This window comes from Quercus robur, chromosome 2 (assembly GCF_932294415.1).
Source record: "Quercus robur chromosome 2, dhQueRobu3.1, whole genome shotgun sequence".
In the NCBI taxonomy this organism is placed as follows: domain Eukaryota; kingdom Viridiplantae; phylum Streptophyta; class Magnoliopsida; order Fagales; family Fagaceae; genus Quercus; species Quercus robur.
Genome location: NC_065535.1, coordinates 22,292,902 through 22,364,000, shown reverse-complemented (window position 1 = coordinate 22,364,000; position 71,099 = coordinate 22,292,902). Strand labels below are relative to the sequence as shown.

General features: G+C 36.7%; 5 protein-coding genes across 8 annotated transcripts; 2 read left to right on the top strand and 3 right to left on the bottom strand.

Annotated features, from left to right (window-relative positions):
• The first annotated feature begins 7,616 nt into the window (after positions 1–7,616).
• LOC126712896 (ER membrane protein complex subunit 7 homolog) lies at positions 7,617–11,954 on the top strand. The gene is made up of 7 exons (XM_050412424.1): positions 7,617–7,878; positions 8,090–8,127; positions 10,565–10,673; positions 10,933–10,996; positions 11,101–11,217; positions 11,309–11,417; positions 11,620–11,954. Exons 1-7 carry the CDS (start codon positions 7,796–7,798, stop codon positions 11,712–11,714), a joined length of 615 nt encoding a protein of 204 aa, XP_050268381.1. The 5' UTR covers positions 7,617–7,795; the 3' UTR covers positions 11,715–11,954.
• Positions 11,955–30,936: 18,982 nt separating this feature from the next.
• Positions 30,937–35,950, top strand: LOC126712893 (heparanase-like protein 3). Its single transcript, XM_050412419.1, has 10 exons — positions 30,937–31,032; positions 31,278–31,625; positions 32,270–32,306; positions 32,438–32,618; positions 32,789–32,937; positions 33,581–33,811; positions 34,763–34,952; positions 35,047–35,172; positions 35,307–35,406; positions 35,508–35,950. The coding sequence occupies exons 2-10, from the start codon at positions 31,293–31,295 to the stop codon at positions 35,871–35,873; spliced, it is 1,713 nt and encodes a 570-aa protein (XP_050268376.1). The 5' UTR covers positions 30,937–31,032; positions 31,278–31,292; the 3' UTR covers positions 35,874–35,950.
• A 16-nt stretch (positions 35,951–35,966) lies between these two features.
• Positions 35,967–49,009, bottom strand: LOC126712894 (cysteine--tRNA ligase, chloroplastic/mitochondrial). 4 transcript variants are annotated; one of them, XM_050412420.1, is made up of 10 exons: positions 48,602–49,009; positions 48,444–48,507; positions 47,397–47,558; positions 46,944–47,114; positions 39,879–40,160; positions 39,609–39,734; positions 38,981–39,184; positions 37,270–37,371; positions 36,507–36,728; positions 35,967–36,147 (listed from the first exon to the last, which is right to left on the bottom strand). In XM_050412420.1, the coding sequence occupies exons 1-10, from the start codon at positions 48,901–48,903 to the stop codon at positions 36,133–36,135; spliced, it is 1,650 nt and encodes a 549-aa protein (XP_050268377.1). In that variant the 5' UTR covers positions 48,904–49,009; the 3' UTR covers positions 35,967–36,132. The 4 variants fall into 4 exon arrangements, with proteins under 4 accessions (XP_050268377.1, XP_050268378.1, XP_050268380.1 ...); XM_050412421.1 differs by lacking the exon at positions 35,967–36,147 and having other exon boundaries at positions 36,178–36,728; positions 48,444–48,511; positions 48,602–48,853; XM_050412423.1 differs by lacking the exon at positions 35,967–36,147 and having other exon boundaries at positions 36,178–36,728; positions 47,397–47,591; positions 48,602–48,679.
• Positions 49,010–53,620: 4,611 nt separating this feature from the next.
• On the bottom strand, positions 53,621–54,184 carry LOC126696254 (uncharacterized). The gene is made up of 2 exons (XM_050393025.1): positions 53,961–54,184; positions 53,621–53,876 (listed from the first exon to the last, which is right to left on the bottom strand). The coding sequence occupies exons 1-2, from the start codon at positions 54,182–54,184 to the stop codon at positions 53,621–53,623; spliced, it is 480 nt and encodes a 159-aa protein (XP_050248982.1).
• Positions 54,185–57,027: 2,843 nt separating this feature from the next.
• LOC126712892 (hydroxyproline O-galactosyltransferase HPGT3) lies at positions 57,028–63,002 on the bottom strand. Its single transcript, XM_050412418.1, has 13 exons — positions 62,871–63,002; positions 62,517–62,673; positions 62,184–62,247; positions 61,700–61,749; positions 61,405–61,595; positions 60,655–60,715; positions 60,438–60,510; positions 59,907–60,030; positions 59,722–59,809; positions 58,752–58,802; positions 58,361–58,432; positions 57,832–57,944; positions 57,028–57,450 (listed from the first exon to the last, which is right to left on the bottom strand). The coding sequence occupies exons 2-13, from the start codon at positions 62,639–62,641 to the stop codon at positions 57,428–57,430; spliced, it is 1,035 nt and encodes a 344-aa protein (XP_050268375.1). The 5' UTR covers positions 62,642–62,673; positions 62,871–63,002; the 3' UTR covers positions 57,028–57,427.
• Between the last annotated feature and the right edge of the window lie 8,097 nt (positions 63,003–71,099).

The following is a 71,099-nucleotide window of genomic DNA, read 5'->3' as shown; positions in this document are numbered from 1 at the left end:
CTTGTTATAAACAGTGTTTTTGCCTTGTATTCTAGTGTGGTGTTATATTTAAACTCAAGTGATGAGTTAATGTGCATGTAAGTAGGGTGAATTAAGTTGTTCATAAAAAGGCGGAGCATGTAAGTGGTGTTTTATTAAACTCATTTATGTTTGTTTGTTTATAAATAAGTCAAGTTTAAACTTTAATTTTATGTGTTTAATAAATAAGCTAAACCCAAGCCAATATATATATATATATATATATATATATATACTAGCCTCATCACTTGCACTTGCACGTGTGACAAGGATCTTTTTCTTCTTTTTTTTTTTTTTTTTGAGTTTAATGTAATTTTTTAATTTGAATTTATCTATTGTTAGTGAAGTTACACTAGAAGGAATTTTTAAGAAACTAAAATTTAGGATTTGAAATGGAGTAAACTGCTGAGTTTAGTGTATGCTGGTTTTTAGGAAAAAATATATCAAACGTGCGTGAGATATATTTAAATGAGAGGTACTACATCCACAACATTTTTACAATATTTTCACAATAAATCATAAGTGGTTAGTTGTTTTTAAGTTTTGTTGAATTACAATTTTAACCTCATTTTTATTTTTTAAGAATAAGGATTATCTAATTAAATTAGGGGTAATTTTGACATTTTTGAAGCCATAATTAACTTTTTGAATCTTTAATATATATTGTAGGGACACGATTTGTTTAACGGCCCAAGAGTAACGTTGGGCTCGTATGCAATGGACCCCAACAATATGATTTGTAGAGAGTGGGCTTGAATGGCATGACATCGGGTACAGGTGGACGATTTGATCATGGCGTCCATGGAAATTCTTATACGGGCGGGCCTTGCTTGACTAGCTAAGCCCTCCATTGGAACGGGTTGTAGGATTTTTGTCCTCGGATGCTGTCCAAGGATCCTTGTGTCCTTCCCTCTCTCCTCTTTTTCTAGGGGGAGAGAGTCCCCACTCTTTCTGGGGAGTTCTTCCTTTTATATCCGCCTTTCTTCTCTTCCTTCAAGTTCACGTGTAAGTCTCACCCTTTTTTCGGGGTGTAGACCTGTCTTGTCAACCCATACTCCAGTATGGTTTGGGGTCGCTGGGAAAGTTAAAAGATATGGTTCAGGGCATGGACTTGTCAGATACAGGGCTTGGTGTAATGATGCTGGTAGCTTTTTCCCTTACCCTGCCCCTGAACTCAGTTTCCTCCCTTCCTCAGGCCTTTCGTGAGATACCGAGCAGGAGGTTGTCCTCGGCAATGACTCTCCTCGGCGTGGGCCCTAGCCCCTGGGCCCTCATGCAGAATGAGCCTGGGCCGCGAATTCACTAGCCCCACAATAGCCCCTTAAAATCCTGCTGCCCGACTTTTAGTTGGGGATGAGGATTTTGATAATGCTGGGCCCATATCACGATTCACTTAGATTATGTACTTTTGATGTTTGGGCTTTTCCCATTTGCATAGGAGATGCATCGGTTTAAGAGGCATTCCTGTAGTCTTTGGTCACGCGGTACCCTTTGACGTTCCAGTGTTCGAGATGCGCCTTCACGAGAATCCTTTAATCTTATGGTTGCAGGTGGCGTTGGGAATTGAGCCGGAACAATTTTGTCTGTAGCGCTCCTTGGGACACTGCGTGAATTAAATGCTACCTTCTTATCTTTTAAATAAATAGGGTAGGAGGTTGATCCACTTACGCACAAATCCTTCAGCCATAATCACAACTCTCATATCCGGTGCTATCCTCCCTTAGTATAATATGTTTGAGGCGCGGGTTGGGATGAAGGAACTCCCTCCGCCACAGCGGCGCCGGGTCCTTACGAGATTCAAGGTAGTGTGGTCTGGGCATGGGGGGCACAGATTCAAGAAAATACTCCGTCTTGACGAAGGGAGAAATGGTGTTTCTCCTTCTTTTAGTCAAAATCCGAAGCAGGTACTGGTCACGCCAGATTTTTGGTGTGTTAGAAGAAAGATTTTCCGCCATCACCGCCATCTGCCTTGTCACAGGCAAATTTTTGTGTAGGCTCTTCAACTTTCGGCTCCCTGCACCTTTCCTTCAACGGTGTACCTTTCCTTCAACGGTGTGGGCCTCAAGTTGGGTTCCCTGCACCTTTTCTTCAGCTGCGCTAGCCTGAAGCTGGGCTCTCTCTGCACCTTTTCTTCAATGGTGCAGGCCCCACGCTGGGTTCTTTTGCTGCCTGAGTTATGGGCATGTAAAAGTATTGAAGAAGAACAAAGTCTCGAAGCAGCAGCCAACCTCTCCTCTGTACTACCTCCTCGGCTTTATCTTATTCTCTTGTATCTTTCTTTTCGATTATGTAGTTAGCTTTAGCAGCCAACCTCTCTTCTGTACTTCCTCCTCTGCTTTATCTTATTCCCTTGTATCTTTCTTTTCGATTATGTAGTTAGCTTTAATATAAGCTGATTCCATCTTTTCATTGTACGCTGTACTATTTCTTTGTTTTAATAAAAAGGGAAATTTATTTACTTGTTTTGGATACTTTTTTTTTTTTTGCAACACTACTTTGTGAATGGGTGTGTTCCGTGTGTGTTTTCTTCAATGATACTTAGAGCAGGAAACCTTGAAACATAATCCAACTAATTCTAATTTACCGACATTTCCAGGCATAATAACGATAATTCATAGTAAGTTAAACTTAGGAAACTAATTAAGATAACAGCTGAATATTCTATAATAAGTGCGAGAACACCGTCCGAGAACGATAAACTCTAAATAATTCATCCGAGGGGGTGACCGAGCAGTAGGGGACTCCGATTGTGTTTTTGGCAACATATTGCTCTATATTGCATCAATCCCTTTGGTGCTGAGGATCCGAGAGCAGACTTGAGAATCCATGCAGTTTAAGAATTAACCCAATTGTTAATGGAGAGTTTTCCTCGGATAGATTCTAAGGTCCATGTAATGTAGTTTTTCCTTTAAGTACTTGGCTTCCCCATAGGCTTGAGTCCGAGGACCATGCAAGGCCTTGGTTCTGTTCAAAACTTGTACTTTTCTTTGTAAGTGATTGGTTTCCCCAGAGGCTTGAGTCCGAGGACCATACAAGGCCTTGGTTCTGTCCAAAACTTGTATTTTTCTTGTAAGTAGTTGGTTTCCCCAGAGGCTTGAGTCCGAAGACCATACAAGGCCTTGGTTCTGTCCAAAGCTTGTACTTTTCTTTGTGAGTAGTTGGTTTCCCCAGAGGCTTGAGTCCGAGGACCATACAAGGCCTTGGTTCTGTCCAAAACTTGTATTTTTCTTGTAAGTAGTTGGTTTCCCCAGAGGCTTGAGTTCGAGGACCATACAAGGCCTTGGTTCTGTCCAAAACTTGTATTTTTCTTGTAAGTAGTTGGTTTCCCCAGAGGCTTGAGTCCGAGGACCATACAAGGCCTTGGTTCTGTCCAAAACTTGTATTTTTCTTGTAAGTAGTTGGTTTCCCCAGAGGCTTGAGTCCGAGGACCATACAAGGCCTTGATTCTGTCCAAAACTTGTATTTTTCTTGTAAGTAGTTGGTTTCCCCAGAGGCTTGAGTCCGAAGATCATATAAGGCCTTGGTTCTGTCCAAAACTTGTATTTTTCTTGTAAGTAGTTGGTTTCCCCAGAGACTTGAGTCCGAAGACCATACAAGGCCTTGGTTCTGTCCAAAACTTGTATTTTTTTTGTAAGTAGTTGGTTTCCCCAAAGGCTTGAGTCCGAAGACCATACAAGGCCTTGGTTCTGTCCAAAACTTGTATTTTTCTTGTAAGTAGTTGGTTTCCCCAGAGGCTTGAGTCCGAAGACCATACAAGACCTTGGTTCTGTCCAAAACTTGTATTTTTCTTGTAAGTAGTTGGTTTCCCCAGAGGCTTGAGTCCGAGGACCATACAAGGCCTTGGTTCTGTCCAAAACTTGTATTTTTCTTGTAAGTAGTTGGTTTCCCCAGAGGCTTGAGTCCGAGGACCATACAAGGCCTTGAGTCTGTCCAAAACTTGTATTTTTCTTGTAAGTAGTTGGTTTTCCCAGAGGCTTGAGTCCAAAGACCATACAAGGCCTTGGTTCTGTCCAAAACTTGTATTTTTTCTTTATTTATTTATTTTCCGAAGGTTAGCTCCTCGAACAAGGTGGGGTGAAGCTAGCTTGATGTTTGAAGCCCCTAGACTTGCCCATGCCATTGGCACTGCGAGGCGTAGCCCCTAGTGGGAACTTATGTTGGAACAACAACAATGTGTCACCGGTCATAAAGGCATCCTCATAGACTCTTGCTCGACAAAAGCTTAACTCTACCGCCGCCTGAGCCAACGCGCAAGCCATCCCCACAGACGGCGCCAATTGTAGGGACACGATTTGTTTAACGGCCAAAGAGTAACGTTGGGCTCATATGCAATGGACCCCAACAATATGATTTGTAGAGAGTGGGCTTGAATGGCATGACATCGGGCACAGGTGGACGATTTGATCATGGCGTCCATGGAAATTCTTATACGGGCGGGCCTTGCTTTACTAGCTAAGCCCTCCATTGGAACGGGTTGTAGGACTTTTGTCCTCGGACGCTGTCCAAGGATCCTTGTGTCCTTCCCTCTCTCCTCTTTTTCCAGGGGAGAGAGTCCCCACTCTTTCTGGGGAGTTCTTCCTTTTATATCCGCCTTTCTTCTCTTCCTTCAAGTTCACGTGTAAGTCTCACCCTTTTTTCGGGGTGCAGACCTGTCCTGTCAACCCATACTCCAGTATCGTTTGGGGTCGCTGGGAAAGTTAAAAGATATGGTTCAGGGCATGGACTTGTCAGATACAGGGCTTGGTGTAATGATGCTGGTAGTTTTTTCCCTTACCCTACCCCTGAACTCAGTTTCCTCCCTTCCTCAGGCCTTTCGTGAGGTACCGAGCAGGAGGTTGTCCTTGGCAATGACTCTCCTCGGCGTGGACCCTAGCCCCTGGGCCCTCATGCAGAATGGGCCTGGGCAGCGAATTCACTAGCCCCACATATATATATATATATATTCATAAATAAGCTTGTGAACAATATGACTCAATGAAAAACAACCTAAGTTAAGTTAGTTTTTTTTTTTTTTTTTTGCTGAAGGGAGAAGTTTAAGTTAGTTAATGGGCTTAGAAGTAAGTTTAATATAATATTACATAGTTAACTCATATATTACTAAGCCTTTAATTAATTATAAGTACTAGCCTCATCACACGTGCTTCGCACGTGCGATGAGGCTTTTTTTTTAGTGGTCCTATTTTGTAAAACAAAAATTGTGTTTATTTATTTATTATATATATATATATATATAATTTTTATTTTAAAATTTTAATTTATAAGTGAATAAATCAATTTGAAAAATAAAAGGAGAGTAGTCCTATTTTTTAGGTAATATTTTAGTGGGAGTTATAGTTGCATTTTTATCGGATTGTCCTTTAGTTTTGTCTCTACTTAAACATAGGGTTGTAAGGGCATTTTTGAACTAAAAAAATGAGGAATCCAAATAGAAAAAGCTCCTTAAATAATAGTACTAGCCTCTAAGCACGCGCATGAGCGCGTGCTCAAAGGCTCTTCTATTTTTTGGGTAAGGGTTAAGTTAGAACATTTATTATAATTTGGGATTACTACATTTTCCAATCACAAAAAAAAACCTAGGGGTGTGATGAGTGTCATGTGTGGAGAAATAATTTTCCAATCACAATAATTTTTCATCACAAAAAAATCTAGGGGTGTGATTGGAAAATTATTTCTCCACACATGACACTCATCACACCCCTAGGTTTTTTTTGTGATTGGAAAATGTAGTAATCCTAAATTATAATAAATGTTCTAAATTAACCCTTACCCAAAAAATAGAAGAGCCTCTTGGCATGCGCGTGAGCGCGTGCTTAGAGGCTAGTTTTTTGCTAATAAATTTTGTAAGGTTATATGTAATGAATAAATAAGAAAAGAGGAAAATTATCTTATGAGAGATTCTCATGAAACCTCTCTCCTACATTATGTGTGGGTTTCCTATACTGTCATTACATGTCTCCCACAAACCCACCTAAAATGTTTTTCCTTTTGATATGTTTGTAGTCATTTTGTTTGGATTTTTTTTTTAAAGCTTCATAAAATTTATTTGTTACTATAATTTTGATCCGCCTTATATTTTTCTTTTTCACAATCTCCCTACTAAAATGTTTGGATAATCAAATTTAATGGTTACTAAAATAGTAAAATATACTTAGAATTATCTATATCACTCTTAGCTAACTTGCACTATCAAATGACAAAAAATAAAAAAATAAAAAGGGAATAGTATAAAAAATAAAAAATGAAGAATATAATGCAACATAAAAAATGAAAAGAATTCTAAAATGAAAGAAAGAAAATAATCAAACAAAATGGTATATGCCATTCAGTTAGTAAAATGTAAACAAAATGATTTCAAAAATTTGTTTGTGCCCTCTACTAAGTCCACAATCAAAAGGTAGTTTCTCAATATAACAAATAAATGGTAAAAAAAAGTCAGCTACTTACAATACATAATATTTACTTAAAAAAAAAATACATCCATCTTAGATCAAAAGCTAGGGCAGTCAATTGTTCTCCCATCTTGCTAATATCCTCATGTTCTTCCTCATGTTCTTTGCACATGTACATAACATCTGCAAGAAAAAAAAATGGGACACGTTGAGAGCAAAAACAGATACAATATTTTAAAGCATCAATTGAATGTAAGAAATAGAAAACTAAAAAACATGATAAGTAAAAGAAGAATATTTTCTTATATACTTATCTGGATAATCTTGGAAGTCAAGTAATGAAGTCTTTTGTTATTCCAGTGCAGTAATATTCTATTCGGGTTTTTTTTTTTTTTTTTTTTTTTTTGATATATCCAGAAGAAGAAGAAGAAAAAAAGGAAGGAGGATATAACATGAAACTTAAATAAAATAAAATAAAAAATGGATAAGCAAAAGAAGTTAAAGAGAAGTTAAAATTTTTAAATTTGATAGTAAAGCAGTTTCTTAGGAGTAAAACATGGGAGAGTGGAATTCAAACAATTTGTTAGGAGTAAAATGTGGGAGTGGAATTCAAACGTGTTAAGGTTTTTTTTTTAATTTGAAAAAAAAAAGGGTCGGCCAGAGTTTTTTTTTTTTTACAAAACGTAGGATTTTTTTTTTTCAAAATAGAAACGTGATAGATAATTTTTTTGATACAACGTGGCTTTTTTCAATGTGTGATGAGGCTTTTTTTTTAGTGGTCCTATTTTGTAAAACAAAAATTGTGTTTTTTTTTTTATATTATATATATATATATATAATTTTTATTTAAAAATTTTAATTTATAAGTGAATAAATCAATTTGAAAAATAAAAGGAGAGTGGTCCTATTTTTTAGGTAATGTTTTAGTGGGAGTTATAGTTACATTTTTACCAAATTGTCCTTTAATTTTGTCTCTACTTAAACATAAGGATGTAAGGGCATTTTTGAACTAAAAAATGAAGGATCCAAATAAAAAAAACTCCTTAAATAACAGTATAGATTAGGAGCACTTATCCGAACCAAATAATGAATTTGTAAATTGTAATGGATCTTTTCTCAAGAGCTTGATATTAAGATCGATCCCAGGCCGGGCCCACTCTCTTGTATAAATCATAGTATCATACCGTCTTGATAGACTTGACAAAAAAAAGAACACAGTAAGATCGATAACACGGGATCAAACAACCGTATAGAAGAAATCTGAGAACGCAAGGAAGTGAAGTTAGAAGAGTCCGAGTCGATCTCTCTGGCTCTCAATTCAATTCTCATTCTCATAAGCTCCGAAGCTTTTAAACAAAAACATTTGCTGTTTGTGTCAACCCCGAACCATGAGATCCAAACCGGTTATTCTCGTACTTTTCGTGCATTTATGTCTCTCCTTGCTCTCTTTCTCTCTCGCCATCTCACCTGGGTAGGTTTTCTCATCTTATTTATATTTTTCCTTAAAATCAAATAGCATAAAAATGTTTATTAAGCGCTTTAGCTGATGCAGTTTCCTTAGTTTTCTAGTCATCCAAACGTAGAAATCTACGAATTTTAAGACTTGCAACCTTAATTTCTTTTCCACTTATTTAATTTAATTATAATTTTATGATATATATTTTTTTGTTTTTCGTTTACAGTGACGGTTACACCATTACTGGTCGAGTGAAGATTCAAAGTATGTTTTTCTTTTCCTTTACTTACAAAAAAAAAAATTTGAATTTAATTGCAGCGTAGCAAAATTGGAACGAATTTGATATGGCTATTATATATCTTGTTCTAGTTTGAGTTAGATTTAGTTATGGAAATTCATGTGAACATAGAAAAGTGTAGCATTGCAATAGAAGAAAATGAATCACCCGTACTAGTAGTTTATTAATACCTCATGTGAAATTGAAATTGAGCTCTCCGCTGGCGTTGCATTATAGTATAAGTGACCTGGGTTTGAAACCTGCCTACACCAAAAACAATTGGTATCTTTGCCTGAAATTATAGAACAATCATCATGGAATGGACGCATTGCCAAGAAACTTGTAGCTCAATTGGCGCCATCCAATGAAGACGTCTAGGTTTCAAATCCCCTTCCCCCATTGTAACTATCGAATACATAAAAAAAATGGAGTGGATGCTATTGAATTAAATTTATCATATCTATCAAAAAAAGAATACAAGAATAAGGAGTGCCCTCTGACCTTGGCTAATACCATGGGATGGGGTTGGACTCTTTTGTTGGGTTGGGGGGGGGGGGGGGGGGGGGGGGGGGACTTGGGGGTTTACTGAGCCTAAAAAAAGAAGGTTGGGTTTACCATTCTTTTGGGTAGCAAATATGATTGAGAAACTACAATGGAATTTCTTGTGGAATGGATAGGGGAGGAGTTTAAACATCATTTGGTGGGATGGGATAAGGTATGTACTCCTATTGCTAATGGTGGTTTGGGGATTAGGAAGCTTACAACCTTAAATTAGACTCTGTTGTGGCGGTTTGGGGGTAGAGGTAACACGGTTATGGAGGCGTGTAATGTTATGGAGGCATGTAATGATCTTGAAGTTCAGAGTGGAGTGGGGTGGTTGGACTTTGAAACTTGTTCGAGGTTCTCATGGGTGTGGTTTGTGGAAGAGTATTAGGATGAGATGGGATAAGTTTCTACTGTACATCTAGTTTGATATAGGCTTGGGTAACCATATCCGGTTTTGGCATGATGACTGGTGTAATGAGGAGCCTTTGAGGTTGGTTTATCTTGTCTTGTATGATAATTCCACAAATCAAGAGGCTTCAGTGGAGTCTCAATGAGGCATAGTACATGGGCGGGGGTAGTAGTTGGGATGTTAGATTTATTTGGGACTTTAATGACTGGGAGTAAGACTAGGTGGTGTGGAAACTTAAGAAGAGCGGAGAATTTGATATATGGTCTTTCTTTAATGCTCACTCCAATGTTGTTCCCTTTCCTTGGAAAGGTATTTGGGCTTTGAAAGCCCCATGGAGGGCCTCCTTTTTTGTGTGGACAGCGGCATGAGAGAATATACTTATGTGTGACAATCTCATTAAGAGAGGCTATACTATAGTAATTTGGTGTTGCAAATGGTGGGCTTTTTAAATCATTGTATGGTTGCTTATGATTTGTGAAGCTTTGTTCTTAGATCTTTTGGGATCCACTGGGTTTTACTGAAGAAGGTGATTCATCTTTTTCTTGGTTGGATAAATTGGGAAAGGTGAGTATTCGTTGTATATTTGGAACATGGTTCCTTTATGCATAATGAGGATTATTTGGAAGGAATGTAAACGGCGCACATTTGAAGATGTGGAGTGTACACAGAGTCAGTTGCTAGCAGCTTTTTTCTAGCTCCTTATTTGGTTGGTCTCGTGCATGGGGCTTTACGTATTGTGATTCCATTATGATGTTTTTAGAGTCATTGTCTTTTTGTAAATTTTTTTTTTTTGGTTGTAATTCTTTAGGCTTCTTCATGCCCTTTGTCGATGAAGTAGTATTTTTTTAATAAAAATATTTTCACCTATAAAAAAAAGACTAAGTGCTTTGTGGAAAATGATTAGGGTCACTGAAAAGAGGTTTAGCCCGTCTATTTGTATGAGATGATCAGTTGGGTCAATTCTATCTTCTAGGAGGGTTTCTGTAATTGCCTATTTCCAATTCAATGCTTTTTTTTTTTTTTGCCCAGTAATTTACTCATGCACCCAACGGGTACTCAGAACCCATAACCTCATCCACAAGAACCACAACCCCCATCCTTATGGGATGGTGGAGGTGCCATTTGTTTTAATGACCATTGGCTGTACCAATGCAACACTTTGATCATGAATGTTGAGATCTCAATTGGAATTATTTCAATAAATTATTGTATTAATTTTGTCTTTGATAATACAATTTGGACTCCAAGTTGGATTTTGGTGCTCAAACAATGCATTGACGTTTTTTGGTTGTGAAATAATACATGTGGCCAATCCTGATTATTGAGGATCCATTGCCAATCTCAAAATTTTGGGACTAAGGCTTAGTTGTTGTTGTTATTCTTTTTCCTCTCACTGCACTTCTTGTTCTTCCCCCCCCCCCTCCTTTTTTTTTTATGAGATCCGGATTATTTATGAATTTATTTGGCAGGTATGGGTGTGAAAGGTTTTGGTGCACATGCAAAATCATCAAATGTCAAAGTTATACTAAACGGTGGCCAAAGGGTTACTTTTCTGAGACATGATGGATCTTTCTCATTGTATCCTATTTTTCCACACCTTGATTAAGGACACTTGGAGTTTTCTGATTACACATAGTAAAAATCCTGTCCACTAACCTAGTTCCTCTCTTTTCTGCACTGTCGGATGTAAGTTTTTTTAAAAAAATCATCTTCATTGTTATAATTGTTAGGCCCACAGTTTTCAGTATTGAAATTATCTGTATTTTATTCTTTTGGGAGGAATGCTGATGAATCATACTTTAAGCACTCTGTGAATCCTTAATATGTATACTTAAAGCTATAATGTGCCCGCGGGAACTCATCTAATTGAAGTTGATGCTTTAGGCTATTACTTCTCTCCGGTAGGACTCTACTATCTACATTTTTTGTCATTTATTTTTATTTTTATTTTTATCATTAATCACCGATAAGATTTATCATTATTGTGTTCTCTTAATGTGTTTAGGTCCGGGTTGATGTCAGCGCCAGATTTCCAGGTAAGATTCAGGCAGCACTGACAGAGAACAGGAGGGGTCTTGGCGAGTTGACTTTAGAGCCAATGAGAGTGGAACAGTATTATGAGGTTCATTTAGACTTAATTTTTCCTATTTCTCCTTAATTTGTTTGTTTGGAGTTATTATCTATTCTATCTTATTTTGTTTCTGCTTTTACAGATAAGGGAACCCTTTAACGTTATGTCTGTTGTGAAGAGCCCAATGGGTCTGATGATGGGATTTATGCTGGTTGTTATGTTTTTAATGCCCAAATTAATGGAAAACATGGGTAAAGTACTCTGGCCCATGCTTTTTATGTTTCACCTTTGGTCTTAAGGCTCTGACTTGCTGTAGATTAACATTAATTGGCTTGTCTCATGTAATTTTGATAAACTCTAATGTTTGGTGAGAGCTTCACGAGGCTGATAGGGTTTGCATTATGGTTCCATTTCTCTTACTGACCATATTAATTTGGTGTGTTTTGGTGGCAGATCCTGAGGAAATGAGGCGAGCACAAGAAGAAATGAGGAACCAAGGGGTTCCATCTCTTTCAAGCTTGTTACCTGGTGCTGCGAGGAGTAGTTAAGGGATTTATTTGAAAAAGTGCAAACCCTCTATCCCTTCTCCATTTAAAAGCTGAAATATTTGGAAACATTAAGTTTGGAGCCCTGGAGGCCTTGTTGTATCAAGCAAATAGGTGCTAAAATTCTTCACTGAATTTATGGTCTCAAAATTATACCTCTTTTTGTTGGAATTTGTGGAAGGTAGTAGTATTTTACCTGGGTGACTAATCAAAAGATGATGCAAATCTGATTTGATATTTCAATCCCTAATTATATGTAGCTAACTTTAGTTTTAGTTTGCATTTCTGCATTTAAGTTTGTACACAAATAGGCGGCCATTGGCCAGCCTGAGCAAATCTGCATCTCCTGAAATTTCGAAGTGGTTCATTCATATGAAAATGTTTTCATTATTTAGTTAAAATGACTTAAAAAAAAAAAAAAAAAAAGGTTAATTACAACTTACCACCTATGATTTGGCCGAAATTTAAGTGGTTTATCTGTAGTTTGAAATTTGAACTTTACTCACATGAGGTTAGCTCAGTTAAGGTTCCGTGACTCACTTATGTTAAAATTGAGGCTAAATATGTAATTCTGCTCCTAATTTATGTCTTTCTCCTCCCAAAAAATAAAAATCATAAAAGAACAAGGGAAAACAAGATAAAAAGGTAAGGGTTTTGTAAAAATTAAGATCATTAGTCCCATTTGAGCAAAGGAGAAGATTAATACATGGGCTTGAAGAAATTGCTTGAGTTCATCATGCTGGAACAAGAACACTAAATGGATCCCCTCTTGGAAACATGTCAACCATGCGTTTTTGGCATTCCTTCATCTAGCCCTCATCATCAAACCCATCATGCATTTTCTAAAGAGTCTCATGACAGGAGTAGCTTGCCGTTTCAAAATCTTAGTCTAAAATATTAAGTAAAATTTAAAGCTTATAATTCTTTTTTCTCCCAAGTAAGGCAACGAAGAAAGGAAACTACAAAATGAAAAGGGCCTAAAGGAGTATTAATTCTATGGTGAAGATGTGCTAGGCTGGAATAATCATGTAAGGATTCTACTAAAAATCAACACGATTTCAAACAAGATTCAGCAAAGTTCAGTAGAATAAAGGCCTTTCTTAGCACCACAACAATACCATCAGCCCAATGTGGTCTCCACAGCCATAATTTTGTAAGGATTCTACTAAAAATCGACACGATTTCAAACAAGATTCAACAAAGTTCAGTAGAATAAAGGCCTTTCTTAGCACCACAACAATACCCATCACCCCAATGTGGTCTCCACAGCCTCCGCTTATCCTTGGAGGCCAGCAACAACAATTATAGCAATAACAACAACAGCAGCAACATCAACATGTTTGTCACAACTTTCTATTTGTAATAACAGATGACTATGCAACCCAAATCAAATAACAGCATGACGAACTTAAGCAATTCCTTCAAGCCCATGTATTCATTTTCTCCTTTGCTCAAATGGGGCTAATGTTTGTTCTTAATTTTTACAAAACCCTCACTTTTTGATCTTATTTTCCCTTATTCTTTTATGTTTTTTATGTTTTGGGAGGAGAGAGACATAAAATGGGAGTAAAATTATATATTTAGCATCATTTTTAAAAGAAATGGGTTACGGAACCCTAATTGAGTTAATTTTAGATAAGTAAAGTGTCAAATTTCAAACCACGGGTAAGTAATTTAAATTTTGGCCAAACCACAAGTGGGTAAGTTGCAATTAGCCCAAAAAAATATACAAACAAGCAAGTATTTTTTCCTATTAATGAATTCTATGGATGGATTTGAGATATATTAATATATGGTTTTGAAATGATCAAGTATAAAATGTTATTTGAATTAAAATCTCAAGTATCTTTATTGGAGTAAAATCCCAAAACTCAAATAATGTGGTTTTAAATTTGTACTATGTAGTTTATGCTAATTATTATTCTCCAAATCACTTGATTTTAAATCCTCAATTCTAAATGCGCTTGGTGCAAACTGCAAACTATGTGAAGTTTATCTTTGTTTCTGTAGGATTTGGATCTAGTTTAGATTTAATTTGAGCATGCTTTTTATAAAGCTGTAGTATGATCGAGTCTACTGAGGGTAAAATCAACCTGAAGGTGAGCCTATTCCATCATTTATATCTACGTTCCAAACCAACTCTTGCTAATTTTTTTTTTTTTAATGAAACTTTTGTCTAATTCTAGAAAAAAGGGAAAAAGGTTGGAGAGAATGGGTCTCTAAAATTTTCTCATTTCTAGAGCTAGCACAAGGAGGTAAGGCATAGTAAGTTCCTAGGTGGACTGGAACTTGGTTGAAAACTCGTTAAGTCCTGGCGTAAACTATGCTATGGCCCTTTGTACAACCATATTTGCTTGTCAAGCTGTTTTTTATTTTTTATTTTTTTTTGAGAATGAAACTGGATGTTCCATTAAAACTGAAATTGGCACACAACAGAGAACAGAGGAGAGGAAGTTACATATTAACAAATACAGAATTAACATTTAGCCCTATTTATAAGAAGAATCTGCTGTATCATTGGGGGCTCCATTCCTTTCCACTGCTGAGTTGTTCCATTTGCCTTAGCGACTTGTGCAAGATTGTGCGCTGCTCTGTTGTAGTCCCTTTTCAGGTGTCTCACTTTCCAGCTCTTAAAATGCCGTAACAGCTCCAAGGTTCCTTGTCAAGCTGTTTTTGATTGACCCCATGAATGGTCGTTGAATTGTACACAGTAGACCTAGACTCGAATGGGTAGAATTTATAAGTCCTGGCGTAAACTATGCGGTGGCCCTTTGTACAACCACATTTGCTTGTCAAGCTGTTTTTGATTGACCCCATGAATGGCCATTGAATTGTACACGGTAGACCTAGACTCGAATGGGTAGAATAGTACAGCATATGGTTGGTGAGAACAATAAAGCCAAATAAGTGGTAGACCAAGCTGATCAAAAAGTGGTTGCTCAACCCAAAAGTTGTTGTGCGATAGGGGAATTCGGTGTTACAAGAAGCACTTTCATACGAGCAAGAAAAACTACACGAGACAACAATATTTAATGTGATTTAGCTAATTTCATGCCTATATTCTCAGGCAACGCCAATAAAAAAAACTCACTATCAATGATATGAATTACAATCACACTTAATCAAACCTTACAACACTAACAACTCGCACAAGCAACACTTCAAACCTCACCAACATAAACAAAATCTCTCACAAATGCAAACTATCTTACAACTTTTTTTTTTTTTTTTTTTTTTTTTTTTTGTTTAAGTACAAACTAACTCACAAAACTTACACACAATTATTTCATTTTCGTCATCTTTAAGAGGTAGAAATATTATAGCTCTTTCTAACAAATTCTTTTTCCTTCTCTTTATAAAATATTAAATGCAAGAGTTGCACCATTTTTATTTTTAAGACTAAATTTCAAAGATAATAGTTAAAAGTGATCATGTCATTATTGAAAATTTATTGTTTGATACCTCAATTTATCTCAAAAATTACATTTTTTTTTCCTCTCTTCTTTATTACATTTAGTGGGGGCCATTTGTTTCATTGTTTGGAAGCAATGGAAAAATCAAATCGTTTGTTATATTTTTATTTTTATTATGCCTTCTGGTTATATCTCTTTCTGATTAACTTATTTAGGTATATCTTCTGGTCAAACCAGGATTTGTATACTTTCCCAATTTCTGTGTTTTCTCAAAATTTTGCTTTTGCTTTGTCTTTATTGTAAGGAAGTTCAATAATTTTCTTACAAAACCATCGCTGTGTCTGCTGTACTGGGATCCATCTTTTAGATTTGTCCTTTTTCGTTGAAATATTCTTCTGGGTGAGTGTTAATCTTTCATATTTGTTAACCAATGCAGTATTTTCACTATTTTGTGGATTTTGCAGTAGCAATAAAAATGACAAATACTAGTTAGTCCCCGCCCAGATATTGAGAAACAAACATACACTGACTAGTATTTAGTATTCACTTCGGCCTCCCTCAAGTTTTCGAAATTGTTCTGAAAAACCCAAAAGAAAATAACCCAAAAAAATTAACGCCTCCCTCAAGTTTTTTTTTTTTTTTACTTCGCAGTTGTTTATTTTAGTCATTTTTAGGGCTGTAGTTATTTATTATATGTTCCATATCATATCATATATAATAAAAGTTGGGTTTAGACGTAGTGATTGTGCCAAGTGGCGGTACTAAATTGCAAAAAATTTTCTTAAATTTTTAGATTTTAAGATAAAAAAAAAATATAAGTTTTCTTCAACTATAATTTCTAAATGGATAAAAATCTTAATTTGATTAAAATTGAATTACACTTGCTATATTTCGAAGTGGATAAAAAAAAAAATCATAACAATTAAAAGCTGTACATCAGGTCTTTCACTGAAACAAAATAATTTTTAAATGTGTAAATAGTGCCATGAGACTCATTTTTAATGAAAGTTTTGTTGAAAAAAGAAATTTGTGGGTTCCGTGAACAATACATAGGACCCACTAGAAAAGCCACCAGCCACAGAAACGCGCTTCAAAAAAATAAAATAAAATAAAACAAAAAATGCAAATGCAGACGCTAATAATCACTATCCAAACGGTCACTTAATCTGAAGATGAAGGTTACGCATAAAAAATAGTGTTGTGCTTCCTTGGCCAATAAGACCCGAAATGTAGCTCTCAAAGATAGAGTTACAAGGCATATACTTTTCCTCAAATGCAGATGCAAACGCTAATAATCACTATCCAAACGGTCACTTAATCTGAAGATGAAGGTTACGTATAAAAAATAGTGTTGTGCTTCATTGGCCAATAAGACCCAAAATGTAGCTCTCAAAGATAGAGTTACAAGGCATATACTTTTCCTCTCTAACATATGTGGCATCTTAGTTTTAAGGATATAAAAGTATATACTTCACGTGGTGTTAAAAAAACCTAGCCATAGTTGGGTCACATGAGCTAAATATTAAATCAAATCAAAACAAAATTAAATATTTTCTAAATAATAAAAGTTGGGCTTAGACGCCGTAGTTGCGACACGTGACTTCACCAAATTGTAGAAATTTTATTAAATTTTTAGATTTTTAAAGAACTAAAAAAGAATAGTATACTACCACGACTCTAATTTATTCTTATCATTAAATAATATTAGATTAACATTATTTTTTTATTTGTTAGGATATATTTCTTAAATTAGGGGATAATATTTAACATACAAAAATTTAATTTAGATAATATTTATCATCTAAATTTTCAAAACTTTAATATTATTAAATTAATATTATTTTATCAGAATATCAAGTTACAAAACTTGATTATTAAGGGATAAACACAATCCAAATTCTTCAAGAGGTGATTAATATAAATCTATCCCAAGAAACGATATATATCTCCAATAATTTGATAATATCTATCTATCCCAAAAAATAGTATATATCTCCATTAATTTGATAATTTCTACGTTGATGTCATTTAATATATATATATATATATATATTTATATATATCAAAATTCCTTATAGCTACCAACCACGTTCTCTTTCTCTCTTTTATTTATTTTTTATTTTTTTTTATACTTTTTAATTTTTTATATGTTACGTTATGTTGAATCAACTCTTTTTTTTTTTTTTTTTTCATTCTATTCATATGACCTTTTTTTTTTTAATTCCAATTTTTATGGGATAAAAACAAACACATTGATTAGATATCTTTAATTTCAATAAGATTTAAATGAATTATATTTCAAATGGAACTCTACCAATATATATAACCCTATATATCATTTTTGGAGTGAAGCTTATTTCAATATGTGAATGCCTAAACCCCATGACAATGCAGGTGTGCATTCTTTCTTCTTTTATTATTATTATTATTATTATTTTCATTTTGTTTATTTTCTTTAGTGTTATTATTGGTTTTCTGTCTTCATTTGATTTTAATTAATAAATTCAAAACATTCGAAAACATTGTCAAGTTTCTAAAGGCTCCTTTCTTTTTTCTTTTTTTTCTTCTTTTTTTGTATTTTGCTTTTATTAAATTGATTAGGTTTTTTGTATTGGTTGCCTTTTGTTTAAACTAATTTTCTTAGCTTTGATCTATTAAATATGGTTAGAATTAATAGATAAATTTTAACAATTTTCTTATTTGATTTTTATGTTACATCAAATTATCAAGATGTTCTACACCTGTATTCTTGAATTATCAACTTTAATTTTAATTTATAATATTATCAAGATTATATTAATTTTAGATTTATCAATTGTTTAGTACATTTTTTTAAAAATAATTATCAATTTAAAATTCAATTTGGAATTATCAATTTAATTTAGTTTTAGGAAGAAATCTTACCCCTTATTTTAGTGAGATAATTATTTACACTTGATAATTTTTTTCTTTTATCTTTATTGAATCTATTAAAATATATAATTATTTATACATTTATTTTATAAGTTTTTTCATAAAACCGTGCAACGCACGGGCTTATAACTAGTATAATATAATAATTAAACAAGTGGTTTACAACTTGCACTTCTTTACGTTTTATTACTTTATTTATTTTATACTTAAATTTTATTTGATAATATTGATTTCTTATCTGTTAGTTTATTAATATTTATATTAGATATTAGTTTATTTAATATTTATACTTAAATCGAGTTATTTGTATATATATTATATCTTATGTTTATGTTTGCAAATGGATGATTTTGTTATTATTTTATATCTTCAGAAAATTCACGGTTTGACTTTGGAATTAGAAGATGATTAAATTATTTTTTTGACAACCAAACCATTACAAACATTTTGTAGATCCCCTTCCTTACCTACTAGTGCAGGAAACAAACTGTTTTGAATCCCCACTAGTCATGGTGAGTTCACGGTTAAATTAGCCTACCTTTTTTTTTTAACAATTAGCCTACATTTTTGATCAGTCACAAAGGTTTGAAGACTCTGCTTCTTTATCAAAACAAGAATGGAAGTATTTGTGGAAGCTCAAAATTCATGAAAGGCTAAAACTCTTGCTTTGGAAAATTGCATGGGACATTCTCCCCAATGGGCTGTTTTTTGTAACTGGAAGGGACTCACATTCGCATTTTCTCTTCCTCTTTTAGTTTTTTCTCCCTAAAATTGAGATGGGTTGGGACCTTTTTTTTGTCCTCTTTTTATATAAATATCCTTATCTATATATATTAAAAAAGAAAAGAAAAAGTAATAGTGCCAAAAGGCTATCAGAATTGTTTTAAGAGATTTACATCAATCTTTAGCAGCATGTTGATTTGTAATTGGCACCTAGTATTGCATTCATCCAGGGTTGCCTTAACAACTATATATGGAAATATGGTAATGGTATTGCACGATGGCAAAGGTGGCTTCTGCCTCGGATTACAACCCTTTGGCTTCTATCACAGCAGTGCGATATGATGTGGCCTTACCGACATAATTGGCAATTATTACAATCTTAGGAATGCTTTTTAAAACAATTCATACATACATGTTGATCGGATCTTGATGAACCAACCATGGAGTTTTGATAAACATTTGGTGGTGGTCATGAGGGATGCTTGCTCACTCCTAAGTGCAGGAGATCGTAGCAATATAATTCTTGAAGTACCGATGTTGAACCACAAGGAGAAGGGTAAATTTAAAGACAATATAATTAAATAACAATTTGGGTGAAGAAGAAAAATACTATTGCTAACAAGAATAATAATAAAAACTAATTTAAATCAATAATGTAAATACTAGGGCATCGAGGTGTTTCTCTATATCGATATGAAATTCTTTGTGATCTAAGAAAATATCTATTTCATAATTGATTGTTCTTATACAATTAAAAACTTATGATTCGGTTGAACTGAGACAATTCAAGAACTTATGATAACCTCAATTAATAATGCGGTTAGAAAAATTTTCAGAAAAACCTATTCACTTTAAAACCTGATTTCTATTTGAAACTATTAGAAATTCATCTAAACAATAAGAAAAACATGATTGAACTTATTGAAAGCATGGAAGAACTAATACATCAAAAGAAATCTAATTAAACAATCAAATATGTTGTTGATAAAATCCTAGAAAGAATCATATTGAATATTTATATCGTATAAAAGAAACATAACCCCTAGCCCTAGCAAAGAGTTTAGGTTGCCATTAGAGAAAGAAAAATACAAGGCTTTCTCTGCCAAAATTCGTTCTACTAGCCTTCCTTCCAAAACCCTAATGTCTAAGTGTCCAAAGAAAATAAAACTTTTACTATTTCAATTCCGTCCAGGTTTACAGAAGTAACTTGTAAATTAATTTCAACTTTCAAAAATTGAGAATTTCGAAAAACTCAAAACGGGAAAGTTGTAGATATTTAAGTCACGGTTCCAACCCATCTAGCTTGTGTCAATTGGATTTTTGAGAAGAGAGATACTCCCAAAATACTGATCAGTGCTCAAATCAGATTTTTCCTTTTCAGATTCTGCCTCTTTGATTTCTTTCCTTATTTGAAGCTTCCAATCATGGTAGACGATCCAAGCACTCCAGCTGCACCTCTTTAAACATTTAAGTATGGTCCTTTAGCTCCACTTTAATTCTAGTTTGGCCTCCATTCTCTCACAAATTCCTATAAACTCATCTTTCTCACATGATTTCCTGAAAGTAGAAAATTACACACAATGAATAACATCTTATTCAAGAAATTATGTAAAAATAAATAATAGGGACTAATGTAAATCATGGCTTAATTATACAAATTAAGCATAGTAATAAGGAGATAACGCCCACATAAATATAAAACAAGTATACATTTTAAGGCATTATCAAGGTATGAAAAAGATATCCCGCTAAGATCATTGTCCTTCAACATGGTGATGTTATGGGTCCAAGTCCATGATATTCCCATACGGTACATGACAACTGAGGTGGTTGAAAAATTGTGTGATATTATAGGGGAGGTGGTCTGGTCTATTGGTGCAGAAACTGAGGCAGGGAGCTGTTTCATGAGGGTAAGAGTTAAAGTCGATATAGCTGAACCTTTGTGTCGGGGGAGACTCATAACTCTTGAGAATGGCGAGAAAACTTGGGTGGTATTTAAGTACGAGAGATTGCCAAATTTTTGTTTCTGGTGTGGGAGGCTTTCCCATGGTGATAGAGATTGTTCGCTTTGGTTACAAAGCAAAGGAACACTAAAGGAAGAAGATAGGCAGTTTGGGCCCTCTCTAAGAGCAACACCCTATAACCCAACGAATCAAAGGGTGATTTATGTACCAGGATTCTATGATAAATTAGGATTGAAGGGGGATGAGGGGTTGAGAAGGAAGGATATCGGTGTAAGTGGGGTGGCTGGAAACAAGAAATCCAGGAAGCAAACAATTGGCAGGTCAGAGATGGAAATAGAGGAGTTTGAGGAGGAATTAAATGCTGGTTTGAATGGTGTAAAGGGAAACATTATGAACTTGGAAACAGATTCTGAAATAACAGGTAGGGTATTTGATTTGGAACCAAATAAGGAAGTCTTTAACCCCAATAATGACTCTATTCATCAGACGCATGATTGGGGGAAGATAATTAAGGAGCAGACATGGACTTCAGCAACGTTCCACTCACGAGATAAAGGGAACGAGGCACGTGAGGAGGGATTAAAGATTCTAGAGGTGTGAGTGGAGTCTAGCACGCTAAACACACGTGCATGCCCAAACAAATTATTTCGTCGTTGCATAGAGGAGATTGACAATGATCTTAAAAAATATGATATCAGGTTGAATGAGAAACTTAATGGAGAGTATGAAGGGGGTGACAAACAAAAAATCCCTTTGCTTAGGGACAATGGTTCGGTGGGAGAAAGAGGTGAGGAAGCTGAAATCCAAGCCACTCCAAGTCCGCATAAAGGAGGAAAGTGGGCAAGGGTGCAAACTGTAAAGGCTGCTTCCATGGAACCATTGGAGATTGTTGTTGGGAAAAAAAGAAGCTTGGCAGTGAGTATGGCAGAAATGGAGAGTAATTTCGAGGTTTAAAAAAGAAGGGGAGAGTGGCGAAAGGGAGTGAAGAAAAAAATTCCGAATTGGTGGAGGCTGGGTCCCAGCCTCGCCAGACACAATAAGTATCTTATGTTGGAACTGTTGGGGGCTTGGGAACCGGCAGACAGTTCAAGAGCTTGGGGATTTGATCCGGGCACAAGATCCTTTAGTCGTGTTTTTAGTCGAAACATGGCTGGTAGAAGCAAGGCTAGGTGACATTAGGGATAGATTGCAGATGGGAAGTTATTTTGGCGTGTCTAAAGTGAATTTAGGAGGAGGTTTAGCACTGTTTTGGAAGGAGGGAGTGGAGGTAAGTGTAGAATCTTCATCCCTAAACCATATTGATGTCTTGATAAATAAAAATAAGGAGGATGGGTGGAGCTTTATGGGTTTTTATGGTGAACCACTGACACAACGAAGGATGGAATCATGGAATCTTTTGAGAAATTTACATGGGAGGTTCTCGGTACCATGGTTATGTGCTGGAGATTTTAATGAGATTACAAAATCTCATGAAAAAAGTGGAGGGAGATTGAGGCCGTATATGTAAATGAAAAATTTTAGACATGTTTTGGATGAGTGTGGGCTTATGGATTTAGGGTTCGTGGGTAGCAAATTTACTTGGTTTAAAAATATTGCCAATGGAATTTCGTTATGGGAACATCTAGATAGAGCTTTGGGTACCATGGATTGGTTTGAAAATTACCCGGCGACAAAAGTGGTTTTTGGAATGTGGTATGTCAGATCATAAACCAATGTTAATCCATCCTTGTGGGGTACCGGTGAGAAAAAATAAGCCATGGCAGTTTGAGAAGATGTGGTTGGAGGAGGAGGGGTGTCATGATGTAGTAAACTCAGCTTGGAGGGAAGGTGAGGGCAGTACACCAATGGGTGGAGTGGTGAACAAAGTGGGAAATTGTCAAGTGAAATTAAAGATGTGGAGCAAACGGTGTTTTAAGAATGTTACATGGGAAATTGCACAAAAGAAAAAAAGAATGAGGGAGGCAAAAAATTTGGCTCTACAAGGAAACAATGTGGAGTTGGTGGCAAAGCTAAAAGGTGAATTGGTGGGATTGTTAGCAAATGAGGAGCAGATGTGGCAGCAAAGGTCCAAAACCCATTGGCTAAAATTAGGTAACAAGAATTCTAAGTTCTTCCATACTAAAGCCTCGCAAAGGTTTAGGAGAAATCGTATCTAGGGAATTGAGGATCATAATGGTGTATGGGGTGTGGGAGAGGAAAAGGTGGCTAGGGTGTTTGAGAATTACTATAGCAAATTTTTTACGTCCTCAAATCCAAGTGAATTTGAAGAAGTAATACAACATGTGGGCCGAGTAGTCAATGAGGAGATGAATAAGGAGCTGATCGGAGACTTCAATAGGGGGGAAGTAGAGAGGGCATTGAATCAGATGGCACCTTTGAAGACACCTGGTCCGGATGGTATGCCTCCAATATTCTACCAACACTATTGGAAGAACATTGGTGATGATGTGACAAAAGCGGTGCTGTTTTGTCTAAATACCGACAAGATTCCCATAGGTTTGAATCATACTCATCTTACTCTCATTCCCAAAGTGAAGAATCCGATAAAAGTGTCAGATTTTAGACCTATAGCTCTTTGTAATATTTTGTACAAAATTATTTCAAAGGTCCTAACTAATAGGTTAAAAAAAATTATGCCATGTATCATTTCTGAATTTCAAAGTGCCTTCCAATCAGAGAAAGCCATCTCAGATAACATTTTAGTGGCCTTCGAATCTTTACATCATATGAAATAAAAAAACAGGAAAGAGTGGGTCTATGATCATGAAGCAAGATATGAGTAAAGCTTATGATAGGGTGGAGTGGGAGTTTTTGATGAAAATTATGGAGAGAATGGGTTTCCATTCTAGATGGAGGGGTTGGATTTATGAATGTATTAGCACAGTTTCCTTTTCTATAATGGTTAATGGGGAACCGAGGGGTAATATAGTTCCAACTATGGGTTTGAGACAAAGGGACCCTTTATCACCCTACCTGTTTTTATTATGCTCCGAAGGGTTCAATGGTCTGATTCATCATGCTGTAAATGAAGGAAAAATTAATGGGTTTTCTCTATGTAGGGGTGGCCCAAAAATTTCTCACATATTTTTTGCAAATGATAGCCTCCTTTTCTATCATGCAAAGGTGGAGGAGTGAAATCCATTCAAGCCATTTTGGAAGTGTATGAAAAGGCATCAGGTCAACAAATCAATGCGAAGAAGACTACCTTGTTCTTTGGGAAACCAGTGAGAGAGGAGACCAAAAATTCCATTAAATTACTACTCGGCGTGCCTGAAATAAAGCATTATGAGAAGTACTTGGGGCTACCTGCTGTGGTCGGTAAAAATAGAAAAACAAGCTTGAATTACATAAAAGATAGGGTATGGGGGAAATTGCAGGGGTGGAAGGAGAAATTATTATCACAAGCGGGGAAGGAAGTGCTCTTGAAGGCGGGGGTCCAAGCCATTCCCACTTTTGCAATGGGATGCTTCAAACTCCCAATTGGTTTGTGCAAGGATATTGAAATGTTAATTAGGAAATTTTGGTGGGGACAATGAGGGGAACGAAGGAAGATACATTGGAAAAATTGGGAAACACTTTGTAAACCGAAGATTGAAAGAGGTTTGGGTTTCAAGGACTTGACAAAGTTCAACGATGCAATGTTGGCCAAGCAGATGTGGTGGCTTAGTCATGATACAAGTTCACTATTTTATTGTGTATTTAAGGCCAGATATTTTCCCAATGGTACCATTTTTGATGCCAAACGAAAATCTGGTTCTGATGCATGGAAGAGTATCTTGAGGGCAAGAAAGGTGATTGTAATGCGAGCAAAATGGAGGGTGGGGGATGGACAATCAATAAAGGTTTTTGAAGATAAATGGCTACCAGGTCTTTCAGGTGGTAAAGTAGCTTCTGTCCAGTCGGGTTTGGATGGAAATCTAAAAGTGGCTGCATTGATGTCATCGGATAAGGCTTGCTGGAATGAGCAACTGGTTGATTCTTTATTCCTCCCTCATGAAGCTCAGCAAATTAAGGGAATTCCCTTGTGTTTGGTGCCTCGATCTGACTATCTCTATTAGAGTGCAGAAAAGAATGGAATTTATTCTGTGAAGTCAGGTTACAAGTTGCTTTGTGAAGAGGCAAGAAGGGAAGATGCTTTGGGTTCGAGCAAAGAAGGAATGGCTGAGCTGTGGTCTAGGATTTGGAAACTAAAGGTACCTGGAAAGATACTTCATTTTTTGTGGAAGGCTTGTACAGATTGTTTACCTACTAAGGTAAATCTCATGAAAAGAAGAATCGTGGATGATTCTCATTGTGAGCTATGTGGAAGGCTGCCTGAAAATACAAAGCACGCATTGTGGAGTTGTGAGGCTGTGAGGAGGGTTTGGTGCGTGGACTTCAATTGGGTGATCGAAGGCATGACAGCTTATGGGTCGTTCCTTGATCTTGTGGAGCTATGTTTGACAAAACCAGGTGCAGGTGAATTGTTTGGGATCACTGCTTAGCTCATCTGGACTCACCGAAATAAAGTTAGGTTGAGGGAGAAGACTATACCATTGAGTAGTATTGGAGAAGCTGCAAAAAAATTTCTGCAGCAAGTGAAGGCCGCTCATGACTTCAGGGAGGTTTGAAGTGTGGTAAAACAGCCACCTAGGCGTAAGTGGTCCCCTTCGGTAGCAATGGAGTTCAAAGCTAATTTTGATGGAGCATGGTTCAATGAAAGCGAGGAAGCTGGAATTAGAGTGGTGGTGAGGGACTCCTTGGGTCAGGTGCTTGCTACACTAGCTGAAAAAATAAAAAAGCCTCATTCCATGGACTGTTTGGAGATGATGGCAGCAAGAAGAGCGGTGATTTTTGCACAAGAGATTGGCCTACAAAAATGTCAATTCAAGGGTGATTCAGAAACTATCATAAAGGCTCTTAAAATAGGGGATATGTCCTCTTCACCTTTTGGTCATTTAGTTAGAGACACTTGAGCTATTGTTAATTCTTTTTTGGATTTTTCTTTCTCTCATATTATAAGGCAAGGCAATGTTGTGGCACATGCCTTAGCCCAGAGAGTTCGTTTATCTTTCCCTTTATTAGTTTGGATGGAGAATGTTCCATTTGATATTGACTCTTTTGTTTCTGTAGATTACCAAAGTTCTTAATAAAGTTTCTTTATAGGCATGGTCCTAATTCTCAAAAAAAAAAAAAAAAAAAAAAAAAAAAAAAAAAAAAAAAAAACTTGTAACTACACGCTGGATGTTTTAAAAATGGTTCTCAAAGAATCGTGGCTTAATGTCTTACCTTTAAGGGAAAGCAAGCAAGGACTAATGCAATCAAACAACTATATGGCTTATCCAAAGCCCCTATTCCTTGATTGACAACAACGTATACAACTTCAGATTCAAGTAATTGCTCAATAATAATAACATTCTTTTATGATGTTTCATATCTGTAGTTCGATCTTAACTTTCCTAGTACTCGATGTAGAAAATTAGAAACCGTGTTTTAATTCTAATGCCATTGAAACCTGCCTTGGAAAAAGCCCTTTTTTTATAATTATTATTTTGTTTAGTAAACTAGAGAAAGAGAAAGACTATGACAATTAATCAATTATGGGATACCCAGTGCTGACCTAGAGAGTTAGGTATTACAACGAATGCAATTGGAACCTGCCTTGGATACTGCTATTGCTTTCAACCAGGGGAGTTGATGCTTGTGACGGCCACTCATGATCCATGACTCAACCAAAGTCCAAGCAGCCTTAATCCACATGACATAACAAGTTCTTTGTCAAACAGAAAATTATAGAATATATGCATTTCATAAAGTATTCTATAATTCTATAATTACCCTTATCAAAGAATACACCATCATCACCTTTGACACAGAATCGAAATTAAAAGCATTATAATCTTCACCCATTGGTTTCTATTGTTGTAGCATTTTCCCCTTGAGGGAAAGGCGATTTAGTATTTTTAAAGTTTATATAAATTATATTGCCTTCAAATAAAAAATAAAAAAAAATGAAAGATTATAGAAGGATGCGAATTGCAAGTTACAACATGAATTCATCAGTTTTTTATTTTTTATTTTTTTTCCCTTATAGAACCAATGCTAGTTAATTAGGTTTCCTATAAAAATTTGAAATTTGTTCTTGGACTTAGCCATGCTTTCCTTGTTAATTTTATGATAAAACTAGGACAATGTGTTATTGTGTTAATATAATATAAAACACTGTAAACAAATAATATAATTAGAAATCGGTAATCTTTTTCGTTTTAAAGACAATCCTTATCCAGAGAATGATTTTTTAAAAGGCATAGGATTGATTGGTCTTTGAAAATGTAAACCACACGAATAGCGAATGGTGAATATTGAATATTCCTATGTCAAATCTATGATCATTGTGATGGTGATGGTGATGTTGATGTTATTGCACTTATAAAACTTTTTTTTTTTTTTTTTTTTTAACTATTCAGCTTATTTTTTGTTACTATTCATAAGTCTTATTGTACTTTTTGGTACTATTCATGGGTCATAATGTACTACTCCTATTTCAACTACATTTTAGCTTTATCTACAGTACATTCAGCAAAAAGTTTTCAATTTCAGCTAAATAAGCTATTCTCAAATAGATATGAAATGAAGTGATGGCAATGAATTATAATCTATTCGCTAAAATGCAAATTAAAATTCTTTTCAAATCTTTGACTTTACCTTAATTCAATTGAGTCTTCTAAATTTCAAATTTATTCAATTCAAACTTTTCGTCTAATTCTGATAAAAATTTTATATAATTGAAGTGAAGGCTATGAATTATAATCTATAGTCTATATACAATATAAAAATGAAAGTGTATTATTTAATATTGATATACTCATGTTATGCCACCTTATCCATTATTTCATTAGTCATATCATCATTCTTTTTATTATTATTTATATGTTACTCCTAATGTTTTTTGACAGTACTAAATATAAATAGATTGACTTTATACATTCATTTTGGGTGGTTTTAATTTTATTTATAACTTTGTTTTTACATCTAGGTTCTAGTTAGCTCAACTAGTAAAGTTTTTAATGGTTGAATAAAAGATCTAGGGTTGGACGCCATAAGTTGAAACTATCTCAAAAAAAAAAAAAAAAAACTTGTTTTTACATGTTCATCCACTTTAATTTAGATGTTTATAAATAAACAATGAAATCAATGAATAATTAAAAACAAAATTTATTGTCTCTACATTCATCTTGGGTGGTTTTAACTGTACATATAACTTTGCTTTTTACATATCCATTTACTTTAATTTAGATGTTAATAATAACCCAATTAAATCAATGAAGAATATATTTAAAAAAAATAAAAATTTATGAAAGGTATTCACATGTCTTACTTTAGCTTTGATGGTGGAAATGATAAAACTTGATAACTACTCAATAGGAAGAGCCCAAATAATGCATGATATAGATCTCTTACTAGAGGTAAATCTTCTATCCCACTTTTCTTACTCCACTCTATACTCCACAAACAAAAACTTGCCACATGTTCACTTAGTGTGTGTTTGCATTTGACTTATTCACGTCCACGTTTTTCCCTGCTGCGTTTTTGTTCTTTTTTTTTTTTTTTTTTTTTTTGGTTTTCACGCATTTTGGGTATTGCGGTTACTGTTCATTGAACAGTAACCGCAAAAGCTGACTTTCTGCAGTGAACAGTGCATATGTGCACTGTTTACGGACCCACAAATTTCATTTTTTATCAATTTTTTCATTAAAAATGGGTCCCACAGCACTATTCACATATTTAAAAATTATTTTGCTACAGTGTTTTCAGTTTTCAGTTTTCAGTTTCAGCAAAATAAGTTCTATCCAAACACACCCTTAATTAATTAAGTACTACCATTATTGAATTTTTTATTTTAACTACCTAAATTAAATAAAAAACCCAACAACTCCCTGCCATTTCCACCAGTCCACCACCAAACTTTGGCCAGCACCAGAAGCCTCTATCACAGACATTGTCGGTCACCACCACTGACGTTGCTGGTCACTACCGGCATCCAAGCCAATCCCACTGCCCATCTCAATCCCTCCAACCACCATCACTCCACCACCAAAATAAACCCAACAAATCTAAAATCCATGAACAATCCAACACATTCAGTACCAACATTTCCAAAATTAATATATTATTTGAAAATTTAACAAGAAAGATGGAGAGATCTAAAAGATTTGGATTTGAGAATTGAGAAAGACAAAGTCTTACTTTGAATGATGGTGATTCTAGATCTGTTGGTGTTTTTGGTGGAGTGATGGTGGTTGGTGAGGGGTAGTGACGGCTTGAATGTCCGACGTGGTGTAGATCGAGTGATGGTGGCACTACAAAAAATGCGTTTTTAGCTGCGTTTACAAAAATGCAGCTATAGGGTGTGTTTGAGCTACGTTTTGCACAAACACAGCTCCAGCACTAGAAGTATAGCCGCGTGCACTGAACGCAGCCCAAGATCAACTCTGTAGCCGCGTTTTTGGTTACTGGAGAAGTCGAGGGTGGCGGCTGACGGTGCTGGCATGTTTGGTGGTAGTGAAGGGCAGTGTTGGTGGTAGGAGGTGTTTGGATTTTGTTTTATTTAGTAGTTAAAATAAAAATAATAAGTCATAATGGTAGTATTTAATTAATTAGGTGAACATGTGGCAAGTTTTTATTAGTGGAGTATAAAGTAGAGTAAAAAAGGTGAGACAAAAAATTTGGACTTGAGGTTTGTACCCTCACTATTCTATCCTTCATTAATTCAAATATGTTCTATTATGCAAGTATTTGTTTTGTCATTTTATTTACAATATTGAATACTCTTAATGAATAGCAGTTATTATTGACCTGAATTGGAGGAAAATCATATTATAATGCCTTATTTAGTGAATTAGGTTTTAATTTATTTGGAAAACTAAAAGTTGGTCTAGACTCTAAACAATATAATTATAAACAATTTGTGCAGTTGAAGAAAATGATCTACACAAATTAGTTTCGTGCAGTTTTCTTTTAATGTTTATAAATATTTTGTTTGGAGCATAAACCACTATAAACCGTAAACCCATAAAGAGGATTACACAAAATAGAAAGTACAAAGCTCCTATTAATGGATTGGAAAAAGACATTGTTTCAAATTACAAAGCTCCTTTTTTTAAAACTGAACTGAGAAATACAAGCACCATCTAGTAATACTGCAAAAGAATCCTTGAAGCAATAATCTAAATATACACCAACAAGGAACTGAGAAAAAGAACTATGAGAAATACCGAGATCTTATTTTATCAAATAGAAAAGCATAAAAGGAAGCAACTTTGTAATTTAAATATTGAAAGATAAAACTAAAAGTACTTAATTGACTTACTTCCTTCTTTTATTTTTATTTTGAGAAGATACTTCCTTCTTTTAAACAGGGTCTTAACTACATCACCTAATTCAGCCAAAAAAAAAAAAACTACATCACCTAAAATGTATTTAATAAAATATAGTCAAGGGTAATTCAAATATGATCTTAACTATATTTGTCTCTACAGTAAAATGATTTAAAAAAAATATATTATGTATCCAACAAAATATTTATAGGGATAGTAGAAAATTTCAACATTCAATTTATTGATTAAAAGAGTATTTTAACTATGTAAGAGTCATAAAGCTATTATTACAAAAGATTTAATACACTTACATGACTGTGAATGAGATTGGTGCCACATGAAAACATAATAAATTACATTATTAAATAACATTATTGCTTTGCGTTTTGGATATTTGGATATTTGGCTTGATTACATTACGTTTGATATGTTTCACATACTGGGGAGAAAGAGTTTGACTTTGATGTGAGTTTTTTTATTTTTTTATTTATTTTTATATATTTTATCTTTTCTATCTTTTTGATTTTAATTATTAATTTTTGAGATACATTTTTGGCTTTTTGGATTGTATGAAGAAAAAAAAAATTGGGTTTGACAAATTTTGTCTAGAACTAAAAGAATAATTATAAATTTCTAGCAAAATCTCACTACATAAAAAAGTTAAAAATAACTGTTACTAAGGAATGAATATTTTCCCTAATTTATCTACTCTAATTCATGAGAAAGATGGTATTGTTTTTCATTTTGGTGGACTTTTAGTCAATGTTGTGTTACTATAATATATGTCACATTGAGAGAGACCCTTGTTGAGCTTAAATAGTGATTAAAAATGGGTCTTTTCTGGACTACAAATACTTAATTTGTGGTCTGGTGGAGGTTGCACTTCATTCATCTTCTTGTTCTGAGGGAGGCTTTTCTTCATGGTATAAAGGAAGTAATCAAAAGTAAATAGGTACGTAAAAACTCTTTAACATTGATCCTCTACTTTTTTGCTTCTCATATTCATATTCCATTGACTACTTGGTCTTTCTTATTGAGGCGGTCAACCATAAATTTCTAGTTCTATATACAAATGAATAGCAAATTACATATTCTCATCCTTCATTAAAGGAATTGACTTCCAATCTCAACAAATCTTTCTCTCTCCCTCTCCCTCTCTCCCTCAAGCAAAAACTATTACAATTCTTTCATCCACAGCCAATAAGAATCTCTATGTATCTTAATGGTACCGTGCTTGCACTTGCGGTTAAGAAGAAGATGGGGACAGAATCAGCACAGAAGATTCTGATATATGGAATGGCCACTGCCCTATTTCTGCTGTTCTGTTTGTTTTTGTGGCTGTACTGGGTCAGACATGGCTCCCCTGTGGCACCACGCAGTACATCTGGGGTTGGAACTACCATTGAAGGAAAAGTTTTTATAAATGGAACCACTTCAATTGGAAGAATAGATGATGATTTTGTCTGTGCCACGTTGGATTGGTGGCCTCCTCAGAAATGTGACTATGGAACATGCAGCTGGGGCAGAACTTCTCTGCTTAATCTAGTAAGTTGATCATCCTTAACATGCTTTTCTTTCTTTTTTAATTCCTCTTTAATGTTGCTATTCAAATCAGACATGTTTTACCATTTTCTTTACTGAGTTAGTTCTCCATTGAAATTATTGGCAAAATATTTTTCTCAATGTAGCGTTGCTCTGCTACAAGTATAATAGCCTACAATAGTTTTGGACCGGTCTCAATATCAGTAACTGTAGCCAAAACAAAACTGTCCACATACAATCAAGACAACCCGAACAAAAGTTCTAAAAGCCAAAAACAAACACCCCCCCCCCCCCCCCCCCCCCCCCCCAAAAAAAAAAAGTGATGTTAGATAGAGTTTACAAAATGATTTGTCATTATCAATAATTTAAAAATAATTTAAACACTAAATAGGTAATTAAAGTCCATCAATCTTATATTTTATGTGCACTTTTACGCAGTAAAATTGTAATAGCTTTGAGATTTTTATATCAATATTGAAATAATAAATTAATGACAGCTTGTCAGATGCTAATTTAATTTAAACCCATTTCCCAAGGCCTCATCTAAGAGAACAAAAATGATGGTCAACGATTTAAAGAGCCAAGTCTTGTTAATTTGGCTTATTCTAATTTTTTTTCTCTCTGTTCTCTCTTTTTTCCTCTTGTAGGACCTTAACAACGTAATATTATTGAATGCCATCAAAGGTAAGTAGTCAATTTGAATAACTTTACATAAAATACTTGTTTAACGGTTTCTTATTGAACTCAATAAAATGTACTTCTTCAACAATTTCTTATTTAACCCAAGTTAGAAGTCAACCTTGATTGTATTGCAGCATTTTCTCCGCTAAAGATAAGATTAGGTGGAACCTTACAAGACAGAGTAATATACCAGAGCAATGAACAACAACCGTGTAGCCCATTTGTCCAAAGGAGTTCAGATTTGTTAAGATTCTCTAAAGGCTGCCTCCCTTTGACTCGCTGGGATGAACTAAACAATTTCTTCAAGAAAGCTGGGTAAAAACATTGTGACACTTATAATTACACCCAAAAAAAAAAAATATATTCTTAGTTAGAAATTAAATACTTTATTTATTTTATATATCAAGTTCTTGCTAATACACAATTTCTTGCTAATACACAATTTCCTGTTTCTAAACAGTATCACATTGTGTGTTGAAATCCAGGGCTGTTGTTGTTTTTGGTCTAAATGAGCTAAGAGGGAAGACAATAAACCCCCAAGGTTCTGCTGAAGGAGCTTGGAATTCTAGTAATGCCGAATCTCTTATGCGATACACTGTCAACCAGGGCTATACCATTCAAGGTTGGGAGCTTGGTAAGAAATCTTATGCACAAATTTGGAAGGTACATCTGGTTTGGAAGCAGTTTGCCTTAGCTCTTGAAAGTGTTTTTTTTTTTTTTTTTTTTTTTTTTTTTTTAATAAATCATAAAAAGAGTTATAATTTGCTTAACTCCAACTAATATGAACTGGATACTTAACACCAACGAGAAAACTAATTAGTTAGGAACAGAAGAATGTGACAATGCAGGCATTTTAAGATACATTCTGACTAAATTGAAATATTTTACTTGCACCCTCAGCCTTCACTCCTCACTAATATTGCTTTCCCAATTATCCAACAGTAACTTCATGTAACATAATGCAACTCAAGCAGACATGTTTTGCTATTAACCATTCTTTCTTGAGGTTGCTTTCTTACCTCATACTAAAATAACAAGGTAATTTAATAAAAGCCGGGAAAAAAAAAAATCGTAAAAGCATCATAAAAGTATATCTAATTGCAGGATTAGTTCAAGAAAAGAAACTTACTAAATGGTACTTTTTCGTCCATTTACTAAGGTAATCATTTTTTTTTTTAGTTTTCTAAAGAATATCAGACAGCGAAATTTTTTTTTCCTTCTATATTTATTGTCAAAGGTTTCCATAATCTCTATGTAAAATTCTTGTTACTTGTCAGGAAATGAACTGAGTGGGAATGGAATTGGAGCAACAGTTTCGGCAGATCAATATGCATCTGACATAAACACTCTGCAAGACACCGTGCAAAATATTTATGCTGGTTTTGACGTCAAGCCAGCAGTCATGGGACCAGGAGGTTTCTTTGAAGAAAACTGGTTCAGAGAATTCATACAGAAAACAACTAAATCTCTTCAAGTGGTCACCCACCACATTTATAACCTTGGTCCAGGTACATCATTAGCATAGTAAAAACTCAATTATCAAGCATATTCTACTTCAATTTTTTTTTTTTTGAATTCAATTAAACTTATGTTTGTACTATCTACCCTGTACCAGCTCTTAACAAGAAATGAGCACCCTTCCTAGACACAGTGCCGGCTCAAGGCCTAGGCCTAAGGTCCAACAATAAATAAAAAATTTCCCTACTAAAAAAAGGCCCCCATCTCCCTTAGTAAAAGGCCTAAAATTCTATAAAAATATAATATTTTTTAAATAATTGGTATTTTTTTTAAGAGTGATGTTAATGGTACCACAAATTTTACTATAGATTTAACTTACATATCACCAATCACATAAAAAATTAATTCAGACACAAATAAATTAAGTTGTTGAAATTCATCAATTACACTCATAATCACATTTATTGTGAACATTTTGTAGTATTTTTAGTATTTTTCTTTTTCATTTCTAACAAGGCTTTTAAAATAGGAGATCAATAAAAATTTAACCCAATTGAAACCCTACCCTAAGATGTTTCAAATAAAATACTGCAAATGTGATAAATCATCAATGATGACTAATTTCCTACTAAACCACACACCAAATAATATCTATCTATCTCTTTCTCTAAAAAAGAATATATAAAATTAAAATTTAGATTACAACTGTACTTAACTATGCATAGTCATATATCCAAATTAAAGTAAATTCCTTTTGATTCAACTATAATATTCAATCTTCTATATGAAATTAACCTTAGTTTATCTAGTATTATTCCTCAATTTCTGTATTTACATCAAATTAGTCTTAATTTAATTAGTATTATATAATTTTATTTAATTAATGTTTATATATAAAAAGGCCTCATATAAAATTTTTGCTTTAAGCTCCAAATTTTGTTGGGCCGGCCCTGCCTAGACAGATCATTTTTAATGAAACTTATTCATTTTCTCAAGTATAGGCAGTAGCGATCAACTTATCAACGAGATCCTAGATCCATCTTTTCTTGACAGCGTATCACAAAAGTATAGTAGACTTCAAAGCATTCTGAAGAATTCTGGGACTCAAGCCGTTGCATGGGTTGGCGAAGCAGGAGGTGCTTCTAATAGTGGCCATAATCTTGTCACTAATACATTTGTTTTTAGTTTCTGGTAAATTTTCTGACTTTCCCTCCAATTGTTTTACACCATGATTTGAATTGGTAGCGTGGAATAATGATCTTGTCTTCCATTAAATAACACATAGGTACTTGGACCAGCTCGGAATGGCATCATCTTTTGATACCAAAACATATTGTAGACAAACTTTGGTTGGTGGAAACTATGGCCTTCTCGACACTAACACCTTTGTTCCAAATCCTGATTACTACAGGTTATTATCATATTTCAAGTGAAACACCACCCCCACCACCACCACCCCCCCAACATACACAAAAAAGAAGAAGAAAGGTGCGTGAAAGGATGCATATTCAATGCCTATTAATAGTATTACCGTTTATTTTGCAGTGCGCTCCTTTGGCACCGTTTGATGGGCAATAACGTTTTGTCGACAAACTTCTCTGGAACAAACAAAATACGTGCTTATGCTCACTGTTCAAAGAAAACGGTGAGTATGATCTATCTTTAGGTTCATAGAGAGGATGATGAAAGATGACAAACAGAAAAATTGAAGAACTTTACTAACGCATCAAGTTTTCATTTTTGCAGCAAGGAATCACATTGCTCTTGATCAACCTAGATGGTTACGCAACAGTTCAAGTGCGAGTTTCTGCTGAAAATGCTACTGGCCCTGGTATTTCACCTTTACATGATCCAAGAACAAAATTTGCTAGGGTGTCTCAAGGATCTAAAACTGCTAACCTTACTAGAGAAGAATATCACTTAACCCCAAAAGATGGGGATTTACACAGCCAAATAATGCTTCTAAATGAGAAAATGCTAACCGTAGATTCATCTGGGGTTATCCCACCCTTGGAACCAATAAATGTAAGCCAATCAGATCCAATAACTATAGCTCCTTTCTCTATTGTATTTGTACAAATACCTTATATTAACTTCTCTGTATGTAATTAGGTGCATAGCAAAAATTGATATATCCTGCTTTCTGTGTAACAATTAGATCGGAAATATTAGTGCATCTTTACTTTTAATCTTTATTCAGCAAGATGAAGAAATGCAAGAATGAAATGTTTACATATTCATCCAGAATCAAAGAACTAGTTATTGAAACAAAAAACAAAAACAAAACAAAATGCTTACAGGGAAGATACAGGATTTCAAATCAGCGACCGAAGCAAAAAGGCTTGTTGCTTTCATTTGTTGACAACTTCTTTTACACCGGGGACAACTACAGAACAAAATGTATCAATCATTACACAGATGCCAAAATTTGCTAGGCTGATCACTGAATTCTTTTATTCAAGCGGTTAAAAAACTTCAATAAATCATTTGCAGAACAAAATTTTTCAATCATTACAGGGATACTAAAATTTGCAATGATGCTCACTGAACTTCTTCTATCATGGTAAAATCTCTACCCACTACCACTGAACATATGTGAACATTCGTACAGTCCACATTCCAAAATCCCTAATCACTTTCTTTAAATGTCTGGGAGGAAATTTGTGTTCACCCCAATCTTAGATACAACGTCAAAATGAATCGTTAAAAAAGGTGGAACCCATAAGCCATTTAAGTTGCCACCACCTGCTGCTCTTGAAGTGCAAGTGGAACAGCTGGTCTCCAAGTAGTGCCATCTGCACTGTCCATAAGAGCAATTCCAACAACAGCTAAATCTTTCCTAATTGCATCTGACTTTTCAAACTCCTTGTTCCTTCTTGCAGCAGTTCTTTCTTCTATTTTTTTCAAGACTTGGTCTTCTGTTATCTTAGCGCGCTTCAAAGCCTTTTCCCTCAACTGCTGCAAAACCTATAGCATATGCATAGGTTAACTACAAATTTCAAAAACAGTGAACCCCTTGGGATATGAGAAATATCACATCCAAAACCATTTAAATATCTGGAATTAATAAAGAAAGAAGTAAGAAAATGGAGAGAGAATGACAAGTGGCAAAAAACATCATCAAAGGACTAGTTTTTATATATATGTTTTGGTTCCAAGGGAAAAGGAAGGGCTGATTCAAACTAGTGACCTTTTCTTCATGAGATGCATTCTCTAGTCAATTGTGCTATCCCTTGAGGTCAGAAATTATATGAATTGATAGAAAAGGAAAAAATGTTAGTATAGGAGGCAAATATCAAGGTCAAAAAAATGCTGTCTAACAATGATACTTAAAAGTAATATGAGAATTTAGAATCTGCATACATTGCTCAATAACTTAGTGACAGACTATATTAGACTGCACATGCTGAAATCGAAAAGCTAATTCCTACAAAAATATTTTCCTCAAACAGAGCAAACATTGTCATGATGCAACAGAGAGTAGTTTCTGGACATGAGTTTTCTTTACCTCTGAGTAACTTTGGGGCATCATTCCCAAAATAGTCAGAACATTCCTAATTATCTTTTCCAAAGCTGTGAGGGATTCAATTCGCAATTCTTGTTTCTTCCCCTGCATGGATCATTCAGTTCATAGAATACAAAGACACAACAATGAAAGATATGTAGGAATTATATCATTAGTAAGAAGCAAAAGTAGATGCAATCATGGAAGATTAACTTGTTACTACTTATGGATTTTGTACATTGAAAATTTTATTTTTTTGGATCAATGCATGAAGTTTGATTGAAACAGAAGTCATATGGTTTTAGAGGTCAAGTCATATGGATATTTAATTTATGTTTTTATTTTACAAGTTATGGCTTGTTTTGTATTCAAGAGCAGAATTGTAATTTCTGCAAGTCCTGCAAATTGAAGACATTGTCTAGGAGATTCTAAGCATTTTATGTTCATTCCCTTTGTAGTCAAATAATGTGTTTGGAAGTTAGGGGGAGAGTAGTGTGTAGGGTATGAAGGGGAAGGAGACAAGAGGGGAGGGGATCAGTTATCCCTTCCACTTATTTGGATGTTTTGAAAACTAAGGGGAAGAGTAATCAATATTCTCCTCTTTGTTTGGATGTTCTAAACACTAAAATGGAATGGAGAGGAAATGATAAAGACATTAAATAAATTGATAATTACATCCCTCTTCTTTCAATTGGAAGAAGTAAATATACACTAACATCATAAGGGAAAATTTGACAATTTAAATATTTTTTAACATAAGTGAAACCTCTCCCCCTCCAAATTCCCCTATTTAAGGGAAATTAAAATAAGTGGTTTGGAGGGCTAAGTCTTACCCCTCCAAATCCCCTCAAAACACTTCCCCTCCCTTTGAAAAACATCCAAACAAAGTGAATTAAACCACCCTCATCCCCATCCCCCTATTCCCCCTCTCCTACCTATCCATCAAAACTCTCTAGAAGTTGGTCTTGCAGAACCTTATTAGAATTTTGTTCACTAGTAAAAGTAGGAGTTTTAGTTCTATTAGGAAAAAAGCCAATATCTAGCATCAGTGTCATTCTACTCAAATACAAGTTGATTAAAAGAAAATTTGAATGTTTGAGTATGGAGGACATTAGCCTTAGTGTGTTTTTTTACCCTTTCTCTTCACTTTTGTAGTTTGTCATTATTCACATTACCATTCACACATACTGTTCGAATTACTGTTTACATGCACTGTTCACAGCTTGTGGGCATATTTGATTTCAATTTCTTCTCACATCCTTTGCAACTCTAAATCAAACCTATTTCTTTTCCTACTAAAACCTTAGTCATTCTTGAACACTCTCTCCTTTCTAAATTCTCCACCCTGAATCCACAAATTCTCTAACCCTAAACCCACCACAAGCACACGTAAAACCTAGTCATGCTTGCACTGCAAGAGGAAGCAACAAAGTGAGAATCTCAATCATGTAATGAAATTTACTGCCAAAAAAAATATGGAAGCAATTCAGTTGGGTCCAAACAAGACCCTTAAATTGGTCATGAACGAGTTTGGTTCTCATGTGGAATGCATGGATTCAGGATTCAGATTCAGTCAACTCATAATAATGTTTAAACACTCGTATTTTATTGTCAAACCAAAAAATCAAGCATGTACACACCATATTCAATAAAACAAAAGCATGAATAAATTACATAATAATACCAGAAAACATGTTTATCTGAAACACAATACCTTCCGAGTATGTAGGAGATCATTAATGGTCTTTAATGGCTCAGACATTGCAGCAAGAACAACAGGAGTAAGAAGATCATCTGACATTGCGGACATAAAAATGTCTTGAAAGCTATCAACGCAGCATGCAATATCATGTGGGATACTATCTACTCTAATGGCCACATCATTCTGGCTTAGAACATTTTCACAATCATGCAACGTCTGCAACCAATTGATATCATGAAAATGAAAAACAGTAGAAAAGCATCACTTTAACAGGAAACAATCAGAGAACATGTCAAGCATGAAATCTATGCATCAGAATATTTATTGGTACAGTATTCCTGGTCTCATTTGTTATAAATCTATATTTTTGGGAAAAATCAACAAGAGTACAAGAATTTCTCAAAATCAGTAGAAACACTGCCATGTATCTCTGGACCTAAACCCAAGGAATCCCAGAAATGACCACCATCAAGTACCCAAGAAGAAGGAACAGTCAACTACCACAGCCGATTAGCCAAGAGAACAAAGTTGGCTCAAAACTGAAGGGTAAATAAAACATAAACATAGCCAACAAGATTTGGGTGATCCATCACAGAGATAGAGGTTTCTCTAGTCTAAGGACATTTAGTTCTCTGGGTACCTGATAGATGTAGAAAATACGATCTGAAGCACTTTCAAGCTGTACATCAGAGTAATTGATTGGAGATCGGTAGTGGGTCCCCATCAAGAAAAGTCTCAAAGCCAGTGGATGGTAAAGGTCTATAACCTGAGAAAATATTAAATACTTATACAAATTGATACAAAAATAAATAAATTGGAGGACTCAAAGCAATATCATGAAGTCAATTGCCATAGAATATAACAAAGTAGGGTAACAAATGACTGCTCTAAACCAGATAGAATCCTTTACCTGCCGAATTGTAAAGAAGTTCCCAAGGGATTTGGACATTTTCTCTGAGTCAACAGTGACAAAACCATTGTGTATCCAGTAGCTTATATTACTCTGATTACATGCAGCACAACTCTGAGCAATCTCATTTTCATGGTGGGGAAACACAAGGTCCACTCCTCCACCATGTATATCAAAAGAGTAACCCAGATAAGCAGCACTCATTGCACTACACTCAATATGCCACCCAGGTCTTCCAGGACCCCAAGGGCTCTCCCAAAATGGCTCCCCCTCCTTTGCAGACTACAAAATTTCATAAACTTTTACAATGATTATTTTTTTTTTTTGATAAGTAACGAAAATTTTATTAAACAAAAGAAAACAGCCAACCCGAGTACATTGGGGATGTACTATGGGGGCATAAATCAATAACCAAGGTTACAACGATCAAATAAAACAGGAAGGGAAGAACAAGAAAAATGACAAAATACCACACTCCAATCCAGGAGAGTGTGTAAAAAAAAAGACTTAAACTCTAGCAAAGAGCGTTCACATCCCTCAAAACTTCTAGCATTCCTTTCGCACCAAATACACCATAACAGGCAATGAGGCACAATTCTCCACAGCTCTATATTTCTATGCCGTCCAAACTTACCCTACCAAGATTCAAACAACTCAATAACCTTCTGAGGCATAACCCAATGAATTCCAAACAAACAAAACACCAACGACCACATCTCACAAGCAATGGGGCAATGAAGAAGAAGATGATCAACTGACTCCCCACACTTCTTACACATATAGCACCAATCAAGAACTAGCACACGTCGTTTGCGGAGGTTATCTATTGTTAAAATCTTACCTAAGGAAGCAGACCATGAAAAGAAAGCAACCCTTGGAGGAACCTTCGATTTCCAAATTATTTTCCAAGGGTAAGATAAGATGGTATGAGGGTAGAAAGAAAGATAGAATCCTCGAACCTCAAACCCTCTACTCCTTGCTGGTTTCCAACAAACCCGATCTGGACCCAAACCCCGTACCGTCGTAGAGTAGACCATATCCATAAACAGATCAAAGGATTCTTGTTCCCAATCCTGTGGAGAACGACGAAATTTAGCATCCCAATGAATTCTCCCACCAGACCAACACATAACCTTCGCTACTGAAGAATCCTTTGTTCTACTAATACAATAAAGTTCCGGAAAAGCCTCCTGGAGAGTACGATCACCACACCACACATGCTTCCAAAACTTCACTCTAGAACCATCCCCCACATCAAAAAGAAGGAGTTTAGAAAAACTCATCCAGCCACTCCTAATATGTCTCCACAAACTAACACCATAAGCACTGGTCACCTTTTTCGTGCACCAACCACCCCAATCATTCCCATATTTCACCTCAATAACCCTCCTCCATAGAGCTTCGGTCTCCATGCCATACCTCCATAACCATTTTCCTAACAAGGCAGAATTAAAACTCCTCAATCATCTAATACCCAACCCCCCAACCTGCAGCGGCTTACAAACCTGAGCCCAACTGACTAAGTGTAATTTAGGTTCACCATTAATGCCACTCCACAGAAAATCTCGTTGTAGCTTCTCCATACGATTAGCCACCTTCCCAGGTAAAGGCAAGAGGGAAAGGAAGTATGTAGGTAAGGAGGAAAGAGTACTTTTAATAAGAGTTACCTTACCCCCCTTAGAGAGATACAACCTCTTCCAGCCTGCTAATCTCCTTTCCATCTTCTCCAAAACAGGATTCCAAACTGACAACTCCTTAAATTTAGCTCCTAACAGTAGCCCCAAATATCTTAATGGAAGAGAGGATTGCCGACAACCCAACATCCCCACCAAAACATCCATATTATGCACCACCCCTATAGGAACCAACTCAGATTTCCCCAAATTAATCCTTAAACCTGAAACCTCCTCAAATCTAGCAAGAATTGCTCTCAAACTAGCTATTTGCGTAGGATCAGCATCACAAAAAATAAGAGTGTCATCAGCAAATAAAAGATGAGACACCATCACTGAGTTACCAGCCGTATTACCAACAGAGAAGTCTGAGAATTGACTAGTAGTAGCAGCCACATCCAACATACGACTCAAACCCTCCATAACAATATCAAAAAGCAACGGAGACAAGGGGTCCCCTTGCCGAATCCCCCTAGAATTACCAAAGAAATCAAAAGGACTACCATTGATCAGGATGGAAAATTTAACAGTAGAGATGCAACACATTATCCATTTTCTCCATTTCTCTGAAAACCCACATCGCTAAAGCATATACATTAAAAAACCCCAACTCACATGATCATAAGCCTTCTCCACATCCAACTTACACAACACTCCTGGCACACCTGACTTCAACCTACTATCCATACATTCTGAGGCGATTAAAAAAGAGTCCAATATCTGTCTACCTTTCACAAATGCATTCTGAGAATCTGAAATAAGCCCATGAGCCACCCTTCTAAGACGATTGGCTAACACCTTAGAAATAATCTTATAAATCCCACCAACTAAGCTAATAGGTCGAAAATCCTTGATCTCCACAGCATCTACCTTTTTGGGAATAAGAGCAAGAAAAGAAGCATTAAGGCTCTTCTCAAACACAGCCTGGGTATGAAAGTTTTGAAACACTGCCATAATTTCAGCCTTCAAAAAACACCAACAAGTCTGAAAAAACACCATAGAAAAGCCATCCGGGCCAGGAGCCTTATCACCCTTAAAGTCACTAATCACCCCAAACACCTCCTCCTCATCAAATGGCCTCTCTAGCCAACGTGCATCTTCCTCCGAGATACAAGAGAACTCCACATCATCTAATAAAGGTCTATGGGCCACCGTTTCAGCATATAGCTGCCTATAAAAATGGGAAATACAACCTGCTATAGCCTCTGGATCTGAAGACAATTCTCCATCCACCATAAGCCTATCAATAGAATTAAACCTCCTGTGAGAGTTAGCTAAACGATGAAAAAATCTGGTATTCCTGTCTCCTTCTCTAATACAAAGTACTCTAGACTTTTGCCTCCAACAAATTTCCTCCATCAAAGTAACTTTTTTCTAATTCACCTCGAACTCTCTCCAACTCCAGCCTTTCCTCCTCCAATAAAGCTCGACTATCCTCAATCATCTCTAAATCACTAAGCTCTTGCCACAATTTTCTCACCCGATCTTCAACATTTCCAAAAACCTCCACATTCCATTTCTTCAAATCATTTTTCAAGAGCTTCAATTTATTAGCCAAAACAAAACTCGGAGCTCCTATTATATTATAAGAATCCCACCAAGATCGCACCCTCTCAACAAAACCCTCATCTTTAAGCCACATATTCTCAAATCTAAACGGCCTCCTACCTCTCTGAAATGAACCACCCTCAAGAACAATCGGGAAGTGATCAGATAACAGCCTAGGTAAGCGTTGTTGAGAAACAGATGGAAATTTATCCTCCCAATCTGCAGAAAACAAAAATCTATCTAGCCTAGCCTTTGAAACAACTTCACGAGAATTAGACCAAGTGAGGAGTCCCCCTTGCAGCGGAATATCAATAAGACCTTGCTCAGAAATAAAACTGGAAAACTCCCGCATAGCAGTAGTAAAAGAGGTAGAACCAGAGCGCTCAGAAGGAAACCTTACCACATTAAAGTCACCACCCACACACCATGGAACATTCCACCAACTGTTCAAACCAACTAATTCCTCCCATAACAACCTTCTGTCTCTCACAGAATTAGGACCATAAACACCAGAAAACGCCCAGACATACTGATCTGACACACTTGTAAATCTACAAGAGACTGAAAATCGCCCCACAGCTTCCTCCACTTTATTCACAGCCCGTGTATCCCACATCAGAAGCACCCCTCCAGACGCTCCACATGAGCCTAGATAAGACCAATCAACATGTTGACCCCTCCACAAACTGCGAATCACAGCTCTAGTTATCAACTCCATTTTAGTTTCTTGAAGACAAATAACATCCGGCCCCCATCTCCTAACCATATTACGAACCCGCAACCTTTTATCCCTATCATTCAGCCCTCGAACATTCCAAGAAATAATCTTCAAATTCATTGATGAACCACCACAGCCCGCTCCTTACTTACATTCCTTGATTTCGTTGAACCAACCTCGACATTCATAGAGGTCAATAAATTTTTCAACTCCCGCTGACCTTTCTGCCCTGACTTGCCGTGCTTCATTTGATCATCTATTGCTTTCAGCTTTTTACTCTTTTTCCTGGCCTCTAAAGCTAGCAACAATCCCGTAATTTGCTCCTCAAAACCTTCCAAAGAAGTACCCACTGATTTTCTAAAGGCCTTAACCCTATTTGTTACCCATTGTGATAAAGTATTACCATCAACCGACTCCATACACCCAACCCCCAGCTCAGAACAACACTCCAGCTCCAAAGGAACTTCTGTGTCCAAAGGTGCCACAACTAAAGGCTTACCACTACAGTCCCAAGTCATCGGTCTCTCATCAAACTCCCACAACTCCTCCTCTGCCTCAGTAACAGCAGACAAAGAATCAACTAACCCATCACATTCCTCTGCCCAGCTAACCATCTGCCCTTCATTGATAAAAGAATCATTACCTATTACAGTCTCAACATCAGTTTCTGAGCAATCCGACACACTCTCTGGAGATCGATATAAAGATAACGGAATCACTATTTGTCGACCATCCCGCAATTGTAGAATCCACTCTTTGGAATTACCCCATGATTTATCCAAATCACTGACCAATTCCCTAATAGTGGGAGAAGAACTAAATACCACCTTACAATCAGCACCTTCATTCACCGTCGCCCTTACCTCCGGACCCAACAATTCCTCATCCTCATTCTTCGTCACCGCCGGAGATGCCAACTTCTCCACCGGATTATCTATCGGATCCCCTAACGACAGCGCCTTCATCCCCGCCGGCTCCAACGATGAACAAATCGGAACTAATGGAGACGAACCCAGCTCGCATGCAGCCTGGACCTCCTCCGCTGTCAATATCGGCAAGGTGGGGGACTGGGTATGCCATCTCGGGCTCACCTGGTTGCAAAACCCACTCCCACCTGGAAATTCCGGTGCCGACATGGAGGATTTCGAAACCAAGGTGACCATCGGAGCCATCGCCATCGCCGTTGGAGGAAGAGAATCACCCACCGAGCTCGCCAGGAGCACCTTAGTACTCGCACCAGTCGAGATTGAGCTCGGGCCTGAGGAGCTTGACTCTAAAATCCCATTATCAACAATTGGGCCCGTAATACCTGGGCTGGGTTTAGTTTGGGTCTGATTGGAGCAAGTACCAGCCTCAAAGACAAACGGGTTTGTCAACGGTGGGCCTGAACAGCCCTTAACCTTACCCAACCAAAGTGCATGAGGTTCAGCAAGCCCATTGTCCCTTCCCTTAATAACAGCCTGGGCAGAAGTATCCTCACGTGCCACCCATTTTCCAGCTTTCATATCACCCCTATAACGTTGCCAAGATACCCGCCGCTTACCAAATTCATTTACTTCCACAATCAAACCTTTCCCTAACCAGCTAGCTCTCCTAATTTGACGCTCTCTACCAGAATCATCCTCTTTCAAATTCAAATTATTCAATCTGAATTTATTTTGTTCCGGGATATTCTCCTTAATCTTAGCATCTCCATTAATACCACGGTGACCCTCCACACCTCCCACGGCAATCGGTTTAGCAGTAACTGCCGGAGCTTCAACATGCACCACCTGAATCCCTGCTTCGTCTCTCGGAGGCTGCGTTGTATTCTCCACTTCTTGAATCTTCTCTGTCTCTCTAATGGAGGGCTGGTGCAAGTGCTTCCTCACTTGTACAGACGCTTTTACCGTTTCAACAAAGGACCGAGAAGGGTGAATCTCTGAACCTAACTTAGACTTGTACGGTAAAGCTTTTGGACCACCCAACGCATAAAGAGAAGGTTCTAACATTCTCCTTAATTCAATTCCAAAGGCCCTCCAACCTTGTTGTGCCTTGCCTGCAGGAATAATGATCGATCTTCTCATCCCGCCAACTTTTAACTTTGTTACTAACAAATATTGCCCAAACGAGTTAGAGCCCCGTTGCACTGTGTATGCAATGTCTCCTTCCCTGAGCGTGAAGAATTGTTTGGGATTAACCCCAATCACCGTGTGTTCCAATCTTTGCAATAACCATCATGCTGCATTCCTACCCATGAAAACTGATTGCATGACATACTTCTCCCGTTCAAAAATCCTAAGAGAGAAAAAGTTCCCCCCTTCCTCAACCACCAGTTGAAACAACTTCGATTCAATAAAAAAAACTGCGAAATCCACCCATATCGATCCAAAACAGAACTTAAAAAAATAACCAGGAACAATATTTCTGACTAATTTGAGGTAGCCGGGCCTCTCTAATGGAGATCACTCTCCACCCTTCTTACACAGATAACATAGAGATCATTTTTGATTATTGACTAATACTGAACTGAAGCTTGGATGCAAATATGATAATACAATAATATTCACTATCCAGCTATCTCTAGTATCTAAGACAACAAAGAAAGTTAACTTAAATGCACACACTAATTGGAAATTATAAAGGGAATGGACCAATAAGAACAATATGCAAAAATACGATGCAGGGGACCAGCATTGATGATTTGCATATGCCAAAACTTGTTGGAATTTATTAACAAAACTTCATATATCTAGTCTATTTCCTATTGAAAAATTTGTTATAAAAAATAAATCCGTGTCCAAATCAAACAATCGAATTTTATTGTCTTGATTACATGTAACATTAAATCTACACAGTCAACCAGATTCACAACATGTTAGATGTTACGGTCACATAAGTGATTATGTTGCAACATCGCATAAAAAAATGCGGAAGCACACAAAAAACACACAAGCACAAACATGATTTTACGAACTGAACCCCCTTACAATCTTCTAAGAGTCAAGCTGATTAGGTGGTATGCAAAAAAGATCAGAATTGCCAACTTTAGTTGTTTAACACTTTGTATTCATCATGCAAGTGCTTTACCATTATTATTATTATTTTTCAATAAGTGTTTAACAATTAGTTTTAACAAACACCCACCTTCCATAAAGCAAAATCAGCCGGATTTTTCTTTCTAGAGTCCACAGCAACCCGCTCACCAGCTCGATTATCTTCTAATTTTCGCCCGGATAATTGTCCATACTCTGGAAACTTGTCAATGTTGAAGTACACATCCCCATCAATTCTATAGGCATACCCATTATTAAGAATCTGCCAAGAAGCATGTCAATAAATCAAAATCATATTTCATAGAAAAGTATCCAAGAGAGAGAAGGAAATGGATACATTAACAGATGCAAATACACTCCTTGATAATCAAAAGATAATTAACAGGAAAAGAGTGAAGTTATTGCAGAATCTACTCATATTATGCTAACAAGTAATGCAGATAGATGTGGATCTTGAGACAAAAGATAATTTAAATGAAGTCAATGCAGAAACTGTTCGTATTACAATTATACTACAAAAATGGGTCCACATCAAACAAGGCACCTGCTTGATCATGTCAATGATTTGGAGCATGTGATCTGATACTCGAGGTTCAAAAGAAGGCGGCAGGCAATGAAGATACACCATATCACGTTGAAACTCTTCGCAGTAGCGTCTGCTCAAACTGATTGGATCCTCCCCCAATTCATTTGCCCGAGCAATTATCTACAGAATTTGAAAAGTGCAGACTCAGCTATCCTGTCATACCAATGTGAAAAAACAAAAAAAAAGAAGTTGGTATTTGGCATACAGCTCCTGTAGCACAACAACATCAAACCCTATTAACATGTTAAGATCTACAGCACCAGATTACAAAAATGTCAAATGGGAAAGTAACAATCAACTAATACTATGAAAAGACGCACGTAGTGAAGCATTATAAGGTTCAAGTTGAAGAATCTGAAAAATAAGTCTCACAGATCAGAAATCAAGAGGGACGTAAAATGGGGGTGAGTGGGGGGGAGTGATTTGGCCCTATCACAATTTAGTTTGCAAACTTTTGAGTGCTACATGCAGATTGTGTAAGGCATTTAAGAACATCAAGGTTGTTGGCTGGTGATGGGGGCACGCGTGAAGCTTGTGTTACCAAGTTGCAGGCAGTGATTACAAGGTACAAAAGCTTGAGGGACGAAAATGTTATTGGGCAAACCACAAGGTTGTTAATCCACATAATATAAATCTGTTGATTTGGACGAAACCCTGACTGCTTTATTTTAATCCAAATTTTAGCGGCCAGGTCAAGTATAACCATTGAAAGTTTATGAACTTAATTGTGATAGGGCTAAACTACAATGGGATAAATTTTTACCAAAAAAATTCAACATTTAAGAGTGCTAAAAAAAAAAAAAAAAAAGTAGTCACTCTATTATGAATGGATCCAATGTAGATACTCATTATAGCATCTCCTAAACACATGTGGCCGACCCTAACTAATCTGATAACCTCAACAGAGGCGCAATTTCAGAACTCCTAAAACTATGATTCCAATAAGAAGCTCAATGCATATAATTTAGAAATAATAAAATAAACTAGCAATTCAATCTAACTGACCTTGTCGTCTACATCAGTGAAATTCCGTACATAACAGACTTGATAGCCAAAATGCCTAAGATATCTGCCTAAAAATGAAAATTTGGAATTTGTATATTAATAGGCAAAAATATTACAACAAATAAATTAAAAAAAAAAATACATTGAGAGAGATGGACCTGTAGAGAAGATCGAAAGTGACATAGACGCGAGCGTGGCCAATATGGCTGAGATCGTAAGCGGTGACTCCGCAAACGTACATGCCCACTTTACCCTCTACTTTGGGCTTGAACTCTTGCTTGTTCTTGCTCATCGTGTTGTAAAGCCACAGCTTGTGCGATGGAATACAGGGCTGGGAGGGACTCGAAGAAGTGAGACAAGCGCGGATGATAAGGCTCCTTTTGGTGGTGGTGGTGGTGGAGGTGGGGATTCGGATTGGAATAGCGAAGGGTTTGCAGAATTTGAATAGCGTCGTAGCCATTTTTTTGGTTGTTTAGGTTGGAGTCAGTGTGTGTGACTCCCACTCTCACTCTCACTACTTACTCCGCGCGCGCTATTCCTAGTCCCTACAATCTGTCAAATTTTTATCTATCCATCAGGCTATCTATCAGCCCCTCAGAACTGTGTATTTTTGGCTAATATTACGTTTTCAATAAACATTTATTAAATTTTCTAAAATAAAAATACATCACTTTCTTAATTATTTTTCATGTCATCCCTTGGCCTGTGAACCACTTAAAAATAAACCTTTAAAAATTTTATTCAACTCTATTTTTTTATGATATACTATTTTATTTATTTATTTATGGGTAAACTTGTTAATGTTATGCTTCACTTTATTGTTATAAATAAATATATTTTTATTCTTAAATAAATAAGTTATATATATATATATTGTAAGGATTAGATTTAAATTCCTAACCCAACACGTAGATGGACTTAGGTCCAAAAAGCCCAAAACAATAAATTTGTAGAGAATGTGTTAGAAAACTGGACTTTAGTTAACCGAACAACGAGTTAGATAGGTTTGATGACAAAAGAATGAAAATACACAAGTGTAAAATGAAGAAAAAACGTCCTTGGCGAAATCCAAGGACCCTGGTTCTTATATAAAGTTCTTAGATAACGTTACAAATTTGATTGTAGACTACTACAATGTTTCTTTTTTGGATTTTCCGATCCCCAATTCTCACCCACCCCCTCTCCTTTTATAATGTCTTTCCTTTTCATCTCCACCTTCCACGTGCATGCTAGACGGTCGGTTTGGATACTTGTCCCATCAGCACTCCCTATATGTCCTTATGTAATAGTTGTAAGGTTGAAATCCACTGTTCAGGCATCACCTCCACATTAATGCAGCTAGAGAGTTAGCTGCAGTGCATTTAATGCGGAGGCAGCAGCTTTCACCTAAGATATTTTGGGGCTCCTCGTTATCTGATATCTTTGCAATACTTGTCTGCCCCAACTAAATTTTCGGGGTCGTCACCCTTGCTGATAAACCATCTTCCAGGACCTCGGCTTAGTCTGGTCGAGGACGTTTTCATTCTCGGCACACTCTCTGGAGTTATTATGACCAAATCCCACCTTTCTATTTTTCAACACAGTCTCTTTTGACGAAGGCTCCTCCTCCTCGGGCGGGTCCTTGTCCTCAGTTTGGGCCACAGGCCCAATATGCAAGTAGATAATGAACCTCAGAGCCCAAGGGCCCTACAATAGCCCCTCAAAATTCTTCTTTCTAGCTCCTCGGGAAGAAAGGAGGATTTCGATGTCTCTTCATTAGCTTCGTGCCCATTTCGCCCTTCCTTTACTTGTAAAGACGCCTTTTTGACTGCCCAAGACACGCTCTTGGCGTTGCAGCATTTGAGACACATCTTCATTAAATTCTTGCGACTTTCTATCCCCCACGTTCTACGGCGTGATGCGAAGCCTATGGTTGAGGGCTTTGCTGGGAATTGGGCGGGAATTTTCCTGCTCTCTACTCTCTCCTTGGTATAAATACCGCTCAAATCAAACCCTCTTTTTACTTTTAGCATTCACTTAGCTTTAGCACACATACACTAAATCTGCCAACCTTCCCTTTTCATTTGTGATCTTTACAAATACTAAAAGTTTGTCCGAGGAGACCTTCCTTATTTCTATAAGTCTTCACAAATCTCTACACTCTATTTTTCCATATATTTTTCTATTTTTCATACATTTCTTCTTCTCGGCCCTATTTTCTCCCTCCAACCTTTCAAGATCCCTTCAAGCCCTTATAGAAATGGGTAGGTTTAAGTGTCTAGTAGACTCCGAGGAGGAGATAGAGAACTTTAGGGCTCATTACAAGATTCCCCCAAGAGTAAGCATTAGGTATTGCGAAGAGGGGCAATGGCATGAAGATAGGCAAAAAGGAGAGGTAGTAATCCCCATGATTGCCTTCATAGAAGGCGGGATGAGAATCCCCATGGGCACCATTACCAGGGATTACCTTAGGGCCCACAGGTTAGCTCCTACTCAGTGTGCCCCGAATATGTTTAGGATCCTAGGTTCTGTAGATGCCCTCAATGAAAGTATGGGGTTAGGGCTTACCTACCACGACATTAATTGGGTCTACAATCTCCACAACCTAAAGGGACAAGGGTATTACCTGAAGTCCAAGTACCCTGAAGTCAGGCTCATTCAGTGCCTACCTGAATCCAACAAAGGCCTGAAGAAAGACTTTCTCATCGTGTCGGGAAATTGGCACAATGACCTCCCCTGCCTAACGAGAGAGGGGCAGCCAGGTGGGGTTTTGACTTAGAATAGCTATTTTTAAAGTTATATCTTCTGCGTTTTACTTTCTTTCATACCGTTTTTGATCCTTATAGCTTTTCGTTTCTTTAATGATTTTGCAGATAGACACGCTGCCGAGTCGAACTTCAACCTGGTCAACAAGGATAGCCTAGACAAAATCCTTAAGGCTATAGCCTAGACAAAATCCTTAAGGCTAAGGTGTTTATGAACTCGTATAGTCAGTTACGAGCAGCTCACTTGATCCTAGGATATACGCCGATCTCGTCAAGCTTCCAGGCTCCTAAGTGTGTCATAAGGGCCAGAGACCCTTGCCTTCACCGGATAAGCATAGCTGTCCCAGGTTTTCTCCTCCCTCAAGGCGCTCCTGTTCCAAAGGGTACCCTCATCACTCAACCTGTCCCAGAAGGCATCTCGGCCGGTTTTCATATCCCTGAGGGTGTGTCCAAAGTAGCTCTTCAACCTTCCAGCAAGGAGGAAAGCGAGGAGGAGGAAAGGCAGAAAAAGGTCGTGGATGTCTCTGACTCAGACGATCTCTATGAAGTTTTTGACCAACCCTTGTCACCTAAAACGTTAACTGGTGATCTCGGCCAGTCTTCTCAGCCTTTACCCAATCACTTCAAAGAAGTTGCATCTTCAGAGGATGAGATAGGGATCCAAAGGAAACCGAGGTCAACACTTCAAGAGCTTTTGGAGTCTCAGCCGATGAGGGATGCACCTACTAAGGCTCCTTAAACCAGGCTCCTCAGACCAGGCTCCCTACCCCCCCACCTACCTAACCCCTCCAAATCGATCCAGCTGACTCGAAGAGGAAAAGGGGTGATAAAGGCAAGGAGCTGATGGAAGAAAGGAAGACCCTGCCTCCATGAGAAACCGAAAACCAAAGGGCAGCCAAGTAACCCTAAACAATGCAGATGAGGTCAGCCACCGAGGGAGATAAAAGGGCTGACCACCAAGCTGTAGCCCCCGTCTGGGCCCCGCAAATGGAGGTGGATGGAGCTCCCCTCTTAGAGGATGCCTCCATCCGAGACTTCCAACAGGGTACAGTTGGGTATGTGGCAGATGTGGTGGAGCAATCCTTGCTACTGCCCAAGGACATGACTAACCTTAGGTCTATGAGGTAGTATAAAGTCTTCCTTGGACTGAAGAGGGATTTAACAATGGTAAGTTTATTTTTTTTATCCTTTGTATTGTTATATATTTGTCATTATTATTATTATTATTATTCATTTATATATATATTTAATTGCATCTCTTATCCCTTTTTAGGCCATCCAAGCCACCTTCAGGGCCGAGGAGATGGTGAACTACTCCTACCGAAGAATGAAGGAAAAGGAAGGGAGGAGGATTGCAGCCATGGACACCTTCCAAGTGGCTAAAAAAAGCAACAGGGATCTGAAGGCTAAGCTGGCCGAAGAAGAGAAAGAAAGAAAATATGCTGCGGCCGCTTTAAGTAGCACTGAGAAGCAGGTCGAAAGCCAGTGGTTACTTCTTCACAACGCCGAAGACCAGTTGGCTGCCACCAAGGAGTAGATAGATGCCTTTAAAAGAAAATTGGAAAAGATCAGGAAGGCCAAAGACCAAGCTAACAAGGCTAGAGAGGAAGCTGAGAAGGCTCGGGAAGGGGCGCTACAAGAAGGTTACGAGATTGGAGTGGCCGGGACCGAAGACGCCCTTAGGGTTGAGGTCCTAGGGGTGTGTAGGGTTTACTGGGCCCAAGTATGGGATGAAGCCCTTAACTGGGCTGAGGTTAAGCCTTCTTCTGTGCTTAGGAAGGCAGAAAACATCTATTACCCCCCTATTCTAAGGATGACCACTAAAGCATCATCATGTGGTTGGATAGTTCCAAACTTGTCTTCGTCCGAGAAACTCAATGAAGGTCGGATTTCCAGTTTAGCTCTCTTCAGCTCGGAGTTAGGGTCCTCGACTGGCGATCTGGCCACAGACATCACCTTGGTAGGATAAGAACCAATTCTTTCAGGTGCAGCAAAAATGACATTGATTGTACCCAACGGGGGCCTTAAAGAAGCATTCCCCTGAGCCTCTGACCTTGATTGGTCTCCCTGTCTGTTGGATCGGTACAGAAATTGTTGCAACCTCCCCTCCTTAACCAGTTGCTCCAGATGGTTCCACAATGTTCGGTAATCCTTAGTGGTATGTCCCCGGTCTTAGTGGTACTGGCAATAGAGGCTTTGGTTACGCCTCAAAGGATCTCCACTCATCTTGTTCGGCCATTTGAAATACAACTCATTTTTTATCTTCTCTAAAACTTGATGCACTAGTTCTTGGAACATGGTGTTTACCACTTGAAGGGCTGCAGGCCCAGATTGTTCGCCAAAATCTCTCCGGGGTCTGTTATTATTGTAGCGGTCCGACCTGAAATCCCTCATCTCCTGAGGAATAACCTTGCCCTTCCCCTTATCTTGCTGCTAGTCTTCCTCAACCCTATTATACTTGTCAATTTGATCCATGAGTTGACGTATACTAGTAACAGGTTTCCCCATCAAAAACTTCCTTAGGCCATGCTCGGCAGGCAGGCCGAGCTTGAAAGTACTGATGGCTACGTCTTTAAAATCATCATCTATCTTGTTCAACATCTTCCAATATCTGTCCGAGTACATTTTCAGAGTCTCTCCTTCTCTCATGGATAGAGATATCAAGGAAGTCAAAGGACGAGGAGCTCTGCTACACATAATAAAACGAGACCCAAACATTTAGGTGAGTTCCTTAAAAGAATCAATGGAACCTGCTTTCAGATTGTCAAATCACCTCATCGCCACAGTCTCAAGACTGGATGGGAAAACCTTGCACATCAAGGCTTCATTCTTAGAATGTACAACCATCTTTTGATTAAAATGGTTGACATGCTCAACAAGGTCCGTTTTGTTGTTATACAAGGTGAAAGTGGGTTGAGTGAACCGTTGAGGAAGTCTCTCTTCCCCAATCCAGCGTGTGAAGGGCGATTTGGAAATTTGGTTGAGTGCTTTACTCATGGCGTCATTTACCAGGCCTCTCGAAGATGAATTTCTGTTTCTGCGTTAATGGCGGTAGTCTTTATCATTTGAGAAAGACTCGTTGGGGGGAGTTCTGTCTTCGTCCTCCTTATCATCGGAAGAGTAGTCAGAGTTGGAAGGAGCTCGCTTTCTGTGCTCGTGGCGTAAGCTTCTCTTTAGGTAATCAATCTCCTTTTGCATGTTTCTTGCATTCTCCTCATGAGAGACATAGTTTCTACTCCGAGATTGACTCTTACTGGTGTGGGTAGGGTGTACGCTTCCCTCCTGGTCTCTCCTTCGCTTAAGTTCACGAAAATGATCTTGACGTTGAAACCCCATTGATTTTACTTGATTTGGACCTGAACCTACCATCGTTCAAAATCTAACTCACTATCGCACCAGTGATTTCCCACAAACGGCGCCAATTGTAAGGACTAGATTTGAATTCCTAGCCCAACACGTAGATGGACTTGGGCCCAAAAAAGCTCAAAAAGTCCAAAACAATGAATTTGTAGAGAATGGGTTAGAAAACTGGGCTTTAGATAACCGAACAACGAGTTAGATAGGTTTGATGATAGAAGAATTAAAATACACAAGTGTAAACTAAAGAAAAAACGTCCTCAATGAAATTCGAGGACCCTGGTTCTTATATAAAGTTCTTAGGTAACGTTACAAATTTGATTGTAGGCTGCTACAGTGTTTCTTTCCAGGATTTTTCGATCCCTAATTCTCACCCACCCCCTCTCCTTTTATACTGTCTTTCCTTTTCATCTCCACCTTTCTCGTGCATACTAGACGGTCAGTTTAGATACTTGTCCCATCAGCACTCCCCATATGTCTTTATGTAGTAGCTGTAAGGCTAAAATCCACTGTTCAGGCATCACCTCCACATTAATGCAGCCAGAGAGTTAGCTACAGTGCATTTAATGCGGAGGCAGCAGCTTTCACCTAAGATATTTTGGGGCTCCTCCTTATCTAATATCTCTGAAATGCTTGTTTGCTCCAACTGCATTTTCGGGGTCGTCACCCTTGCTGATAAACCATCTTCCAGGACTTTAGCTTAGTCTGGCCGATGACGTTTTCATCCTTGGCACACTTTCTGGAGCTATTATGACCAAATCCCACCTTTCTATTCTTCAACACAGTCTCTTCTGACGAAGGCTCCTCCTTCTCGGGCGAGTCCTTGTCCTCAACTTGGGCCACAGGCTCAATATGTGGGTAGATAATGAACCTCACTGCCCAAGGGCCCTACATATATAAATATATGTGTGTATGTGTGTGTGTGTATTAACGTGATTGTGGTATTTTGCGACTATAGCTTTAACTACCAGACAATAATGCAGGTCTCATTTGTATTTAGAAAAATCACTTCTTCTTTTTTATCTAAAATGCAATACCAAATCCTCTAATTGATAACATTTACCTTACCAGTTAAAAATGTGCCACTTGAAAATCATGACATTAAGAGTTAGGACACTAATTACATGTTAAGAGTTTTGTAGCTAAATTCGCATCCAATGTTCAAATCACTCCTCCTTTATAACTATTGAGTTATAAAAATAAATAAATAAAAGATCCTGTGAGTGATCATGTCTAGCTGAACCATCATCAATTGATAGGCCACACCAGTCCTAATTAAATGATGTGATCTAGATAATGAATATGTTAAAAATACAATGTAATTTTGTGATTGTATTAAGTTATGTCAAGATTCTAAGCACATCTTGAGTCTTGACACCAACTTTATGACAAATCATTATATTAAAAATGTTTTCAAAATCAAAACATTTTCGTTTCCCCAAGTTTATCGAACCAAAACCATTGATACCATCCCACATATATCAATTTTAATGTATGCACAACGCTCTTTCTATTTCACATTGCATGATACTAAATTGTCAGACAACAATTTTAATGTATGCACAACGCTCTTTCTATTTCACATTGCATGATACTAAATTGTCAGACAACGAGTATCATGGGATATCTAACACTTTTCCCACACAACAAAACTCTAGAATTCTAACACTTTTCCCACACACAACAAAACTCTTGAATTTGTGTTTTTGGTTTGAGAACAATTTGACCTTATATATACATTAAATTGCTCTAGGACCCTTAGGATCTTGAGTTTAGGTTAAACCGGTTACACATAAAAGATCAATCATACCTTAGAAGTCTCACTTGACTGTTGATGTTTTCATATAGTTTATTCACTCCCACACAAAACCATAGTGCACGTGTAATAGATGGATATGGATAAATTAGGACCCATCCAAAATAACTTGCTTGGATGGCTAATAATTATTATTTATTTATTTAAAGAGGTAATTTCGCACCTGTTCGTTCATGGCCCATTTCGAAATTCGCCCATTTGCCCTGGTGCGTTTGACTAAGCTTATATGCTTAAGGAGGGGGACAAAAATAACTAACAAATATGCAAGTTTATTCACATAAAAATATATGCAGACTTATTAAAATATTTTTTTTGTCTAATTATCCACACAAAAAAAAAAAAAAAGTTTTGAATTTCTTTTTTTTTAAAAGTTAAGTTTAACCGCAAGGAAGAGGTGAATTGGAAATGAGATTGAAACCAGTTATAAAAGCTTATTTATTTATTATTATTAAGTAATAAAAGCTTTTAGGCCTACAAAAGACGGGCCCAATGCCGACACTGGCCTACCACTGATGTAATTGCATTTGAGAACAATGTCCGAACTTTGAAGCTGAGTGTCTTTTTACAGACCTTTTAAAAGTGGATTGTAAATTTGGACAGCAAGTCGCAAGTCCATATTCATCAACAACAAAAAATAAATAAATAAAGCAAGTCACAACTCCATAACTTGGGAAATTAACAAATTAATTAAATTATGCAAACACCAAACAATGCTCAACTCTGGATTTACTCCGGGAAAGAATGCACAGGCATAGCTTGTAGGAAACAAAAGCTAAATGAAGAAGCTATCCTGTTGACTAAAAACAAAACATCGATTATTCCATCAAATTTATACACGAGCATCCAGCTACCACTACAGCTGGTACCAACAAGAGATGATAGAACAGTTAGGTAAACATGTATTCCTATAAAAAACTGTTGCCACCTGATCCAAGAAAATTCTCACAGATATGTGCAGACATGATGTTCTGAAAGCAATGATGTTGCTCATGAGAAACTTGCCGAATGAATGAATGGACCATTTCGGAAAGTGGACATATTTTCAGATAAGAAGCCTTCTCCTCTGATCAAGCCAGGGAACACACCTTGTCTGGAAATGAGAGTTAGATACTAGTCAATACGAGTTACAGAGCTGGTTTACCATGTCTTAAAATTCATGGTCATACCCCTATTTACCAAAACATAATCATTAAGATACTCCCACCCGGATCCCGACCCCGACCCAAACCCTAGCAATTCAACCTAGAATCAACTGCTCTAGTCTGATGCTGAAGAGATTGTTCCATTGATTACTCTGTTTCTTCAAGGCCTTTCCCTTTTAGGGTCATTACTATAAGAATCAGTTTTCTTTATTCTCTACCATTTCTTTACTAACATCCAGTAAATTTGTCAAAAGAACAAATCAGGATATAGTCAATAATTTTAGATAAACTATCAATCTTATCAAAATTAAAGCATAAGGGCAATTCACCTTGTCTAATGCTACTGCAGCAAAGGCGATTGTCGTCTATGTAAGTTGCTTGGAGACCCATCATCCATGAACCCACTGATGTATCATCATGAGCGTAAGTCTTCAGAGATGCACTGCATATGATAAGTAAACGAAAATGAGATTTAAACTTGTACAAAGGGGATTAAAAATTTACTAATTCAACCACTTCAGTTTAATACAGTGGAAGGAAAGAAATGGTGCCAATATGATTAGCAAAACTACTGAACTCCAACGTCTTGTACAGTTAGCTTATCATAAATCTTTAAGCAGTTTACCGGCTCTCATGGTTTAACTGAAATATATCAATTATTTTTATCACTTGGACTTACAAGGACACCTTTGTTGGAAAAATATGCAAGTTTACAATCAATGAAAGTCATGAACAAACCAATTGGGCTGACCATCAGGCAACTTATAGGCCTCAATTGATAATAAGTCTCAAAACAAAAAACCGAATTTCTGGTAGAAACCACATCCTGTTTTCCCAGTGAAGGCATTGACAACTAACCTGTTTATGTTAACATACTGAGCTAAATTCTTGGAGAGTATTATAAGAGCACTGCCTGCATGTCGGAAGTAACTGAACAAAGAAAAAGTAATCATGGTCAAGTTCCATATCATGGCAATTGGTGCAGCAAGCAGCACCATCGTAAAAAGAAGTGTCAATTACATAATTCATCTCTAAAGGAGGACAGATGCAGGCTGCCCAATACAGTTACAACACATTACTAATTAAAAGACATTAAGTGACATAAAAAGCATTGCATGCTGAATCGCACAAGAATATATGAAAAGCATATATATATATATATAACAGTAATAATAAAAATTTGTTATTAACAATAATAAAAATAATTATAAACTCCAAATTGTTCTCATCCACAAGCTAGATCACTTACGATTTCTCATCACCAAATTTCCACCAATCAGGTTCATACCAAGGCTTTCCCCTGAAAATGAACAACAATTTAGATGCTGAAAAGATGATTTCAATAACCTTTGGATTGAAAATGCTTTCAGGTTAGAGTAAGCAGAGGTTAAAACCTTCCATTTTCTGACAAATGCACTACTAAATATTGATGACAGAAAGGCAAAAAAAAAAAAAAATACACATAATTTAATTTGTTGGTGGCAATATAATAATGTTAAGGTTGCTTGAATTAGCAGCGACATGCCAAAAAGAGTCCGACATACAGATGATAATGAAAATATTATTGTTCGAACTGATTTAATGATTAAAGAAATAATGCTAGTGACATGCCAACAAGGGTCCTATATAACAATGTAGGAACAACTTACATTACCAACAACAAAGGTCCTACAATGGAGGTAATTTAAATTTTTCAGAAAAGAGTATGTTCTTCTGTCAGTCAATAATGATATTAACGAAGGTATAATTATTAACATGACTACAAGATATCAAAAAGTGAACGGCTATCAAAATATCACCATATAGGGCTTTTTAACATTATGAAATAACTAATCAATAAACTACACATTTTTGAAAACAAACATAATTTCAGATAAGCACCTTGTTGTATGCTAAAGTATGTAAAGTTAGTTTAGTTTATCAAATATCAAAGGGGAAAATTAGGCATTCAGGATGCATACTAAAGCATCCTCCCAAAATATCAATCAAAATACATCTGAAAAGGCAGTATAACAGATGGACTATTTCCATCTAATGATATCCACGAAAAATAAAGATCAAATAAAACCAGACTTCTCTAAACAGAAAGCTCATGCCCCTCAAAAGTCTGCCTATTTCTTTCCCTCCATATGGTCAATATGGGACATGCATATAGTAATATCTGTCATGGATGAAAGCAATCACACTTGATGTAAAAAAAGATATAATATAGTATATACTCTTCAGATATCACATCTCCTGACTTCATACACCCAATGTATGCACCATCTTGACCACGACGATGTTCAAGAAGTCCAATTAATGCCTCTGCCAAACCAGAAAACAGTGTAAATGATGTATCAAAATTCTGAATATACCAAACTGTGATGTTCTGGAAAACTAAATGAATATGTAAAAGCATTACCAAGATCAAGGTCTATATTGTCATCAACTTTTACAAAAAAATCTGCATCCCATTTTTGAACTGCAGTACTGAGGAAGAACTTTGCTTTCTTGGGAAGCTCTTCTTGAGCCTCCTCATGACCTTCCTAATACATTATAAGAAAAAAAAGGTCAAACTCTATGCTTTGCATGTTCACTAAGATATACAATGAGAAGCAAGTTACTCAAACTCGAGCATAAACAATCCATCTTAAGGAAATCAAAAGTTTCTTTGCATTAGAAGTTCAATTTATATGGTGAGAATCAGTGTGCTAAGCAGTATTGAGATACTCTGATAAAGCCTAATTATTGAAAGCAAAAGCAAAAAAAAAAGAAAATAAGAAAAGAAAAGTATTCATCCTGGAAGTTAAATTGATTCAAAATGTCCAAATGTCTCTGTTAAGACCCGTCACTAATAAAGATATCAAAATAACAAACTTTCATGCCAATTTGTATAATCCAAATTCCAAAAAGGTGGAAAACTGACCGGTTGAATTTTAATTACATTACTTACTAGAATCAAGAAATCTTTTGTTGAGCGATTTTCCTCATTGATATTGCGATCTAAGCTATCACCTCGATTAGCACTGTCAATTTCAGAAAAAAGAAAAGGAAAATTTAAAGAGAAACACTCTAGTTACCAAAATCGTTGAACTGGTTATTCTAAAAGAGCCAACAAAAAGAAAAAAAAGGCATATACTGATATTTAAGGGTTAAGTTGTTGTAAAAACCTCCGACCAATTACAAAACGTATGACCACTCCTCTTTCTTCAAGTTTTCTCAAGGCATCACCTGTAAAAGCCACAAAGGTGCCCAAAATACATCGCTTAAAAATAGAAGCGTATATATGCTTGAAATTGCTCATTCGCAATACAGACCTCATAGTTTAGACATGCCAAACAACATTGTAAAAATTTATGTAAAGAAAAGAGATAGAGATACAAGAGTAATTGATTCCATGTAAAAAGGAAAGAAAAAAAAAAAAGAAGAAGAAGAAGCACATGTGGAGAATTATGATTAAAGCTTTGTACATCTTGACTTGAAATCAAAATTGCCAGAAAAAAAAAATCCTTGGGAGCTTGCTTAAATATATAAAATGTAATGCTTAAATAATTTAAATATGTCTTGATTGGTTAAACTCCAATCAAATATTGATTAAAAGTGATGCAGGACAATCCAAAACAAAGCAACATGAAAATTAAAGGAAAAAAAAAAAACCCTGTAAGCACGACGTTATCAAAGAAAAAAAGCAAAAGATCAAGTGTTTAAAATATTGTGACAATGATTACTTTAACCAACATGCACCCTTGTATCAATAGATAGTAATAGTGTTCAGATACAAGAAAGTGCAAGAAATGGATGTAAATACCTAGACCTTATGTTAAATGTGACTTTTCCAAAAGTATTTGCAATCTCGATATTTATCAAAGAATGAATAAGTAATAGAAACGGCATAATGAGTGATCAGAAACCCAACTGACCTTTTGGCATCCAAGACCCTCTAAACACATTTCGCTTCAAGCGACTACCAAATCCAGTATAAACTCCAATAACAGCAAGAAGCTTTTTTCCAGAAGAAGACCCACTTTGCTGTAATTGTTTATTGAGGTACCCTTGACTCTTTGCCAAAGTCAATTCCATCTCAGCTTCCACAATCCTCCTCTCCAAATCTCTAAAAACAAACACCATAGATGATACCAATACAAACACTACATAGTGACACACAGTATCATATCAACAATCGAGCAATAAAAAGAACAATAAGAAAGGCAGTACCTGCATCCAAGAACTGTTAGCTTATCTTCAACTGTAAGAATCTTGGGTCTCTGGCAACAATAACACACATTAACATCATAAACATAAATTGAATTGAAAAACACGAAAAAGAAACAGACATCAGCACATATCACCATTCCTCAATTACATTTTGGGCAAAATGCAGAACGACCCACTGTGCTATCAATTTTGTATTATTGACCCCTGACCTTTAGGAATAGTCCAAATTGACCCCTCCATCTATAATTACAATTAACAGAAAATGGTGACCATTTTCTGTCAGTTATAATCAACAAAAAATTAATAGGGAAAGGTAAATTTGGATAATTCTTAAATGTCAAGGGCCACTAAGCCAAATTTGATAGCAGAGGAGTTAGATTGCAACTAACCTATACCCCAGGGATCTTTTTGCAATTTGGCAATTAAGTTTCTTGCGGAAATTGTAAAAAGAGTGAGAGCCTAATAAGAGGAAATTAAAACAGACCTGGAGTGAGTTCTTGTAAAGAAGATTAGTAAGTACTTTTCTGTTCTCGGCGTCTTGCCACAATCTGATTATTGCAAAAAATGCATAAAATTTGGTCAATTTGTTACTGATCCAATTCCAAATCGACTTCATAACAATAACAGTGGAATTGTAATCGCTAATTTGTAATTGAAATCTCATAGATCCTAAATCTACAGCGACGACAATTTTAGCAATGCTAACTGTAACGATTAGTTTGATTTGGCTTAACTAGAATTTGAATAATTAGAGGGAAAATGAAATCTAGGAAATGTAGAAAGAGAGGAAAAAGAGTGAGAGAGAGAGAGAGATTACCGGCCAGCAACGTAGAGCCAGGCAAGGCAAGAGAAGAAGGCCATGAGGAGCGAGGGTTTGGAGGTCTGGAGAGGCTTAGATCTCCATCGCCTTTCTGATTTCATTGTAGTCGGTAAGCCCTCCATCTCGAGATGAAGAGAGAGAGAGAGAGAGTACACTACAATATGTATATGTATATGTGCAATGATTGGTGAGTTTGAAGCAGAGATATGATGGTTTTGATCATTGAGAAAATGGAAGAAGAGAAGTCAGCGACGCGTAACAGACAAGGTTTTGAAATTTTTTTTTTCTCTTTAAAAAAAAAAAAAAAATTTCTAGGAGAGAGATAATAGTATAAAATATAATATAAAATACCTGTAGAAGTGCGGAGCCGTTTCTATTTGATGTGGTCGGTGGAGCTTCCAAGGCCAGGGAAGTCTTGTTTTGAATCTTTTGATGATGTTTGTTGGGCAGGGCTTTCTCTAGTGTTTAGTACAAATATCTCGTGAATTCAAGTTAAGCTTTTAATTTTCGTTAGTGGTTGGTGCACACATCTTTCCGCAAACTTTAAAAATCATGTTTTGAAATCATTTTGGAAAAAATTATTTTTTCAATTTAACTGAAATCATATTTTAAGGACATGATTTCACTTTATACTCACAAAGTGTATGATCAATAAAAAAAAAAAAAAAAAAAAAAGCTATCACCTAAAATTTGTTATAAAATTATTGTGAAAATGTTGTCATTACTCTTTTTAAATAGATTTTAAAACTTTGGAGCATCTCTTAGATTTGTTTTTTTTTTATGCTATATGATGAGATATCCAGTATCCCAAGATTTATTGCATTTTACTTGATTACCATTTTTGTTAATATGAACTTTTTAGAAAAAGATTCTAAAAATAAAAAGTTTTTTTTTTCCTATTTCCTATATAAAAAGCGCAAATGAGCATGTGAACAGTGCTTTGTCAAGCACCTATCTTGCTCTTTGTTTATTGTTTATTTAGTAATTGCAATAACCTTTTTACCCTTAATATACAAGTAGGTTGATATCATTTAAAAAAAAAAAAAATGTATGCATTTGAGGGTTTTTTTTTGTCTTTTTCTATATATACTAGTAAGGGGCTTGCACGTGCTATCTCTTGAGTGAGGAAATTTAAGATAGATATTTTTTTTATTGCATTTTACTTTATTACCATTTTTGTTAATATGAACTTTTTTATAAATAGATTCTAAAAAAAAGTTTGTTTGTTTGTTTTCATTTTTTTTTTTTTTCTATTACCTATATAAAAAAAGCGCGAATGAGCCTATAGTGTTTTGTCAAGTACCTTGCTTGCTCTTTGTTTATTGTTTGTTTAGTAATTGCAATAACCTTTTTACCCTTAATATACAAGTAGGTTGATTCCATTAAAAAAAAAAAAAAAACTGAATGCATTTAAGGATTTGTTTTGTCTTTTTCTATATATACTAGTAAGGGTCTTGCACGTGCTGTCTCTTGAGTGAGGAAATTTAAGATAGAATTTTTTTTTTTTTTTTTTTAAAAGTAGTATCAAACCATGTATTTAAATTTAGAATAGTTATTTAACATATGACTATTTATTATTTTCAAAAAAACATATGGCTATCTATTTAGTGTGGGTTTGGATACTGCTTATTTTACTAAAAACTGAAAACAATAAAAAAAAAATTTTCAGATTACTGTTCACACCAAAAACACTATTCATTTATCTATTTGCACTATTAATGTCCCATGAACAGTGCAATAGGCGCTAGTTTTTTTTTTTTTTAAAAGAAAAAAAGAAAAATGCGTTTGCGTGAAGACGCAGACGCAATCCAAACACTCTCTTAGTATGATAATTTCATAGAAGAAGGTATTTAGTATGAAATGATACCATGTCAGCAGTATCAAAATCCAATAAGTGTGAGACATGTCAGCAAAAAATAACTAACCCACTAACAATTAAAAGACATATGTTAATGGGTAGTTATTTTTGCACAAATGTCTCTCGTTTATTGGATTTTTATACGGATGACGTGGTATCATTTGATACAAAATATTTTTTCATTTCTTAGAACCTATTTACTATAGACAATATGTACTCAAAAAAAAAAAAAAATTCTACTAAGAATGATAACAAATGTCGTCATCTTCCAACAATTAACAATTAAGTTTTGATAAAATATTGTCGCAATATTTAAATTTTCGCAATAAATGATGACATATTTTACAATTGAAACTCTTCATCAAATTAAATAATTACAACCATTTGCAATGAATATTTTTTTATTCATACTTCCTTCTTTATTATTTTATTTTATAAGTCTAATTACGATGTTTAGCTTACTTAATTTTTAATGAACACCTTTTTAAGAAAGAAAACAAATAAAAAAAGAACAAAATAACAAAAGACATATGTTATTGAAGTTTCTACTAGATAAAATTATAAATCTAGAAGATTTAAACCCCTAATAATTAGTGTTCTCTAGGTAACAAACAGAATACTATACATCATCATTTTTACTTTCTAAGTATGATTAACACATAAAACTCAAAATACATAAAGAAAATTTTTGGGACATTCAAATTTAATGAGGCATTTTAGTTGTTGCACAATGAAATATTCTAGGAATCATAAGATTTTGTTAAGGTTTAACTAAGAGAGTAACAAACTAACAGTAGGAGCTATATACTTTGATAGAGAAGCAGAAAATAATCCATCTCCAGATCGTCCAAAGGGTTCGTCCAGAGCCTACAGCGCAGGTTGATCCAAGAGTCAACCCAGAAGAAGGAGAGACGTCCATTAAATAATAGCACCACTCCATAAGTTTAAGTCTCCCATGGACGACAAGATCGTCCATGAGAAGTCGTCAAGTATCCTTGGACGACTAAACCACCCTACACCAGACGGACGAAACCTCAACACTTAGACTTTCAGCAACCCTCAACTATCTCGACAAACCCTTCGAATAAGTTAACTTCCATTTAGCAGTTACCATTTTATATCCGTTGAGGGAGTTTACTCCGGAGTTGTTGGATTCCACAAAACCTGGGGAGGTTATCGAACAAGTAACCGCCCCAGGCTCCCTATATAAGAGACTGGTCTGGACCCGACGGGGGTAAGTCTTTTTCTCAGACACATTTCCAAAACACTTGGAATTTATTCTTCTACAAATCTAACTTCTCCATCGGAGGGGGTTCGACCGGTCTTCTCCGGTCTCCTCTTTTGATCGCATTCTCTTCCTTGCAGGCCATCAACCGCTTGAACAGCCCACCGAAGCCAGGCCATTCTACCTTACTGATTTCGAACATTATCATACTTGTTTACAAATTATAAAGGAGGAAATTATTCAACTTTAAAATTGGAGGGGATGAAACTACCCCAAACATAAAGGAGGAAAGTACTTTTTTCCATAATTCTTTTTTGTTGGAAAAACTATGTGTTTTTTACTTAAACAATGTGTTAAAAAAAAAAAAAAAAAATTCAACCCAAGAAAACTGTGTAAAACTATGAATTTTGGTTCAACAAATTGGCTAAAAGAAAAAAAAGCTCAGGAACACAATAAATGTCACGATATTTTTTCAATACCTTTATTTTAGCTATTGTGGGCCTTGGTATGATATTTTATAATTTTATTTTAGAGTAATGCTACATCTACAACATTTTTACCATAAATCCTAAGTGATAAATTGTTATTAGTTTTTAATTGGGACAACCACTTTAAACTATGCATTAAAAAAAAACAACAAACAAAAAATCAACAAAAGAAAATTGTGCATGAAACAGTGGATTTTTGCCCACCAAATTTGACTAAACCAAAAAAGAAGTATAAGAACACGACAAATTGTCACAATATTTCCACAATATCTTTATTTTCAGCTGTGGTAAGTTTCGGTTTGATATATTATTATTTGTTTTATAGAAATGTTATCTCTATAATATTTTCTTAACAAATTCTAGTTGGCAAATTTTTACTAATTTAAAATGGACCCATGACACTTTTTTATCCATCAATAGTAGCTTACCTATGATTTGTTGTGAAATTAATGTGAAAATGTTGTGGACTTAACATTTTTTTATTTGATCTATAAGAAACTAAGATCTCAACATTTTCACAAAACATTTATTTTTATTTGTGGTTGGTCACAGTCTCATATTTTATTATTTTATTTTGACTTATAAGAAATTGACACCTCAATAATTATGGAAATATTGCGAAATTTGTTGTGTCAGTATAACAATATATATGCAAGCTCATATAATTTTTTTTTTTTTTAAAGAGCACAAACCGATGGCTGAAAAAAAAAATAAAAAATAAAAACAATGAATGATACATATTGAACAAACCAAAAAGTACTGTAATTTTTACACATTCACTCAACAAGTGTTACAACATTTTCACAAAAAATTTGTAGGGCCACAATTCTAGTGGCCCAATCCTTGTTGGTCAAGTCTTGGTCCAAAAAGCCCCACACAATAAATTTTTTGTAGAGTATAGGCTAAAGAACTTGGTTTCAGTTAGCTTAAATGGCTTGTTACATGGGTTAAGAAAATACAGAAAGAAGAACGAAAAAGATGGACGTGAAGAGAGATCCTTCTTAAGTGATCAGGCTCGAAACTTCCTTCCTAGGCATATATTAATATAGTAAAATTTCTTTCCTGTGTTCCTCCTCTCCTCTTTTTTCTGTCCCCCTCTCTTGGGGGACTTTTACATATTATATAGGTCCTCTCCTATCATTTGGACTTTACACTTGTTAATCATCTAAACCCCTACTTGAGCACCTGTCCCATCAGACACCCTTATCAATTCTTTGTGAGTTGCAGTGACCAAGGTAGCACTGTTCAGAAGTCTTTTCTTCATTAATGCGGCCAGGAGAGTAGTTGTGATGCATTTAATGTGGTGGTGGCAGCCTTTGCTGAGATATTTTGGGTTTCCTTCCTTTTTACGTATTTGGGGGATGGACTACAGTGGCTGGGACGCACCTTTGATCTGGATTTTGTAGTGTCCGAGGAGGAATTACTCCTCGGACATGTTCTCTTTGCCCCAGTGGGCCTAAATAAGGATTACCTGGGCCACGATATCTCCTCGGAAGAACTGGTCCTCGGACGGGCCTAGGGCCCAGCCAACTTATTATTCTGGGCCGATCCCCACAATACCCCTCAAAACTCCGGTTTTTGATCTCCTTCTGAGGAGAAAAGCGAGGTTTTGACATTATAAAGGATGGAATTAATTAGATCCTGGTTCGCGCGTGTGGGCAGTCACTTTTGACGCGCTACAATTTACGAGGCGCGGCTATTTACTCCAAGTGGCCTTGTGTCTCCCTTATCCAACGGCGAGGTGTAGATCCCACGGCTAGCGTTCTCCCTTGAATTCTTGAGCGGGAGTGATTTTCTTTTTTCCCTCTTGCTATATAAAGCCCTAGAGAGGCTCATTTTTTCTTTTTTATCTGCATATCAGAAGTCCAGAGAACACCAGAGAACTCCAGCACCCAGAAATCTACGAACACTCCCGTTCTTCAAATTTCCATAGCCGTTTCTACGAAGCGTTCTTCCTTGAAGAGATTTCCAAGCATCCTACTGAACGTTTGTGAAGATACTCGAAAGTTCCGGGCGTTTCGTTGCTTCGAATTTCTCCTCAGATTTCAATTTTCTCCTCGGTTTTTATTCCTGTCCCTCCAGTTCAACTTAGATGGGTAGATTCAAGGATCTAGTAGACACTCCGGCTGCCATGGAGGCTTTTAGGGCGAAATACCACATTCCGCAGGGGGTGGTTCTGTGATACTGTCCCCTAGAAGGAGTATTGACAGATAGAGACGTGGGCGAAGTTGTCATTCCTATGATTGCCTTTATAGAAGAAGGAATGGCACTCCCCATGCGTAGGATTACCCGGGACTACTTGTTCCACCATAGGTTGACACCGCATCAGTGCACTCCAAACATGTTCAGGGTATTAGGCTGCATAGATGTCTTGAACGAGCGGATAGGTCTAGGCCTGACCTGGCATGATGTGGTTCACTTGTACGAGTGCCACTATGTTGAGAAGGGAGGGTATTACCTTAAATCTCGGTCCGAGGTTGTTAGGCTAATCTCCTGCCTCCCCATATCCAATAAGACTATGAAGGATGATTTCCTCATTGCCTCAGGAGAGTGGAGCGATGGTTTTCATTGTCCAACTCGGGCAGGAATTCTAGGTGCGGCGCCTTTAGGGCCAATCCTTTAGGGAGGGGGCTTAGCTCTTTGGATTCATTCACTTTTTTGCTTAAGAATCGAAAAACTTTATAACTTAACTCTAACCTCTTTCTCGGCTATTTTGCAAATAGAGCTCAAGTTGCTCCTAAGCTAAGCCACGTAAACGTTCTGGCCTTGAACTATCTGTTGAGGTCAGAAATCTACGTTACCGAGGATAGGCAGCTACGCGCGACTCATTTGGTTTTGGGCTACCAACCCCTAACCCGTTCCTTCCAAGCCATTGGCCACGCCATAAGAGCTGGTAGTCTAAGGTTGACTAGGATTGACGTATCCAAGCCCAAGTTTCTGGCCCGACAAGATCTTAAGCTTGTCGTGTTACCTGGCGTTCGGAATCCTCCACCAGCTGCGCAATTGCCTCCGCCAAACAACCTTGAAGTTGCTGCGCCAGTTGAAGGAGAGACCGATCATCTCGTCTTTCTCTTGAGGAGGAGATAGACGAGTTCTATTTCGAAGAGGAGGTTCATAAAGCCCCTTTGATTGAGCTTTCGGACCCTGAAGGAGAGCAGGATCGAAATTTTGTGGTCGGCGCTCCAATTATTATAACCTGCTCGGAAGACTCCTCAGAAGAAGAGGTAGACAATATGGCCGGCAAAGGAAAAAGCCTACGAGATTTGATGGCCTCCCGAGGAAAAGGTCAATCTTCAAAGGTGTCTGCTCAGTCGCAGACCCAGGACCTTCCTCCAGTCGCTCCTCAGGTTCCTTCTGACCTCGGCCTCAAGGTTAACCCGGACCTAAAAAAGAAAAGTCCAGTTGAAATCCCTGAGGAAGGCGAGGTGGTGCCCCGCCAGGGCAAGCAGCAAACAACCACCCGGGGGCAAAAGAATAAAAGGGCTTCCTTCGTAGAAAGCCGAGAGGAGGAGAACCGGGCTGAAGTACGTGTTCAACCACGCACTTGGAGCCCGAAGTTGGAGGTAGATGGGGTTGTTATCCCCTACACTGCCTCGGTCCGAGAATACAACAGGGGTCGAGTAGGGTACATAGCTGAGGCTTTGGAGCAGCCCGTACTCCTCCCTCGGGATATGGAGGCCTACGGGCGGTTCTCTCAACCCGAGCTCTTTCTATCCCTCAAGAGGGACCTTGCAATGGTAAGTGACTCTTTTACCCTTTCGTTAAATCATTAGACATTGTTGCATTCTAAGACAATTTTGTTTTGTTGGCAAATCACTCAGCAGGTGTTTGTGGCTGAGGAGTTCTGCCACAGCAACTGCAGCTTAGCTGAAGCTGAGGCCCAATCTCGTACAGAGGTGGAGAAAACCGCGGGGTCCCTTAAGCAAGAGAACCTTGAACTTGCAGAGAAGTTCAAAGAGGCGGAGAAAGGCCGCAAGAGCGCCCTGGTTGGACTAAAAAATGCCGAAACTCAAGCTGAGGACCAGCGCCAAAAGTTGTTCGTGACCGAGACCAGACTTGCCACTGAAAAGCAAACAGTGCTGGATCTCAAGGCTGTGCTACAAAAAGCTGAGGAGGAGGTCCGGCGGGTTAAAGAAGAGGCTCAGCTGATTCGGGAGGCTGCAGAGGCTGAAAAGAAAGCTGCTTATCAGCTTGGGGCTGAAGAAACTGAAGCCAGGCTCTCCGAGGAGATTCCGGAGGTGTGCAAGGATTATTGCAGCATCTCATGGGCTCATGCCCTTGATGCTACAGGGATTCCTGCAGATTCGGTGCTGAGGTTGCCTGAGAAGGTCTTCTTCCCTCCGGAGATCCGAGAGGTTCCTGATGGCGCCCCTGAGGCTTCTGAGCAGGCTATGGCTATTCTTGACACCATCCTTCTGCTTGATAAAGCCAAGGATCCTGCCAAGGAGTCCATTTCCGAGGTTCCTGCTCCTCAGCCAGAGCAGAAAGAAAATCCTCCTGCTGAGGCTTAGCTTCTAGGTTTTTAATTCCTATACTTTTTTTTTTTTTTGGAACGAGAGTTGTCTTATTTTTTGTTCTTTTGTAAAGACCTCTCTTTGTATCGACCTCGGCTTATTAATATAGAATGTTCTTTTTTCCATTCTCTTCTGATGTTTATTAATACTATTCCTCTATTTACCGTTTGCAACAATATAAACAAATATAAACGAATAAGAAAAAAGGAGTGCCGTGCGGCGAATTTAGAATGATAGTTGCAATTATACTAAACTACGCACGTACCTCAAATTTGCACAAGAGTTTTGAATTATTAACTTTCCCCAAGTCTGTGGTCCGAGGAGCCATGCAAGACTTAGGTTTTGTTTAAAACTTGTATAGATGCCATAAGTTATTAATTTCCCCTAAGTCTGTGGTTCGAGGAGCCATGCAGGACTTAGGTTCTGTTTAAAACTTGGATAGATGCCATAAGTTATTAATTTCCCCTAAGTTTGTGGTTTGAGGAGTTATGCATG

Coding starts and splice junctions, on each gene's coding strand:
- LOC126712892 (XM_050412418.1), bottom strand. CDS start 62,641: ATGGAGGGCTTACCGACTACAATGAAATCAGAAAGGCGATGGAGATCT. Junction 60,716..61,404: donor AGGGTCTTGGATGCCAAAAG/GTCAGTTGGGTT, acceptor TGGCTTTTACAG/GTGATGCCTTGAGAAAACTT. Junction 57,945..58,360: donor CAGTATGTTAACATAAACAG/GTTAGTTGTCAA, acceptor TATCATATGCAG/TGCATCTCTGAAGACTTACG.
- LOC126712893 (XM_050412419.1), top strand. CDS start 31,293: ATGTATCTTAATGGTACCGTGCTTGCACTTGCGGTTAAGAAGAAGATG. Junction 32,938..33,580: donor CATTCAAGGTTGGGAGCTTG/GTAAGAAATCTT, acceptor GTTACTTGTCAG/GAAATGAACTGAGTGGGAAT. Junction 35,173..35,306: donor CCAAATCCTGATTACTACAG/GTTATTATCATA, acceptor TTTATTTTGCAG/TGCGCTCCTTTGGCACCGTT.
- LOC126712894 (XM_050412420.1), bottom strand. CDS start 48,903: ATGGCTACGACGCTATTCAAATTCTGCAAACCCTTCGCTATTCCAATC. Junction 39,185..39,608: donor GTATTTTCTACATCTATCAG/GTACCCAGAGAA, acceptor AATTGGTTGCAG/ACGTTGCATGATTGTGAAAA. Junction 36,729..37,269: donor TGCCCCAAAGTTACTCAGAG/GTAAAGAAAACT, acceptor CATATGCTATAG/GTTTTGCAGCAGTTGAGGGA.
- LOC126696254 (XM_050393025.1), bottom strand. CDS start 54,184: ATGAGTAAAGCACTCAACCAAATTTCCAAATCGCCCTTCACACGCTGG. Junction 53,877..53,960: donor CTTGAGACTGTGGCGATGAG/GTGATTTGACAA, acceptor TATTATGTGTAG/CAGAGCTCCTCGTCCTTTGA.
- LOC126712896 (XM_050412424.1), top strand. CDS start 7,796: ATGAGATCCAAACCGGTTATTCTCGTACTTTTCGTGCATTTATGTCTC. Junction 7,879..8,089: donor TCTCTCGCCATCTCACCTGG/GTAGGTTTTCTC, acceptor TTTCGTTTACAG/TGACGGTTACACCATTACTG. Junction 11,218..11,308: donor GAGTGGAACAGTATTATGAG/GTTCATTTAGAC, acceptor CTGCTTTTACAG/ATAAGGGAACCCTTTAACGT.